Source organism: Etheostoma cragini, chromosome 18 (assembly GCF_013103735.1).
Source record: "Etheostoma cragini isolate CJK2018 chromosome 18, CSU_Ecrag_1.0, whole genome shotgun sequence".
In the NCBI taxonomy this organism is placed as follows: Eukaryota; Metazoa; Chordata; class Actinopteri; order Perciformes; family Percidae; genus Etheostoma; species Etheostoma cragini.
The window spans coordinates 6991395-7061024 of NC_048424.1; the positions used below are offsets into that span (position 1 = coordinate 6991395).

Here is a 69630-nt window from a genome sequence, read left to right on the forward strand (position 1 = left end):
ACTAGAGCCTCTGATGGTTAAAGAAAGCAACAGAAAGTGGCAATTAATTACAACTTAAGTATGCTCAGACAGAAGGGGGTGGAACATTTGAAAATATTTTTTTGAGAGCTGATAAAAAAAGATATGATAACTGAAAAAGTAAATGTCCTCTCTTTTTAACTTTGTTATTTCTGGGATACTGAAGCCTGTTTCATGGAAGACTTAGCAGACATCATTGGTTAAAAAGTTTGTCAAAAAATCTGAGAGAAACAGTTATTGCTAAGCACCATGAGTAAACTTCATCCAGCAGTATGCAACAGGGTGCCATTAAGCAAAGAGCAAGGCAAGCTCAGAAAAGGTTTGCTTTTACATGAGAAACTGGGAAAATAAACACAAACATACGTGTCTCCATCTTCAGTTATGGTTGTGAGCAAGTTCTCCTCCTGCTCAGAGAGTTCAGATCTTTGTGCTTGCTCCTCCTTGGCGCTGGACAGCGTGCATCCCCCAACTATCTCTGACAAACTCTCCACCGTGATGGACGAGGAGCCATAGGCTGAGTCCAGCCGCTCCTCCCCGGTGGAAATCTTGTCCCTTGGCCCAATGAAGTCTGCGCTCGACTCCCGGGGCTCCTCCGACTTCAGTATGGAACCATACGAGTCAATACCCGAATCTGTGCGGTTATCCTCCAGCAAGTAATCTTTCCTACAGTCGTCGCTCGCCATGATGGTGGGGGCCTCGCTGGGTTTCCCCCTCCCTCCTTCCTCGAGGATTTAAAGGCTACTAGCGGGTGTTGTCGCCGCTCGGTGATGTGACCGGACTCCGAGGATACTGACACCTAAGAAAACCACCGAACCTTTGTGAAACCAGAGGAACGAGCCGCTTCGTTTCATGCCCCTAACCGATAATGCATTGCCTTACAGCAACAGACCTCCACTTTTGATCAAATATTAGCTTTTTTAAAGTTTCAAACTGTTGTACGTTCATTCCAAACGTGAACAGTGTTAGAAATACGCGAAAAGAGCCCGTCGTCTAGATATCCGGTACAGCATGAGCCCCAGGCGGAGAGCATATGAGCAATGAAAGGCGATAAGCTGACATGTGAAAGGCGAAGCTGTTTTTGTCACGCGGGGGAATCCCCAGTGCGCGTGAACACACACACACACACACACACACACACACACACACACACACACACACACACACACACACACACACACACACACACACACACACACACACACACACACACACACACACACACACACTTGAACTGGAAAAGCGTCAAGGTCCAACAATAACCGATAACAGCGGAAAATATTTTCAAAAATGTTTCAAAATAAAACTATTAAACTATGCCACGACCCTAACCCTGACTAGCCCTGTGTTTAAAAAACATACAAAAATATCATACTTAAATCATAACTAACCATTTTGCAATACGTTTTGGACAACCATTGCTTTTCATTCATTTTCTTAAGATAGAACTTTCTTTATCCCAAGGGAAACGATGCAAATCTTAAATATACACAATGTCAACAAATATGAACATATTATAATATATAAATACAAGACATAAAATTGAACAATCTACGGATTCAATAAAATGTGAAAATAAAAATAAAAATCCTGAACTCCTGACCATGGCTTTATGACTTCAGGCTTCAGCCCTGCTCGAGATGTGTAATCCATCACAGTGAACATCAAGCCTATGTGTCAGGTTTTTATGAGGTCACGTAATGCATACTTCTAAAATCGGTCTGCGCCACTAAACTTAACGTGGAACGAGAGATTTTCCTCTTGTGTTTTTCTTTTTACATAGCTTAGACAAAGTGGTCTTTAATGCTTGATGATTAAATGCTCAACCTGTATGGCTGGGCCATGCTAGGTCAGTATTAGAACTTGAGATTTGTTGTTGCTGTCAAGTCTCCAGTCTGACACAGCAGTCTTGTTCAAGTCCTCGTGTTTGTGACTTTAGGTCTAGCCTAATTATTTAAGTCCAGGTATGAAGTCTTATTAATTTGCTCACCAAAATAACACACCAAATACTTTAAGCTTCCTTTCCTTCTGTAAACTGTATTCTTCACCATATACGTTTTATTGTTTTAAGTCATAACCGGAAGTCCTAATCTTTGCTATAGCAGGCTTGTCACTGGTTGCAGCATGAAACCAACACGTTAAACACGTTATTATACAAAGGATTTTAGGCTTTTTTTTGAGAAACTGCAAAACATGAACAAGCAGGTTAATGTAAAGCTTGTCCAATTTAATTTGACAATGACACTCAATGGTCATTTGTGCTGCAAGTGTGCTATGAGCCTGGTCTAGGACCAACTGCAATGTCAATCTGCACGTTGACACACAATACAGCCTTTACAATATGCAATGTTTTAGTCCCAGTATCTTTCCATTGATATTCAACCAATAACTTAATCTATCTCAGTCAAGACGGGACAAAATGCTCCTATTTATCTCGTATTTCCTGTCTTGGGCAGAGGCCTGTATATGATAAATGTAAAACATGTGAGCAGAATATAAAATTGCAATTTATGACCGCCCAAAAGTTCAGGAATAACCCAGTAATCATTTCGTGTTGTTGTGGTTTGGCCATTAGAGGGCTCACTTACATAGCCTACTGCTGTGGGCCAGACTCAACATATATGTAGTCTATAAAACAATACTGTCAGAGCCTTACTGCTGCCAAGAGCCGCCATCTGTTTTCAAGTCATCTACTGTTGTGTTTACTTATTCCATTTTATGCCAGCAGTCCAGTCCAATGTCCATACAGTGGGCTATGATTAACAGGGACTTGTGTGCCAGAATTGTAAGGTAAAGGGTTCCTGTGTAAATAGTCCTGTCTACAAAGGAGAAACAGAAATGGCAAGAATGTAAAATATTCTTTTATTCTTCATCTTGTTTTTTCTTCTATTTAAATAAAAAAAGTAATATTCTGTAATATAAAATATCTGTAAGTAGACGGTTTACAATCTTAAAGAGGATAAAATGAAAGCATTTAAAATGCTCTGTCAGTGCAGAATTTAGTAAAATTAGTCAATGTTTATGTGATTAAACAGCAGAACAAAGATTAAATATTATCTACAGGTGACAAAATATGTCACTATAACAAAAACATACACCACTTCATGAGCCACTCATACTTTGACAAATCTTCAGTTTTTGGACCCGTTTGGTTCTGACTCTACAGTTTCCATCTATACAAACCAAACAGTTTTATCTCACTATAAACTGTTGCGCTTAAAATTATGTATCAATAATTTATCTTAATGAGCATCACTAAATGGCTTCAGGCCTAATGTACTAGTGTATTACATTGTGTTTCCCTATGAACTAGTGTGTATGTGATGTTCAATGGTGAGTTTACTGTGGTGGTTGAGCATTATGTTCTAATATATAATGAGAAAAATGTCAAGCTAAGCCTATTTAACGGTTTCATTCTGCAGTAACCAACATTTTAATGTTTTTTTTTACAGTAATACGTATATCATAATATTTTTTAAATGGATGTTATTATCATAATTGGTCTATACTGAGAAGGTCATGCTGCTAATTGGACGCAGGGGGTGGGCTCCTGTCTGCAGCACCGCCTCTGTGTTGTGATTACTCCAACAGAAATGTGTGTGTTATTTATACTGTGGTGTTGGGGTGGCTGCACACGTGCAGCTGCCTGCACTCTTTGTCCTGCTTCACAGCTTCACTGGCTGCCATGGGTACTGCCTACAGGGAGAGGAGCTGAGATGCTGCCTTTGCTTTTTGCTTTTTCTTACATTGCATTCCTTTCAGCAGTCATGGTTAGCACCTAGTCGTTGCATCGCGAGAGGAGTCTTAACCTATTTTGCTCGGCTTCCGAGGCACAATAACCGGATTCCCGTAGGCGATACCCAGCAAGGTCTGCCCACCTGGAAGATGCTGGGATGATGCATGTTTTGAGTGGATCTAGTTGGGCTCCGGCCGGCCGGGTTTCTTTTGGATGGTGCACAGAGAGGTTTTTGGTGTTTTTATATTTCACCCTGATTTGGAAACCCCCCATCCCATCAGGAGATCCATGACCCGTTGTACGTACTGTTGTCATCATGTCCCCAGCATCGGCTGCAACGGGCAGTGAAAGCAGCACCACCACCGTCCCCGAAGAGGAGTCGGACAGCCCCCGAGAGGAGGTGAGAACACATTGTTTACCATTTGAAGGCCAATTTCTTTAGCCAAATGCATGTCGGGCAAATTCACACTTTAATTAGTGTGAGATACGTATATCACAGTGGAACACCCAAAAATCTCACTAAAATCATCAGCTTTTGGAGATATGGGTTTCTTTGGGGCCATCTCACGCAACACTTGGGAATTAGGCTAGTTGTATTAATAGGCCTACAGTTGTATTGATTGCCTAATTTGCAGTAATGTGTTTATTAGCGCGCACCCGAAAGTGTGAACATGCATGGGTGTACTCCTGTTTGTCTCGCATTCCCTCCAGACAAGTTTCCAAAATGGGGTTCGGGGACCTCTTGTGGGTCCAAGCAAGGGTCAAAACGGGTCCTGAAAAAACTGAAAGTCTAATAGCGTATCATTTACTGTCACTGTTACAATGACAGAATACAAGAATGGCGGTTTTCTTCAAATGTTTCCACATTGTTATTTTCAGAAAAGAAAACTCCTAAGGCCTCCTACCTCCTTGACCAATAACAAGCAGCGTAGCGAGACTTGTCGTTTCTATAACAACAAGAAAAAATGGAGAAGATGTTGATAGATCGACTTGTGCTAGTGTCGGAGCACAGCGAGTTATATGATATGACCGCGTGCTCTCTGTTCAGGGAATGACGGTTTGTGGAACTCGCTTTGTTTTATCTAATGTTACTAACATTTGTAGTAGAGCTTTTCCCTCTCTCTATTCATTCTCTCGATCGTTAGACCACTTTGTTTTATCTTGCATCGCTCCACATAGCACTCTTGGATACTGTAGCAGTAGCCTATATGTTGTTATAGCAACAAAAGATGCTCTCGGCTGCTTTTTGCAACATAAATGCTGCCAGTTTGTTTTTACTACAAAAGTGCCCTATTCAACCTTTGAACTTCTTAAAAAAGACACCATGGCCTAACAGCAACAATATTGATGTTGGTTTGCTACTTTGAAGACAAAGAAATCTATTGAGCTAAACTGTGAGGACAGACGTGAAATGATAAGAGCCTAATAACCAACCATTAGCTGTTGCTTTCAACATCCCTAGATTGCATTGACACCATCAAAACCGACAGACTCACAACTAAAGGTGCATGCTTCATGGGGATATAGGGATTCAATTAATAAGGGATCCTTTACTCCCACTTCAGACACACATGTTGGATAAGTTACATATCCATTACACAAGAGCGTTTTTATATAACCCCCGCTGCATGGTCTTATTATGTCAAGAGAAAGTGTCCATGATTGTAACAAGCACTTAGTTAAAGGCACCACAGTGGTCTCATGAATTGTGAAGCTTTTCCAGTCCTCAAGGTTCTTACTGAAATATTTGTTTTAAAATATTATTGATACCATTTCACAACAGGTTGTTTTATGGACTGTATCCCTCCTGTAGAAACAACAACTTTCATTCTAGCCTAAGGCTCTTTTATTCGAGAAATGTAATGTTAAAGCATCCACATAATGTAAAGTGTATTAGTTAAAGCCAAGGGACATTACTGTAAACCACAAAGTTAAATTGGGATATAAAGATGCAATGTAAAAGTTGTTTTCTCTCAATTTTTTGAGTTTTACATGTCTTATCTAATAAAAGACACAACACAATTGCAAACAAATAACAAAAAAATATATTAATAAATAATAGAGCCTCCAGCTGCAACTTTTTACACAAAAAAGCTGTAAAAAGGCTTTTTACACAATTTTACACCATTATTGTGTCAAAGACAAAGTTGTAGTGGTACAATTTAGAAGCAGCTTTTAAATTCCACAGAGCTCATTAAAATGACACTTATTTTGCAACTTCTTAAATATTCATTTTTGTGCCTCAATAAAGCCATAGTGTGCAGTTTCTGTCGCCCTCTTGATGAATTCTAAGTAATGACACCACTATTGTTGCATCCACATGACACAAGCCTTCTGAAATCCCCCACTCCACCAATCCACCCCCCCTTAAAGTTACTATTAGCCAAGGAGGACACGGAGTATTACAAAAACACGATGGACTCGTCCGAAGAGGTTATTTTCGTCACTTGAGATTCTGTGCACAAAAGTCGCCAGATGACAACAATTTCTAAACACAGCCATGCTGAGAAATACAGAGAAGTTGTTAGTCTTAATTAACTTTGTTTCAACTCAGTCTTTGGGAATGGCTTGAAAGCAACAGACGTTCATTAATATAAAAAAAGTTACAAGCTAAAGCTTTAAGTCCACTTTGGGAATCAAACATACTGGTGGTTTTTCCTCTCTCATCTAATCTGTTAAGTGCTCATGTTAGCGTCTTAGTTTATTTATTAAGTGCTTTTATTTATGAGTTTAGAATTTAAAAGTCTTCGGTCTGCACGGATTTATTTATAAACTAGTGGCTGTGTGAAACATAATTTTGTTTTTATGTGGTGCATAAAAATGTCAAATAAAGGAATTTGATCACAGCTAGCTGTCCCTTCATGACAAATGTTTGAGTCATTTCCCCCCGTATGCTTAATAAGAGGTCTTTCATGCTATTCAACCAGGCCACAGGAATGGCTTTGTCTAATGTATAAAAAATGTCAACACCACTGTTCATGTTGTCCTTCCATTTCTGCCATCCATAGGCCTAATGAACACCTCTGTTATGATCTCAAGCAGGTTTTTTTAATGTTATTTGGAAGTTATTTATCCAGTTAGCCTTAAACTTGCCGATTCAGTTGTTTTATGTTTCTAATGTTTTTGTGTATTTTGTGTTTGTGCTGATGTTTGTCTTGGTGTAATTCTTTAAGTCAAGGGTGATAATGGTGTGAAATTGAATTTGGCGTACATACCTGCAAATTTTGATATATGATTGCTGTTTAATTCTATTTGGTTTCATTTGACAAAATGTTTTTAATCAAATACTGGCATACAGGTATAACTAGTTTCCCCAAAATGTTTCCTATTACACAACAGTCCCAACAATCATCATTCCAGCTGCTTAAACAGAGGCTGGAAAGTGTAACATGAGCCACAAAGTATGTCATGTTGTATTGATTATAGCTGTCGAGCATGTACAGTATGCTAATGAGTAAGTAGTCCTTCTGCAGTAGGTTAATCTCAATGGGGAATTTCAATGTTAATCCCTTTTACCCCGTGAGGTGTAGCCTTGGGTTAACAAGGGACCAGGGGACCATGTGGCCAAGGTGGGGAAGATGATTATGGAGAAAAAACATATATTATTTATGCTCGTCTGTCACTTGAAGAGCACAGGGCTGTTATACTGAAGTCAATTCATCAATGCAGTGATACTGGTTGTTGGGGTTGCACATATCCAGGGGCTGACCTATGTAAGAGATGGAGAGGATAACCTTTGTCTTTACCTGAATTAGTGCTGCTACAGTACAAGTGTTTCATATCTGTTAGGCAAATTCTTTGACTTAATTTTATTTCATTCATCCTTCCTGGGGCTTTTGAATATATGCCAGGTTTGTGTGGCAACCTTTTTCAAAAGGCGTGACTAGCTCTTGATGCCGACACTGGGGTTTGCTGTGCCCTGTGGTGATAAAGGATGGCACCAGCTTCATGTTGCCAGAGTCAAACGACTGCTTTTTTTCTGGCTGGCTTGACATTAAATGTGAAATCTACCCCTCAGAATATTTCTTCTCTTTTACTTATTTTCTATTCTTTTAATGTCATATTTATGTAAACACATGCACCATGGCCAGGTGCACACCCACACACCAGTCTAACAGGAGCTCACAGTGCTCCTTACTGACATCAAGGCATACTATCTAATATTGTACTTTTGCAATAATCAGTGATTTTTCCTAAAATTATAAGAGTGGGTGAGTCTTTTGATTATAACAAGCGAAGACCAAGGCATGAGAAATAGCCTCACAGCTCATGCATAAACTATGCCAAAGCACTTACAACGCAGAATATTTTCTTAAATATTTTATACACATGAGCCTATACCTTTTAACTGGTTCTAACTTCATACTGAACATATATTTAGGTAAAACTTTTGTTCATCTTTTATTTTATTAATAAAGTATGTAATTACAGGTAATAAAAGTCTTTATGTCCCTAATTGCTTTAAGTTTTGTATTTTGAGAAATTGTTATGGAAATACACAGATGTGCCATTTACTTCTAGGAGAGAATCTAAACAGAATATATTGACAGTATTGTTCCAGTGACTTATTGCTATTTTCTCATCTTCTTTGTAGCAGCGGCCCCATAAACAATCCCTGGCAAAATCCTTGTGTCAGGAAACTCACTGGAAATGCCTGCTGCTGTCCCTGCTGATGTACGGCTGCGTTGGGGTGATGGCCTGGTGCCAGGTGACCAAGGTGACACGCCTCTCCTTCGACAGCGCCTACAAAGGAAAGTCTATGATGTACCATGACAGTCCCTGCTCCAACGGCTACATCTACATCCCTTTGGCCTTCTTGGTCATGCTCTATGTGGTCTACCTGGTGGAGTGTTGGCACTGCTACACTAGGAATGAGCTGCAGTACAAGGTGGATGTGGACAGTGTGGCAGAGCGCATCCAGCGAATGCAGCAGGCTACGCCCTGCATCTGGTGGAAGGCCATTAGCTACCATTATATCAGGAGGACGCGGCAGGTGACGCGCTACCGTAACGGAGATGCCTACACCACCACGCAAGTCTATCACGAGCGAGTCAACACCCACGTGGCTGAGGCGGAATTTGACTATGGGAACTGTGGGGTTAAGGACATTGCGAAGCAACTGCTGGGCCTGGAGGACTTCCCCATCACCAGGCTGAGGTTCACTAAGTGCTTTAGCTTTGCCAATGTAGAGTCCGAGAACTCCTACCTAACCCAGCGGGCAAGGTTCTTCACAGAGAACGAGGGCCTGGATGACTACATGGAAGCCCGTGAGGGGATGCACCTGAAGAATGTAGACTTTAAGGAGTATATGATTGCCTTTTCTGACCCTAATCACCTTCCCTGGTACGCAGCCAACTCCACTTTCTGGGTGGCAGCGGCTTTCACCCTCTCCTGGCCTCTGCGGGTGCTGACAGAGTACCGCACGGCCTGTGTACACTACCATGTGGAGAAGCTGTTTGGCTTTGACTATGTGCCAGTAACACCATCTGAGGAGCGGCCGCAATGCAGACACATCCCACGAGTCAACACAATTGACAGCACAGAGCTGGAGTGGCACATCCGCTCTAACCAGCAGCTGGTGCCCAGCTACTCAGAGGCAGTTCTCATGGACCTGTCCCAGCTTTCAGGAAGCTGTAACAACTACTCCGTAAGTGGAAGCTATGGTAGCTACAGGCAGAACTGTGAACGCTGCCACCGTGCCATCAGCAGCTCCTCTATCTTCTCTCGCAGCGCCCTCAGCATCTGCAACACGGGAAGCCCCCGTATCCCCTTCAGCGCCAGCCGCTTTTCGCTGGGCCGGTTGTACGGCTCCAGGCGGAGCTGCATGTGGAGGAGCAGCGGGAGCCTGAATGAGCGGTCCTGCCCCACAGAAAGCACAAACTGTCTGTCAGGCCAGCAGGCCGGTGAGGAGAACCCTCCAGCCTACCAGGACGCTCTGTACCACCCAGTGCTCATTGTACATCGCAATGAAGGCTGCCTCAACCACGACCACCGCTCCCTTCACAGAAATGGCTCATGTGTGGAAACTTCTCTATGACCCACGGCTGCCAGACTGAGCAAGGCATATAATGATACAGGAACAGAGTGAGAAACCTATTCACACCAGGGCCGAGCTAACAAGGACCTTTGAGTCTCCGTTTTTCAACAGAAGTCACAAGCCACCTGCAGGTAACCACAAACAAGGATTTGTTCACGTTTCTAAAGATACTGTAGCCTCCAACAGGAAAAAGTATATCTGGAAAAGTCCTTACAGTACGGTCAATAAGTCAGGGAAAGACAGACTAGATGCTATTGTTTAGACTGTTGTTTAAAATAAAATGTGGCTTTAAATGACAAATTGCTAAAGTGTCATGTACTGTCCTACAGCATCCATAAGGGCACAAGTCAAATAACCAAGGAATACCAGGGGAGTCACATACAACTGTAAATACCATATTTGTAGATCTTAGTCACAGACAAGTAACACTTTCTAGAATTTGAAGCCTAAAATGGGGTTTGACTCAGCGAAAGCTTGAGAAATTGCCAAGAAATGCAAGGAATATGACAATTAATGGTCACATGAATGAGAAATGAAGAAATATTGGTGAAAATAATAGACTCACACATCATGTGAGTGATGATTTCATGTGAGTCAATTGGATGAATAATGAAGGAAATGCATTTTGCAAATTGCAGTCTAATGGCTGTTACAAAGTAAAGTTAACCAAGGCCTGATCTAATGATCTAAACATCTGCATGTGAAACCTTTTGATACTGGCTGATTTAAATCTGTTCATTCAAAGTCAATGCTCATGGAAACACATTTCAAATGGAATACATTTCCATAGTATGAAAATAAATGTCTGATGCAGTGGCTGAAATATCAAGTTAGCTGAAATCAGCTTGGCTGCGATGACATTATACTTCCCAGCTTGCTAAATATAGCAGCACCGTCGATGAATAATTTAGCACAGGAGGGCTGAAGGACACAAAAACTTCAAACTCAATCAACACTTCTTCTGTTACTATATACTGCATTTATATAATAATTTCATTCAGCCTACCTCCTTATTTAAGTGCCTAGCCATCAACTGTTACAAATGAACATAAGCTAACATAACTCAATCATCATCTCATCTCAACATCTCCCCATTAAAACAAGTTGAATATACACTCCTAATAGCGCATTTTCTACAATGCATAGGATAAATGAAAATTGTTTAAAATACACAAGCTTTTAAGAAGCAGGCCCTAAATGTTTTCAGATGATTTTCCTCATAACAGGACACAACTCTCGTACACTGCTGCTGACGTGCTGTATATTAGAGACAGCCAGAGAGCTGGCCATCTAAGAAGCTAGAAATAGGCAGAGGCCTGGATTCATTACTGATAGTGTCAGCTTTATAATATGACAGGATTACTTTAAAGAAAGAAAAAAAGTACGTTCAGATGAGTGCTTGCAATGTTTTAAGGCTTGATTATACTCCGGACTGGATTTGTCCACATCTAGCTGCAGACCCCAGGCACCCAGCCTGGTAGGTCTGTTTATAATCTTTGTTTGGAGGATGCGTTCCACACGTGTAGTAGATTGCCGCAGTGAAAGATAAACTGGCATGGACAGATCATTCTCCACCATTAAGACCATGAAAATGTCCATGAATATTAAATGTCAGAATCTTGCCTGTGGTCAGACACTTTCTGTGACTTCCTGTTACACAATAATGAGCCTGTACAATTGTGACCAATTAGCCACACTCATTTCATTCAATGTTAAGGTTGGAGTTGCGGGTGGGGCGGCGGTCTCTAGCTCACCCAGTAAGAGCATGCGCCCCATTGAAGGGTGAGTCTTTTGCAGCGGCCCAGGTTCAAATCCGACCTGCGGCCCTTAGCTGTGTGTCATGCCCTCTTTCTCTCCCCCTTCCTATCTATCGACTGTCACTATTGAATAAAGGGAAAAGCCCCCCCCCCCCAAAAAAGTTGGAGTTGCGCACTATCTTTATAGCAATACAAGACTAACAACAGTCAAAGTAAGTGAAGCGTGCTATAAACAGATTGTATAAAACTTACGTTTAATTCAACAGACAGTTTAACATGAAAGCATTATGTAAACTGTTTTAAACTGGTATCACAACTCACAGGTCCTCTATGCAAGCCCCTCGAACGCAGGATTGTAGACAGGGCAAAGATTATGCTACAACAATATCCTAAAACCTGATCATCACTCCTTTCCCTGAACTGAGCTATTTACATTTTTCTGCCAGGATTAGCTGCATAATAACCAAATCATTATTAAATGAGGGGTTTGCAAACACATGATGGTAACCAAAAGTGACATAACATTACAAATGTTCCCATTCCAGATGACAGACGGGAAGAAGCAGGTTAGATACAGAAAATCTGTTAAATCTAATGTAATCTAATCAAGATAGCTGCTCCTCTCGAGGATTTTGGCTGCACCAGCTATTTATAAATCCATTTCTTAGTCCTTTCTAAGTTCTTAGTACCACCTGACCATTAAAACTTTATTGCTGAAAGTCTTAGCAAGTAAAGACCTTTGTATTGTGCAAACTGGTTAACATTGGTAACATAGCTTCTATATGTTACACAACCTAAATGTTATTTTGTCATTTAGTTATTGACACTTATTTTTTGCAAAACACACCTACATATTATTAATAAAGCATTATACAGCATTTCAGTCAAGTGTTGTTTGCTGACCATATTCCACATTACCTCTGTTACTTTTCAATATGAATAGATTATGAATTAAGAAATTAGTTTAGTGCAGTTAAAGTTACACCTGGCAGATAGTAGGTAGAAATATGTATTAACAACTAATCTTTCTACTAAAGAACTAGTTTGTGTGGTGCAATCCATTTTAAATTAGTGATGTGTATATCTCAGTAATCCCGCTCAGTAAACACTTATACAGGCAAGTTTGAACAGCTGGGGCAACTTACTCCAGGTCCTCTTGTTCATAGTACTTATGTATTTAGATCACTCATATATTGTTCAAGAAATTGTTTATATCTAGACATTTCAGGAAATACACTTATTTGCGTCCTTGCGGAAAGTTAAATGGCAAAATCAATACCACTCGGATGTCTGAAATATGAAGCTCCCACCATCAGCCGGTTAGCTTCGCACAAAGACTGGAAACTGGGAAAACAGCTAGTCTGGCTGCGTCTGAATAAAATCCACCTCTAAGCACCTCTAAAGCTGACTATTTAACATGTGTTCTCTGGTTTGTTTTATTCTGTACAAAAAAATGAAAGGACAAGTTGTTATTTTACTGCAGGTAAAATCAACATAAAAGTAGTATTGATTTTCTCATCTAATTTACAGCAAGAAAACAAATTAGCATATTTCCCCAAAATGTCAAACTATCTCTTTTATGGTAATGAGGGGGATACTACGCAACCTTTTTGAGCTACATACACAACATTTTAGCATGAAAACTAAACAAGACGCAGGGATTGAAATTCATTAATTTCATTTCTCATGAAAGGCTGGATTATGTGCTTGCATGCATTAGTCAGAAGGCAGAGAATTATGAACCATGTACTGTCGGGTAAAGTGTAGAACATAAGGAAACCACAAGGAAGAGCAAGCAACTCCACAAGGGATTAAAAATGTAAAATCTCTAAATAATTTTGGATTTTAGTCACTGTTTCATCCTGAAGTTATCAGATTCTCTCATTCATGATTAGCCAACAAGCCTGTCAGATGGCTTCACTGTGAGCCATACATACTCATGTGTAGACAAATTTGTTTACCAGTGCAATGTTTACATAACAACAGTGACAAAAAAAAACACCTTCAATATAGGTATAAATCTGACTGGAAGGTTCATAACTACATTTCTTTTCTCCATAGACGACTGTTAGCATAAATGCTTTTGTCATAAAAAGCACTGAACCCTTTATCATGTGTATTAAGTAGTTTAGGTTGTTATGATAGTACTCTATCACTCAAGGATGCTCCGGGGGGTTTGTCTTTTATATTTAAATGACTGTGGACTTTGAAGACTGTAAAGGCAGAAAGGTTTTGTACTGTACATAAAATAGAGACGAGAGGTTAGAATGAGTGTCCATGTGGATCTTGAGCTTTGCTGAATGGGTTGCACACACTGAAGCAGGGACATTTTTGATGTGCAGATGTTAAATGGTAAGTTTGTTAAATTACAAATGGCAATACAATCCACTGTAAAAATGCTCATGCAACACAGCCAATGTTCAATGTTTTTTTCCCCTTTAAACCAATGTTTACATTGTTCAATCACATTTGATACAACTTTATTTAACTAAAAATGTTGTCAAAACAGAAAAATGGTTAGGTGATTGTTGATAGTTATTACTGATCTAAAGAATATCAGTATTCTATGATATGTAGATTTCTCTATGTGCTAGTCTACCATCTACTTATAGAATAGAGTTGCCTCTCTTCATATGATTCTAAGAAACAATTACCAATTTTGAAAGATTAATTAGATTAAAGATGTTTTGTTGATGCCTAGCAAATGTGTTACTTCTATATTATTAGTCAGTAGATATAGGTTTAAAAAACAACACAAATCTGTTTGTATTCCAACACCACCACAACGTTGCCTTGATGTTACATATGGACTGAATACCAAATCTGTGTATCCAAATGGAAGAAAAGGCTCCTCAATAAATTGAAATGCTCACAAAAATGTTTCAAGAATTACTTTATGACAATCATTGCCACATTCCAGAAAAGTTCAGCATGTGATACTTTGTGTGTTGTAAACTGGATATATGATCTATGTGTTAACGTGCTGATGACACAATTAATCACTGTTTTTTGCTTGATGTTTTTTGATGTTTTTTTAAAGTTATAGTTATAGTACAGCCTCAACAAGGGAAGCTATACTAGAGACATACTGGTGTGAAATCACATCATGTACATTGTTCCAATTAGCTACCATATTATCAATAGGAATACATATTTTGTGCTTTTTGGTGCGATAACATTTAGTTTAAAATCAGTTACTTCAGTTTGAAATGCTGAGTTGGCATGTAGGGGTCATGCTCCGTGGCTAAATGACTACGGGAAAGCAGGAATCAATCAATAAAAAAGGTGGTTTTGTATTTCAAAAAGGAAGCTGTTGGTGTTTACTCTCTTGAGCATGTCTCTCTTTTTCTAAACTCTGGTTGGTCCAAACCACCTGGTTGATGAAGGAAACGCTCTGGTTGTCAACCCCCGTCAGACCGATATCAAATTCTGTTACGCTGGTGTTATGAGACATTGCCTCCTCCAGAGCTTTACCTCCATCCTGCACACACACATACACACACACATACACACACACACACAGATAGAGAGAGAGCAACAAACACCTTTGGCACTGATGCAGTTCCATGTTGAACACATCACAAGATGCTTTCCTGAAAAGGAATCTCAACAGTCTCGATAACCTTGAAAAATCACCCAGAGGCAATGTTTGCTGTCTGAAATAGCCCACACTTTCTAAACTGCTTATTGTTAATGTCATCTTTGTTTTATTGTTATGTCTGAAACAGGCAATTCTATTTTTGTGAAAAGTAGACCAAGGTCATTGATATTGATGGTACTGCATGTTGCTTTTCTGCAATGTGGGTGATTTTTGACCCTCTGCAGTGTATTTCCAGTCACATATACTGTACGGTCAAATCTTCAAGAGGAGCAAGCATGAGAAGAGGAAAATCTGACCTTCCTCTCACGGGGAAACAACGCTAACTTACTAAGCTTTCCATTATTGCATGTTTTCCACACGTCTATGAATAATTGAAAAGCTGTATACTTCCAAGCTATTCTGTTACCTTCAGTGTACTATGTGTATGCAGGCACTAGCATGCTTCGGGGATAAAACACAAGTGTTTCAAAATAACCCGGTGTTTTAAAGTGCTTCCCCTGATAAAATTGTACTTGATGTCTTTATGGTAAAAAAAAAAAACATTTTAAAGGATAACTTGCAATGTATTGTTCAAATGTTTGCCTGTGTCTCTACATTTAAAGAAAAATATGCATTTTTAATCCATGCGGTCTCTTGACAACTATTGGATGTTTAGCACTCTTTTTATTGTCAAGTAATCTAGTATTATCCAATATTTCAAATGCTTGTTTTTTTGTCCAACCAACAGTCATAACCCCTCAAAACATTACGTTTACCATAATAAAAGACACACAAATAGTCACATTTTTCAAGATGGAATCAGTTAAGTTTCGGTATTTTTGCTAAAAATAACTTTAGCAATATATCCCAAAGTTTTTGCAAATCCTTTAGTAGACTGATTTTGATGCATTGCCATAACATTTGGTACACAAAAACACGATCTCCAAAGCATGAAGTTGACTTTGGTGAAGTGCAGTTGAAGTTAAACACAATGTACATAAAGAAATTTGTGCCAAATTAAGCTTGAGAAGCTGAGTCACCTATCCCAACCCCCCCTAGAGATCCGCACCTCTGAGTCCTCACAAACCTTCAGTCCTGCCTCAAGACCCATCTTTTCACCTCTGCCTTTCTGTAGCACTACGCCCCCTTGCCCTTTTCATCTGTGCCTAAATCTTGTTTTGTTTCATCTTGTTCTATTTAGTTTTGTCTTGTTTTGCATTGTTTATGTTTTTTACTTCCCCTGTAAAGCAATTTTGAGTCTATGAAAAGCGCTACATAAATTCAATTTATTATTAGTTAGGATCAAAGATTAGTAATTTACTTACCACCCCTAGGTTGTTGCAGGAGAGATTGATGCTCTTCAGGGTGTTACTCTGAATTAGAACTTTAGACAGTGCGTTTGCAGTAGGCCCAGTTACCTCATTGCCTCCCAGATGCAGGTGAAGCAGGGTATTGTTGTTCAGCAAGGCTTTGCCAATAGCCTGGCCCCCGTCATCTCTCAAACGGTTGAGACGCAGGTTGAGGGACTTAAGGGTGGAGTTCTTGGACAATGCGTATGCTATAGCTTTGGCTCCAGGGCCTCTAATTTCGTTGTCACACATGTTCAGGGTCGTCAGTTTACTCCTGTTGAGCAGCTTTCCAAGGGCTCTGGCTCCTTTGTCTCCGATCAGGTTGTGGGAGAAGTCGAGCTCCCTCAGGGACGGGTGGTCCAAAAGGTATTTCACGAGCAGCCGGCACTTTACATCCTCAATGTGGCTTTGATGGAGCTTTAGAAGCTGTAGAAACAAAGCATTATGAAGATCAGCAAGATTTTTCAGTGAGCTGCACAAAAAACTGAATCGCTAAGAGCACAGATACAATGCCATAGGGCACAGGACTTAAAAATAATTGCCTATTGCTTTATGAACTTGCCACATGTTTAAATGCTACTTACATGGCAGCAACACAGAACAATGAGGGTCTATGCTTTAAATGATTCAAAGTAAAGTATATCAAAGAAATATCAATATCAAAAAATAACTGCCAACAATTTTAATAATTAAGTAGTCCTAAAAGTCATGTATCGCACAGAATTTGTGAAAGATGCTTAAATTGGGCATTTGCTGCTTCTCTGTTTTTATCATACTAACTTAAATATATGTTTGTCAGGCACAACAAGCCGTCAGAATGGTCACCTGGGAAATTGTAATGTGCAATTATTTTATTTAATATATGATATATACCACTTTGTTTGTTTAGTCTATGATATATATAGACTAAACGATTAAGTGAAAATATGGTCAACAGATTATTCACGTATTTGCAGGCATAATAACAACTCCAACAATCTCTTGTACAGTTCCTACATCATGCACATAAATTAAAGCAGAAATACGCCATGTTCTCATGCAGTATTAAATGAATGTGACAAAACTTTTGTGTCAAATAGTGACTTATTTAGGTTGCAGCCAGAGGATTAGGATTCTTTTTTTTATGTAAATAGAGCATGAATGCTTGGGTAGTGCCAACAACAATATTCCTGTTTTATGACAGTAAAATGTCTGTAAATGATGCTTTGAAACTGACAAGTGCTGAATTACAACAAACAAACATGCTACAGATAATCAGGCTCCGTACTTAGCAAGGAGCCACAAAAGGCATCATGAACCACGAGGAGGAATCAATATTCACCTTCAAAGTCATACAGGACTTAAGGGCCTTGGCAAGGGACTCACAATCTCTGGTGGTCATCTCAAACATCTTCCATTCAAAGTTCATACCACATTGTTTGACCCTGTACACTAAATGGAGCTCTTCCAGTTTTGTCAGCTTGTCGAGGAGGATGTTGAAGTCAAAGTGGTCTAAAGATGGTCTGTCATACTCATTGTCACTTGCCAACTCTAAGCCCAATTCCTCCTCCTCCTCATTCTGGGGCTCCTTGATAGGTGGCAGGAGTTGGGAGATGTCCAGCCTCTTGATGTAGTTCTTACAAAGAGGTACCATCTCTAGAACTGTCTTGGGCTCTGTAACTTCTGGGATAAAAAGCTCAATAATGGTCTCCATATGCCTCTCAAAGAACATTCGTTTCCAGCTGTAGCCATAATGAGAGACGTCACAAAGGTCCCACCGCTGCTCGCAGCACCTCTTCCAATAGACACCATCGCTGATCAAGTTGGCTGTGACATGCAGGGGCAGGGAGGTAGACACGTTCTCCTGCACAAAGTCTTTCTGGATGGGTGTAAGCTCTTCAAATATAGGCTTTTCTGGAAAAGGGGTAAGTTTGCACATATCTCCATTTATAAGTAAGTGTGAAAAAATGTGTATAATAATGGTACTAAAATAAGAACATACCCTCAAAGTTTCTCCCGATGCTTTGCAGACAGAGTTTTGATAAACAAGGCACTATATTCAGAGACCAGTCTGGATCTTCAGCAATAATCCTCCTCCTCCTCATCTTTCCGAAGTCTTCGGCTGGGTCGAGGTTGGCTCCAGGAGAATATGCGGACTTACGCATTGTTGCAGGGTTTTTGTAGGCTATATCCTGTCTTAAAAGAAGACACATTAAATTACACAAGAAATGTTGCACATCCCAGCAATTGTAGTTAAAGTCTTGTTGGTGTTGATAGTTTGTTAAATGATTTAGCGCCTGACTACAATGTGACTAGACTCTATAATTATCTATGGGCATTGGCTAAAGTCAACATGCTGCCGTATACTGTTAAGCTAGCAAAAACTGCGTCTAAAGCAAGTTAAAGTAAGTCAACGTTAGAAGACCCTCCTCCTAGCTCCTAATGTTAGCTAAAGCGCTGTTTAGCTAACTAGCATTATTTCTGGCAATGCGAGACTAACGTTAGCTAAACTGCGACTAATTTAGTTTACTTTTACGGCTGTTTAGGGAGTCGTTGAAACCATGGTGAAATGTGGTAAACGTATGATAAAGGTTAGCTAGCTAGTTACGTTACATAGACACAACTCAATGTAACCATGAATCAAAGTTGACGTTTAACTTTAACTTTTACCTGCAATGGGCTGGTCTGGGCTTCAACTGTCTCCTTGGTAACAGAACGCTCTCAGCTTACTTCTTTAACTATGGAAAAGGGAAATATTGAGCACGCAGCCAGTTACTTTACGGCAAGAACGGTTAACTTCCATAATCATGCTGTAACTAACTAAAACTTTTAGCATTTACAGTGTTTGATACTGTTTCAATAATACATCAGATAATACACATTTTGAAAACAGTGGTGAGAAATAGTGGGTGTCCTCGTCAGAATCATCTGTATCTCTATGCACTGCATATATTTTACTGTTAGAAAATCGGAACATACGACCGTCAGGGAATGCAACACTCCGTTAATTATCTAATTAAAAACATTGAATTGAGTGAGTTTGTTTTATGGTTTGTTGTCTGTGTGACATCAGTGTTGGCTGTGTGCTGGAACCTCTGCAGTGTTCAGCCTGATCTTGCTGTGAGGAACATTTGGATTCTACTAAGCGGGCAGATGGACCACGGGGATGGACCATGGGCCTTTTGGATAGAGCACACTGGAGTGAGTCCATCTTTCTGCAAAAACAACACAGAAGGTGCCCAGCTACAATGTAGGGAGATGGAAATCAGTAAATAGAACATTAAGAGAATCCTGATTGGTATTAAATAACACAGTAAAGAAGTGAAAAGTAGGCAGTACAGTAAATATGGTTTTGCTCATCCCCCATTACATCTAATGTTAAGCAATATTGAGATAAATTAAAATTCTGCTTCATTTTAAGATGACAGACAAAAAGTATATAACACACAAGTCAAGACTGGTTATATGTGCATGTATAAAAAATATCTATTGGCTATAAATAGCTAGCTAGACAACATTGACGTGTTTGTTTCTTTAGTGTAAGATATGTGTGGACATTGTATGGATGTGGGAGGAATCAGAGGATGCACTTAGTTGATCATGTTTAAACTTTAATTATATAATATTTAGTTAGGGCTGTAACTAACATACATTTTCATCATCAATTAATCTGCCTATTATATTCTAGATTTTAATACCTATTTAACTTCTCAGAACTCAAGTATGAAGTATTTAAATAGCTTGTTTTGTCTAAACTCCAGTCCAAAATCCAAAGATATTTTGTTTACTGTAATATGACGAAGAAAAACACAACATCTGCACTTTTGAAAATCTGGAACCGGTGAGTTTGTGGCATGTTTGCTTGAAACATGACTAAAGCAATGGTTGGACATTATTTTTCTGTCTATCATCCAATCCTTTTCGGCGCAAGCTACTATAATCAATTATGTAATTATCTGAGGGGGTGGCTGTTATTGACTTCATAAGGTTGCTGTAAGAGTTGGATGGAGGGTTAGACTACTGAGAGACTCCAACTGTAGCCCAGAGGCAGGCCATCACTGTCATCCTCATGCAATATGGCCTGACAGACACACGCTTCCCTCGTACTCCAGCTTTAATGGACTGACATCAGCCCTCCACAGTACAGGAGGCAAACTCCTGTGGAATGAATCAGGATGTTGGGTGTCCCTATATCTGCACCAAACAAGAAGTGTACAGTTTCGCTGAAATTCATTGTCTTGGCATGAGGCTGCCTGATCCAGCTGTCATTTCCTGAAATTTCCTAAAAAGTAGCTGATACTTGTTTGTGAAAGAATGAATGAATGGGAAGCTTGCTGGAGAAGACAAATGAATGTCATTGTGTACTGATTGTACACAGGACCACAGCCAGAATTATATAAATACTGAGGTCATGAGTTGAAATCCCTGCGATAGTCACGGTTGTAGAAATTTGGACCGCCACCAAAAAACAACTAAAGTCTTAATTTTTCACATTTTAGCTAGTTTATTTTTTTAAAGATGATTTCGGGGGCATTTCCTTTATTAGACAGATACAGTGGATAGGCATGAAAGGGGGAGAGAGATGGGGGATGAAATATAATGTAAAATAGTGTAATCAGCCTAAAAAAATATCTACCATGTACAAGTTTTATATAAATATAATAATCTCTGAATTCCGAGGACATGACTTCCATGTCTTCAATAGCTACAGTCCTGATTATATGTATTATATGTGTTATGGTCAGTTAAGAAGGTTAGTTAAACATACAAAAAGATGTGATTTTTTTTATACAAGAAAGCATATAATTCAACATAATGGAGGATTAATTTTCCAACTATAATCTATAAGGACTGATAGTTTACTTAGTTTTAAGTTTGATATATCCAGAAAGTCTAATTATGATCAAGGTATCTTATACAAGATTTAAGATTAAATCTATACAACATCAAAACAAGAACATTCACAGTCACACAACTGTCATCACACACATAGACTCAAAATCTAACATTCACAAGTATAAAAAATATCAATAATTATAATTTTAAAGTTATTTTGCAGTTAATTCCAATAGTAAAGTACAGGTCTGAAAACCAGTCCTCTGTAATTCTGTTTAACCCAAGTAAAGTTAAGTAGAGCAGCTCTTTCAAATAAACAGGCCTTTTCCACACCAGACATGGCTTGTCATAGGTGTTACTATTAACATGAACAATGGCTCCATTCTATTCCCAGTAAGCCAGTGTGACAGTGAGCTGGCATGAACACTGTCAAGGTTTAGACACACCCAACTAAACTCTCACTCTCACAATTTTCTTTATAGCACCAAATTACACAGTTCTTATAGAACATTGGAAATAAAAAGCTTAGGATGTGTACATGGTCACATATGACACCAGAAAGCCAGCATACTCCTTAATGGAATGCCATTAAATAACCTTACAGGACATTGGCTCATACATCTTAGTAAGTGCAGGGTATTTCATAAGGAGATTGGAGTATTGAACACACGCAGTGATTATTTATGGCACAATTAAAGGCCATAGTCCTCTGGTGTAGCACAAGCAGAGGATTTACAGACAAACGCAGTACCACTTTCATCTATCTACAGTAAGAAGACACACAGTGCTTCATCTCACTGTTGAGGCCGGTGCCACCACACTTCCATTTGCTTTCACAGCCCAAGGAGCTGTTGCATTAGTTGCTAGGCAACACAACATGTGTGTAGTTACCTAAAGATGAAAGATTTTTGCAAATTGAAGTTTCTTTCGAAAGGTGTAAAACCTATTTTTGAATGTGATGCCCACTACAGTAGTGACTGTTGACTAAATGTGTGATATTATATTGATGAAGTTAGTGTAGCTTTATTTTCCAAATAACAACAATGCTGTTAACTTTCAAGGCTTAATATATAGCATCAGATTATTGGCATGAATGGCAGCCCTTTATGAAGTGAGACCCTTTGCTGTATTTTACATGAAACTTCATTTTGTCTTGCAAACTGAACTAAGAAAATAGCCTTACATAAAAAATACCAAGCTTACAACTCAGCTTTTGCTTACTGGCAAAGTAAACTTACTGAACATTTCTCATATTACCTCATGAGTAAAAAGCATTAAGTTGTTTGTTTATGTAAGTCAGAACCAGCAAGATACGAGGTACACTCTTGAGTGTTGCCAATGGGAGGGATTAATGCTTGGCCCAGGAGTCTTTCAGCAGAGCAGCGTGTGCCAGGCGAGGCAACTCCCAGATGGGCATATGGATTAACAGAAAGCAACAATGAAAAACCTCTTTGGTGGTTCATTGAATTTGGCCATGTTTCCTATTATATATAACTATAGAATCATCACATTATTATTTATCTTTCTTAAACAATTGGTCTTTTTTGTTGTTTTCTAACATTAACGTTGGCAGGTTGTTCCTACTGTAGATTAAGGGAAATCCACAAATGAAGGATTTAAGCACCACACCAATATTTTTGCATCTTTAAGTTAAATACACACCTCATTACAATATCCAGTACTAATAATAGCTATTGTTTACAATATAACTTTTCATGTGGTGTTCACTGGGATGGGTCTTGAGCAAGTTTCAAGTGTTCAAGTTCATTTTTATTTAAAATGACACCAAATCACTGACTGAAAGCTACAAAAAAAACATTAAAGCCATGAAAAATGTTCTGCAGTAATAATGTATGAGGAAGAAAAGGTCTACAGGCATCCTTGCATGTCTGTGAGGCTGCACTTCTGTAAAGTGGTGCATTGAGCTAAATGGTAGTTTAGTGTGTTAGCATAACAGAAAATGCTAACTTTCAACTAAAACAAAACAGCTGAGTCTGACAGGGATGTCACTTGTGCAGGTATTCGGTCAGAAACTGAAAATATAAAAAAAAAGTCATGTTTTTTTTTAATCTAGTAGATATTGAAATAGTTCACAGGACAAGAGAAAACGTTGCCCTGCTGGTGGCGCTACACCAAAAGTCAGAGGTTCCACTGAGTACCACAGACCGAAATAGCTATTCACAAAGTCATGCCGCTAACACAGCTAAAAACAAAAGATCTGTTATGCTGCTTTCACTCCCAGCAGAGGTCTGTTGTCTGTCTGCCCTTCTCTATCTCTCTGACAAAAGGTCAGGTCCTATTGAATCTATTTGTAGCAGATGGGACTTCTGATTTGATTGTTGTTTATTAGTTCCTTAGATCCATAAACACAATAAATCAATGCTTGGACAAAGTCAACATGTGACTGTAAAAAAAAAAACATATGAAGAAACTTTATTCCTTTTGTTAAAAATAAAAGACAAAAAAGACAACTGATCATTTTACACACAAAAAAAAGACAACACAAACCTTAGCTGAATCTGGTTAATGGACTCATGATGAGACCAAACTTTGCGTACTATCCAGGAACAATCCAGGAAATGCAAACAACACCAAAAAAAAGAGCCAGATTCATGTTTCAGCCCACAGGAGAAAAGGGCTAATCATCAAACTCATCAACACTTTCATCAGAGAAACCACTGAAGGGCGGACTGGAGTCCAAGTGGATGCTACTGTCTGTGTCCAGAGAGACCACAGAGCTCAGGCTACTATCTATGGACACCATACTGCTGTCGCTATCGCTGCTCCTGCTGCTGTCGTCATCATGGATCACCATCACCTGAGCACAGTCCGCTGCAGGGAAACCCAGAAAAGGAAAACCATGAGAGATTTTCTTGGCAGACAATTGAAGGCCCAGCATCTTCCCTCAGTTTTTCTCTCAACACTTACTCAATACCGACTTCCGGACCCTGTCTGCGCCTCTCAGCCCCAACCCCATTTCATCCCACTAAAGATGTATCTCTTGGGTTACAAAAATGTAGTTTTCATTTTTTTTCTGTAGTAAGAGTTAACAGTTTGTTGGAGAGTATTTTCAGCTGCAGATAAATACACATTTGGTGCTCTAGTGAGTATTTACAGCAGTGTAAATGAGGGATCTACTGGCAATGAGCCCGCTTCGGCTACACAGGCAGTACATAGGAGAAGCAATTACTGGTTGGTTTTCCCTTCCTAAAAATTGTAAGGGAAGTCCAGACACAACAAGTCTGGCAACCATTTCCTATTAAAGGTTGTACGTTCAAGGCTCAGGATGAACAGGGGTCATGCTTTTATTGTTTTAGCTCAAATGTAGCAAAAAAACCTCCCAAAGTATCTTATCAGCTGAATCAGTGCCACATTTGCTTTGTTGTTTGTATTTTATGTTATTGTACTTGTATGCACATTTGTGAAGCATTTTGTAAATGTGGTTGTCAAAGGTAAACTGGAAATACAGTTTTCTTACCCAATTACAAATCAAACATTGTGCATCTGTATTTGGGTCAATAACCTTAAATTTTTTCCCTAAGTGGGTCACATACATTTTATTTTTCTCCTTTGTTGAACGGACGAATGGGGGCTCCGTTTCAACACCATCACACCTAATATTCATAGTAACAGTATTTCAATGCTACACACTGCTTTTTAGCTTTTTATGGTGGACTACATTTTATTTTAACTGTGATTTCCCATTTCTAAAATAATATCACACAACAGAAAAACGAGACATGAATCCGCCTCATTGTACTGCCACCTTGTGTTTGAAATTTCCACTGTACTCTGGACCAAACACAAACAAGAACATTTTGAAATAGTCTGTTAAGTACAGGATGAAGCAGTGAGTGCAAATACACTTTGAAGACCTTAAAAACACATTTATTTTAGAGCTTGTGAGCAGCTTCGCCACACTGGGACACTTTAGATACTCTTTGCTGAAGGCGAGAGGAACGTTATTATTTACTGAGACTGTCAAGGCTCTCTGGTCATTTGATCTGATGAATGTGACACGGCACACCATTGCTAGCAAGTACAGTGTCAGTCAGATATTAATGCTTTATGGGTCATCCATGAGGCAACTTGTGCATGAGTGGGATCCCAACTGAGAAAGCTACACCACTGTCACATACTGTAGTTTGAGGTGTGTTCTCTAGTCATAATTTGAGTGAGATGAAGTGAATCACAGTGGGACAAAAACTCCTGAGAAACATACTGTCCAGATAACTGCTGCAGGCATAGGGCTGAGAAGGGCATATTCTAGTAATAATAAGTTCAGTTTTGCCCCTGCACCACACCAGTGGGGATGTGCACACTACTACTACTGCTGCTCAAGTATGTAAAACCCCCAAGTGGGAAAGATTTTGGTCCAATTTCCTTTTGTATACTGTACTTCCCTTGGACTGTTTGATTGTAAAAAAAAAAAACTGCTCTAACTGTTCTGACTGTATTAACTACAACACTGTTGAAGATAACGCACCTCTCACCTTTCCTCTCAGTAATAAGGGTCTGGCGCCTCGACTTCATGTCCAGGCTCAGGTTTTCCACCATGCTGTCGATGCAGTTGTCCAGGGCCAGACAGCGGGTCTGGGACTGGATGGCCCGTCGGCAGATGGGACACTCATCTTTCTTTTTGCGCCACTGCTTGATGCAGTGACTGCAGAAGCTGTGAGCGCAGTTCAAGATGACTGCCTGTAGATAATATCAATACAGACAAAAAAAAATAAAAATCAAGTGTGAAATCTTCTGAAGCAGCACAAAGAGAAAACAAAAAAGTACAGTTTTATATAGTTTCATCTTTGTGTCATAATTGCTGTATTAAGTTTTTGTAGCTGTCAAACCAGAGTCAACGATCTGTAGAATTCAAATACAGCAGATGAGAAGAGATAAAAGGACCTGAATTCCAATATAATACTGAACTGACTCTTGACACTACTGTACCTCAATGAAGAGCTCGGAGCAGATGATGCACTGAAGCTCGTTCTCCAGAACTTCAGTCACCTGTGTAACTACTTCCTCTTTTTGGGCCCTTGCCTTTTCTTTCTCCTCCTGCAAAAATAAATTAATAAAGTTTTCTGATGCAATGCCAAAAGCATGCTTAAACCACTTTGAATATTGTCATACCTTTGTCACTTCCAGTTCTTTGTTTTTGGCCAAGAGAATTTTTTCAAAGCCTTCCCGAGAAAGAGCAAGTTCGTCTATTACCTTCTTTTGCTAAGGATGTTAAAAACAGTTAGATAAATAACTACTTAAAAAAAAGAAGCTAATCAAATGAATGCATACAAAAGCACTCTGAAAGAAACCATTTTAACATGTTTATGACACACAACACATGTTGACACTATGGATCCTGTGTCTGTTTGTTTGTATTCATGGTGTAACAATAAATAAAAGCTCCAGTTGTATGCCACATACCTCTTGCAAGGCTTCTTCCAACTGTTTCTTCAAAAGCTCTTCTTGTTGCTGTGTTTTCTGTGCCTAAATACATAAAACAGTCTTTTGTCTCTAGCAGTCATTCATACAGAACTTCAGAAACAAAAGATGACTTACTATGTCATGTCGATGGTTACTAGTGTGTAATAAACAAACAGGATGCATGCCTAGCAAACGTTTTACAAAAGGCAGTGTTCTCGAGTCTGCACGTCAGAAGCAATTGTTGGGGGTGCGTATTGTTATGTATGAAAGAGGTTACGGAGACACCTCTCACCTCTAGCTGCCTCTTGGTTTCACTAAAGGACTTCTCTAACGTCTCCATCCGGTGCATCTTGGCTCTGAGCGTCTCAAGCTGACCCCGCAGCTCCCTGACATGCTCCTCTCTGAGTGGGTCAGCTTGCCGGGGCTCTCCCCCCAGCGAGGCTACCTGCCTCTGGGTGTCGTCCACCCGCTCCCTGAGCATCAGAATGTTCTGGCTGTACCTGCAAACATAAAGAAATTAGGAAAAAAAACATTTACATTTATTTATTTTTTTGGATTATGATGGACATGTCTTTGATGATAATAACGATTATACACAAGAGGCGGAAACTGGGGCTTACATCTGCAAGTTGTCCAGGTCACACGGACTGCTGGAGCCATCTGAGGGCCGGTCTACTTCCAGGACGTGTCTGCTGGGTCCAGTTTCCTCTGGCTGGGTGTGGCTGAGCCTCTGCTGCCGTTTCACTGGTGACAGAGGGCAGGGCTTTGCAAATGACTTGTCTGCAGAGGAGCAGCGGTAGAGCTTGGGCTTTGAGGTAGACGGCTCAACTTCTTCCGCGGTCAATTTCCTTTTGGGCCTCTTGGCAACATGGGCTGATTTAGCGCCCTCTCTGTGTCCCTTTGCCAGGTAAAGTTTAATGTCTTTGAGGGGCCGCTGGACAAGGATGTAGTCAAACTCCACTTCGGTTCCAATTACAGGAACACCAAGTTGTATGGAGTCTCCAAGCCTCAGCTGATGGGCTTCTTCAGCGGGTATGCGGTTTCCATTCACCCACACACCATTGAGACTCTGAGGGGAAAAAAAGCAACACTTACTTTATCAGCTGCAGTTGAACATGAGAATCATAATATAAATTATATGTTTAGTTTTGATTGACACAGTTAGATATGTATTAATTTAACTTTGTGTTTATCACTGAGGTTGCTGATGTTTTCTTTATACAATGCAGTCATTTATCCATCCATCTTTGTCCGCTTATCCGGTCTCGGGTCGCAGGGGCAGCAGCGGACCCCAGAATTCCCTTTCCCGAGCTACGCCAACCAACTCCAACTGGGGGATCCCGAGGCGTTCCCAGGCCAGGTTGGAGATATAATCCCTCCACCTAGTCCTGGGTCTTCCCCGAGGCCTCCTCCCGGCTGGACGTGCCTGGATCACCTCCCTAGGGAGGCGCCCAGGAGGCAACCACCTCAACTGGCTCCTTTCAACGTGAAGGAGCAGCGGCTCTACTCCGAGCTCCTCACAGATGACTGAGCTTCTCACCTTATCTCTTGTGGAGAATTCACTCGCAAACATGACCCCAAGGTATTTAAACTGCTTCACTTGGGGTAAGGACTCATCCCCTACCTGAAGAAGGGAATGAGTCCTTACCAATGCAGTCATTTAATTTAAGCTAAACATATCAAGACTGCAACATTTCTATATGTATGTCCTTGTCTGTTGCAGTACTTTGCTTTATTGCTTATATACCTTTAAATATGTTTATCTATGTACCAATAACTATGGCAAATCGTTGTAATTATTACATATTTAGCAACAAATCAAATTCTGTAAACAGCTAAATCCATAAAACATAAATCATAATAAATAATGTAATATTACGTTTTTGTCGGTCACTGTCCACTTGCCATCTTCCCTTTGCTTAAACGTACAATGCATTCTGGAGATCATCAGGGGACAACTTGGAGACAACAACTGGTGAGTCACATCCACACCACGTCCTATAGTGATCTGGACAGTCAAAACAAACCGGTCAAACAGACAGTTAGACATCTGTGCACTTCATTAAAACATATAGATACACTTCGATAACGACAAACTAAAGTAAACAGAAAATGAACCAAGAATGATAAATATACTTTATGTGAAAAATCGTAAACTTAAGCAAGTGTTAGGGTTAATGTAAGGCAAATATAGCTAGTAAGCTAGCTAGCTAGCATTAGCAAACTGCACCTCAGTGTTTTCGAACAAGCGAAGCCAGTCTGAATTTCTTCCAACTCTCATCAAACATAAAACCTCTGAGTCTGAACTGTCATCTTCCTCAGCTGCAGACGAATCTGTCGTTACAGTATCCATCTTATCTCATTCTGTCAGAGACTAAAACGACCTGAAAAACATCTGTTATTCCTCCATGGCTAACGTTTTGCTACGGTGTCAAACTGAAGATTGACCCGGCGAAACCGGAAACCGTTTTGTTTGCTTTCAAAATAAAGGCGTTACATGAGTTGTACTGATCGTTCACTAGCTGTTGCCATTAAAATGAAAAGATTTTAAAACATATCTTATGAACTGATTGAGTCTTTGCTTTTTTAAACCTTAAAATAAAAAGCACTGTCCCAATCAATTTAATCAATTGTTTTGTCATAAAATCGCATCAAAATTGACAAGCTAGATTGTAATACAAATGTCACATATAAATAATTTGTTTAAAATTACATATAAATTAAAAACAAAATTGATTACATCTACAAAGAAATAAAAAATAAAGCTTATTTTAAAAATGCAACAAAAAAGATCATAATAGCTATGAAAGAAAGATATGTAATAGTGCTTAATTATAGAAATATGTATTAATCAATTTAGCAGCACATGAATAATAATCTATATTTTCTAAATTAAACACCGTTGCAATTAAACGTTACACAGTTTACAAACAAGTTACTGCACGGACACTTCACGTAATTCCAATAACCTAATTCCATTTTATCCTATATTTATACTTCTACTTCATTACATTTCAGAGTAAAATAGTGTAGCTTTTACTCTACCACATTTGACTAATGTATAATAAATGTTGTTTCACATTAATTCATCTGTAATAAATAAACTAGAAAAATAATAAGTTATTTATAATATGTATTTTAATAATACAGTTTGTACTTTTTCTTCTTCATTGTGGTACTTTAGCCGGATAACGTAACTTCCTCCACCATGCTCCTCTCTCGCATAAACTGTAGTGAATTTACACGGTGATAAAAATACTGATTGCGCCTTTAAATGAAATGACCATTTTACTTCAGCAGTTAACTACCGTCTATGCATCTACCATCCATAGACGTATACAATGCAGACATTCCGTTTCCGTCCACTCAAGCGACCCCGCGTCCTAAAACGCGCGTACCCCGATATTCGGGCGGGACTTCCTTTCTCTTGCGGATGCGATATTGGCGTAAGCAGGCAGAAAGGGCTTGGTCGGGGTGTCACTGTTGTCTCCCTATCCGCGCGGTTCTGGACATCAAATAACGGAGCTGACGACGCTGCCGAACCCTCGTAGATGAACCTCCTCCTCGGCTATGCTGCCCTGAGAGCTCCGCGAGTATCCGCCTCGCCAACATGTCTGATGTCAACAAGACTATTCAGAAATGGCACGCCAGTTTTAGGAAAGGCACAGACTTTGACTCGTGGGGACAGTTAGTGGAGGCTATAGATGAGTACCAAATGTAAGTTGCATTCAACATGTGCTTCCTGCCTCTCTCCACACAGCAGGGTTTATCTTCCTAGGCGACATGCTTTTTTCCTTTACAGTTTAATCCGTAAATGTGCAGGGAGATAACAGCATGTAGGAGACGGTAGGTGCATGCCGGTGCTTCATAAGAAGTTTGAGCCTCTGTGCTGTCAGTGAGCTCCTCCGCCAGTAAACAAACCCTACCCATCCATGACGGGATGTGGCAGTTGTTGCAGAGGCAGCAGAGTCGCTGTGTGTGTGTGTGTGTTTGAGTGTGTGTGTGTGTGTTGCACCCCATGTTCATTCACCACCAGTTTGAGTTGAAGGAGAGTGCTTTCATAAAGCCTGTCAGTGGAAATCATCCAGAGCTGCATGCAGTGTGTTTCATGATGTGTCATGCAGTGCAGAAATGGGGCCAATTTTCCTTCAGAGAATTGAGAAAAAGTCAGCCACACCCTCTCAATCTTTTGCGTGGTTTTTCATCTGTTTAGTGAAGAATCTTTCCTGATTTCAGACAGTGTATAGTTTTTATACATTTTTTTAAAGATGTGATCAGATTTGTCAACTTATTATTGTTTTGTATGAAATTGCATCAATAATGTTAAATGTAGATCCAGACACAGTTTTCTTTTTGGCCGGAAGGGGGCGCAAAAATATGCATCATTAAGTCACTTTAGAAGTGTTTGAAGTTTTTCAGCAAAGCATTAATACACTTCTGTGTTATTTAGTTTAGCGAGACATCTACAAAAAGAGGTTCAGTCAACAGACTTCACAGAGGAGCAGAAGGTAATTATTACATATTTCTTTAACTTCTGGACTGAGGAGTCAAGTAATCTGCATAAACTAACAATTTCTTTTTTTTCATTTCTTAGAAAACTTTAGGAAAGATTGCAACATGCCTGGAGATGAGAAGTGCCAGTTTGCAGGTTTCTGTCATTGTTTTTCATTCTGAATGAAAAATGTGGGAAATCTGGAATTTTAGAAATAAGAAGATAGGAGAAAATCTTAAGTCAAGTGCAGTGTCCTTCACTTAAATACACACATACAAAAAACAAAAAATCAGCCTTAAAAAATCTCTTCTTCAGGTTATTTCAGCAAAAAGTCACAGCAAAAGCATTTTCTCTCATAAATTCCCTCTTCTAAAGAGGTCAGTGGTGATTGCTCAGTAGATATGACATATGCCTTTGGGGTGGGAGCTCTGGGTTCAATTCCCACTGCGATGTGTCAACCAATGTGTCCCTGAGCAAGACACTTAACCCATAGTTGTGTCAGCTAAATGACATGTAATGTAATGTAATGTAATGTAAGGTAGAGTATTGAATGTGTCTGTTCTTCTGTAGTGCACGCAGTCAAAAGAAGACTTCAAGTTAGAAGAGCTGAAGAAACTGGAAACCAGTAAGTGTGTCGTCTAGGAGTTAAGTATCTACTTATTAATCCTCCTTTCGTGACTCGGTTTTCTGATCTTTTCCTCCTTTTTTGTTTTTTAACAGTAATTCAAAATATTCTGACCTACAACAAAGAATTTCCCTTTGATGTACAGCCAGTGCCCTTAAGGTAAATATCCACCACTAAACATCTCATGGTGTTGAGTTTGTATTTTACAGATAAACTTGCGGGTATTGAATGTTTAGATGAAGTGATTAAAATCTGCCTTTCCTCTCTGTCAGGAAAGTCCTGGCTCCAGGTGAAGAGGAGAACCTGGAGCTGGAGGAGGAGGAGGAGGATGCTGCAGCAGGAGCAGGATCTACAGAAGCGTTCCCCCCGAGAGCCCCCGGTACTGTGCACAAGTCTATAACAGTTCATCAAACACACCCGCGGTCGGAGTTTTTTTTGGTTTGTTGGGTCATGTCGTCCTGTTTAGGAGGGCTGTTTGACTGTGTCTTTTTGTTTCTTTCTGTCGGTTCTGTGCATGGCTTCATCGCTCATTCCTGCCTGCTTCATTTGCAGCTCCGCAAGGTACGGACTTTTATCGACAAACACCTGAATTTGTTCTCCCCTGCATGGCAGATGGGATTTTATCACAGCCTTTCAGTGGTAATACACAGCTTGTTGCTGAATTGACAAAAGTGCAAAAAAAGAAGCGTACCATTCATTGTTCATTTTAGAATCCAGTGTTTCTTTTTGACTGTGGAGTAAATGTGTGTGGACTTAATACCTTCAGACATGTTAATAAGACAGACTCTGTTCCACTAGCCCTGGTCTAACAATCTACATTTCTATGGAGAATTTCTTTTATTGATCTTGCTGAAAAGCAGAAACTTTTTTTTAAAGATAATGTTTTGGGCATTGTAGGCCTTGAATGACAGGACAGCTGAAGAAGTGAAAGGAGAGAGAGAGAGAGGGAATGACACGCAGCAAAGGGCTGCAGGAGTAAACCTCTATATGTGGACACCCGCTCTACCAACTGAGCTATTAGGGCGCTCCTGTTTGGATTCTAAGTTAAATGCATATATACTACTGTGCTTGTAAAGATTATTTTGATATAACTAGTTTTATAAAGTTATACCTACATTCAAACTGTTAAACCAAGGTCTTCAAAATCATTAATTACTATGTATAACACAACTCTAATGAGGTTTGGATGCTGCACAAAGACTCAAAAGGTACAGCTTTTTACCAGTAGAAGAAGGAGAGGGGCTCTAATCAGTAGTTGTTTTGTTTTTGTTCAAAGGACTATGTGTGATCTGAAAGGTGACAAACCCACACAGAATGATCACCTGACCTGACTGCGGTTCCACTCAGCATCTTTCATCTTGCTTGGTCTCATCAGCCTTGTATCCAGTTGCAGCAGGCAGCTGTTGTCAGATTAAAAAAACAAACCAAAGCAGACAGACAAAGTTAGCATCTAGCTAGTGAACATAGAACATTTAGCAGCTAAAGAGACAGATGTTTCCATCAGGAGTTGGTGGAGACCAAAAACAGAACTATAAGTAGTGGCAATATTAGACTTACATTCATCAGTTTTACAAATATAGAAACACAACAAGCAATTGTTTACTGACATTACTTTTTGTCATGGTCATCGGTCAGTGTTGTGTTGAAAGTGTCAAAAAATGAATGCATCTTAAATATGTGGTCTGAAACTACCCATTATCATGGCTTAAGCTTTACAGATAGACTAATGAAAGAAAACCCCTATATAGGAGAAGAAGCTAACCGTTGGGGGGGGGGGTTAATAATCAAATGGTTACTTAACGTTAAAACCTGTATGGTAAAACATATGCATCTAAAAATGTTGTTTGCTATTGGCTATTCTTTGGTCCCAGGTGATGTCACCACCCATTGTTAGGGCAACTATTAATGTAACCTTTGTCCTCTGCAGGTACCTTGTTGCCACGGTTACCGTCAGAGCCTGGGATGACACTACTTACACTAAAGATTGAAAAAATTGGGTTGAAGGATGCAGGGCAGTGCATCGATCCGTACATGACCATTAGTGTCAAAGGTAATGAGCTGCTCCCCTACTCTAAAGAGCTCCGGATCCTTCACGTTTCTGGGAAAGTGCGGCTGAAGTGACCATCATCTTGAAGTCTTGGAAATCTGCCAAAACCAAGAGCGTGTTCTGTGTTTCTCTGCCCGTAGATTTGAACGGCGTAGATGTGAACCCAATGCAGGACACACCTGTGGCCTCCAGGAAGGAAGATACCTACATTCACTTTAGTGTGGACGTGGAGATCCAGAGACATGTGGAGAAATTACCAAAAGGTAACACCTGATAGTTTAACCGAAGTGACACACTATAATATTTAATTGTTACTAACGTCAAAAAATGAATTTCACAATTTAAATAATTCTGCATGCATACATTTGAAATATGTCTATGAAATACATCCATAAATAAATAAATAATACATAAATGATGTATATATGAGTCAGTTTAGTTCACTAAATAAATAGGTTTTTACTTTTATTCATTTCAGGGGACTTTTGATATGCATTTATGTATTATGTATTACATTTTTGGTTTTGGTCTGATGGTAAGAAAAATACATAAGGCCAACTACTGGGATGTAGACATGCCAGTGTGACAGTTTGAGATGAAGGTAATTGTTTATTATTGTATGCTAACCGTCCTATTCATTTAGTTAAACCTGCTATACATTCTTCCAGGAGCAGCCATCTTCTTTGAATTCAAGCACTACAAACCTAAAAAGAGGTTTACCAGCACTAAATGTTTTGCCTTCATGGAAATGGACGAGATCAAACCCGGCCCTATCGTCATCGAGCTGTGAGTCGACTGATAATAAAATGCTTTGAGGGATTCCTTTTGTGTCTTCAAACGTGAAGTATATACGGTATCTTCTTGGATTTCAGGTACAAAAAGCCCACCGACTTCAAGAGGAAGAAACTGCAGCTTCTGACAAAGAAACAACTCTATCTCCATCTTCATCAGACATTACACAAGGACAGCTAAGTCGAGCAGCACGCCCTGAACTTTGAACCAACTCTTTTTTAATCTCTCTCTCTCACTTTCACATCCAGCAAAATGTGGTCTTCCATCTCGTAACAGCCAGCGATATCAAAGGCTTTTTTATGCTTCTGCGTCAAATCAAAGGCGTACCCCCGCCGGAGCCCTACGCCGAAGCCTGTATGTAAAACGTAACACACATTGCGGCGACGCAAATCGCTCTGCCGTGGCTTGGTAGCGCTGCATTTCCCCCGATTCATTTCCTGGTTCTCCTTCTCCATAAACACCATAAAATCAAGGAGAGGATTAACCTTTCCTGCTGAAGATGTCTCACTGTGGCCAGAAAGCACAGCGGCGAAAACTTAGTTTCTCTCACTATGACTCTAGAGTCAGTACTCGCTCCAAAGCTAATCACGGCCACTCTCTCATTCCTCCCCCCCCCCACACACACACACTAGCGTACAAGTATAAACACCAGGCCACTTACGCAGAAGCATAAAGCATCCTCAAGTCATGATTGTGTTTTTTTCTCTTCTTCATTTAGTTTTTTTTTTTAAAGTGAAGGGAGACACAGTTATCACAGCTCAGGCTTATGTATTTTTTTATTTTTTATTGTATGGTTGTCAAGTGCATATCCCTTCTGTTGCAGGAAACCCTTCTCCAAAAACTCAGAATGTATTCAGTTTGTTGGTTTGGTTTGTTGGTTGGAGACACAGGGCTTTCCTATTACAGCAGGGTTATGTTAAACCAGATGAAACATCATCTACGGTCTTCTTTATCTCACTGATTTTGGGACACAACGCAAGTTGTTGCAGGTGCTTAATAATTTAGTGCTTTTGGATTTTAAATTTAGCAAAACATTAAAAGCAGATGTGGTTGCTAAACTCTGTGGACATGTTGGTGAAGTCGTGGCAAAGTTTGCAAAGCCACTCCCTAAATAAATAACACGCCAACGGCATCATCAAGTCACCAAGAGTTGCTAAATGCTGTCATGGTCCAGAATGGTTAGTGTGTGCCATAACTGTAGACTTTTATGGAGTTTAATTATGAACAATTAAATAATGTATTTAAGAAAGCTATTTCAAACTAGTTATTATTTGCCATCAATAAATCCCCTCAATTAATAATTCAGTTGTATTTGCTTAACTTATCAAATATTTAACAGTAAAGTTGGATCACAAGAATAATTTAAAAAAAGACTTATTAATGCCGATCATATACAGCCACAACCATCTCTACTTTAACATTTACACCTTCCATTTTGTGCTTTCTTTATTAACTTTCAGGGTTAGAGAACATTCAGTGATTTATTGTTAATATAAAAAATATCGATTAAAAGCAGCTTTAATTTAAAGCAGGTGACAGTCTGATTGGCCGGCTGTTATTTGTGTCTATCGAATCAGATCTCTTCTGCTATTTTGTGGGTTGGACGTCCTTCAACTTTTAGGTGGCATGAGTAGTCTTTACATTAAAGCTATCATAAAATGGAAACTAGATTTATTATAATGTCCGAAGTTGTCCTGGTGGCACACTCTATGGATTGTTGTTTAGTCACATACAGTATTGAATGAAGCAGTGGCATTTATAATGTTATATGGTGAAATTATAGGTTAAATATACAGTAGGATCTATGAAGCACTGAAATGCTGTCACCATTTCAAGAATATTAATCTTTGTAGGTGGTGTTGACTTTGTCAGAATAAATAACATTTCTATTCTCAAATATTGGTTTTAGCATTTGTTTAATATGGTTTTATAAATGTATAAAGAGTTAAGTGGATGCAGCATTGGTTCGCGTGATTCTGTATTGTGTGTACGCATCTGGTTGTGGTCCAGATGTTTAACATCCAGTATTTTTTTTTAAGCAAGCAGAAATGCAGAGTTCGGGTTGGATGTTTATCACCTGCCAGGGAGTGTCTTTTTAAAATCTAGTGTTACTTTGCAGATCAGATGTTTTATGTATACAGTTATATTTGAATTAAGTCTAGATGAAGCTTATGTATTGAACAGGAATGCTCTTGAACACATTTTTTTAGATTCACTTGAGCCCACTACTTTTTATGATATTTCACATCATCCTGTTATAAAAGGGAGTTTTTAAATGAAAACTTGCATGTAACTTTTCTTTTGCATCCGGACTTTGCAGATGTTTGTCTTCACGAAAACGTCTTCATCGGAATATGTGACTTTAATTTTATTTTTGTAATGTCACAAATTCAGGACTGTAAATGAACTGTAAGATACACTAACTGATGAATATACAGCAACACAGTGCACGTACGAAGAGCTACAGGGTGGTTGGACTGAGACCTGTGGAGGGTTTTAGTTTTGTCGACAGACTTGAGGGGAATTATATCAAATGTTTACATTGCTTTTAATTTCTAATAAACTACAAATTAAAGAGTTTGGTGGGTACTTTCATCCAGAGCATCAAACAGACAGTTTGGGCATGTGTGAGTTATGCAAATATGAATCCCCTTAATTACTAACATGTTATATTGCTCTATCAATTAGACTTCAGACAGTTCTCCTCAAAAAGAGCAAATACTAGTTTTGCATGCAAGCTTTCCAAGTTAGCAAACTAGATGTAAATCATATTTGCAATGCTAACATTGTCACTCCATACAGTGTTGGGATAAGTAAACATATCTGACTTTGATGTATGCCTCATTTCTTTCCAAATAAGAGCTGTTGAAGTTTATAGAGCCTGTGTAAAATACATCCACTATAAGGGAACTGTAACCAGTTAGTAACATAACACCGGCAGCTTTTACATTCTTTATTATTAAAAGTTCTACCAACATAGTAAAATAACTTATACATCTGACCATCAAATTACACATTTGCTTTACCGCTGACTCTAAAGCAACAGCTTTTGGAAATTATTTTATTCCTGAAATGCTAGAAGCTAAACTCCCCCCTTTTTTAAAATAATTTCCACAGGAAATGACATTTAAAAAATTGCCCCCTTAAAAATCATTGCTATGTACTGTATATATTTTTTTAAAGAACAAAAATAAAAATCCTCGGCATATAATGAATTATTGCACAATAAATGTTTTAAAAAAAAAAAGTGGCAACCCTCTCAACTTATTGATTTTGGATACATAATTATTAATACTTTAATTTAAGGACCATGTTTTCTTTAACAAACACCATTGCAGCTTTTTTTATTTTAGAACTGAAAAAATAATCATGACCTTTGTATGGACTGGATCTGGGTTGTTAATGTGATAGGTTCTGGGTAAATTCAAGTCCCCTGCCATAGCTGGTGGCGTCTTTAAGGCTTGACCATCGCTGGCCTTGCTGAGTCCTGAGGGGTCTCCTGCTTCACATGCAGGTCCAGTCCGGGGCCGGTGTGAGAGTTCTGGAGAGCATCAGGTGGAGAGTGACCATATGCATCACCATGTGACGGATGGGGAGGGACGCCTTGAGGCAGGTGCATTGGTGGGCTGGTGTGGTCACGCGCTCCTGGGTAACGCATTTCAGGAGGGACGGGGGGACGTGGTCCCATAGGTCCACGGACACCTGGTCAGAATGATTGAAAGGGGAAATATTCTTTATTTAGCAAGTAAAAATAATTTGGACACAGTAACCAATCCATTAAATAAAAAACATGTGCAAGGTAGACATCCCGAAGGGGCTTGGGTAGTGTCTCCCTTTAACATAGAGTATGATTACAGTTTAATATGAAACAACAAAGTAAAAGACAAAATAAAAGCAGTACAAAATACACACATCAATAAATGTATATGTAGAAAATGATGACATAGGGGGAGACAGGCTTAAACACATCAGTATGTACGTGGTCTACATTGGTACGTACAACTTTCAGGAAATAGCTATAGCACTCACAACAAAAGCTTCTACACCAGTAAAATCAACAAGTAGAAACATTATCAGACAGATCTATCATCTTCACTCATAGTCTAAAACGTAATACTTTGGAAGAATGAGGCATTCATCTCTTTACTCACACTCAAAACCAGCACATCCTGTTAGTGTGCCCTACACTCTTGTGGCCTACTACTCAAAGCTAAATACGTTCTGGGGTCCAGCCCCAGTACCTACCAACATAACAACTAAACAGAACTCATCATCGGCACAAACTGATGATGTGTGGAAAATAAAAACAAAGCGCAGAACTTACCATGTGGCGGAGGCATCGGTCCAAAGTGATGAGGTGGAGGGGGACGGAAGTGTGGTGGTGGGGGACCCCGATGATCAATGACATGTCCAGGGACGGGCCTTGGGTGAAATGCGTGTCCGTTGACGGGACGAGGTCCAAACTCTCCTCCCATTGGTCCAGGAAGTGGCATACCTGGGTGCCCGTTGGCTGGTAGTGGAGGCCCGTGATGAAGAGGAGGACCATGAGGACCCGGGGGGAGGTGGTAGAGGCCAGGTCGTGGAGGTCTGTAAGGCCCAGGAGGTGGCAGGCGGCCATGGGGTCCAGGGGGGAGGAGCTGCTCATGGTGTCCAGGGCCAAGGGGAGGTCCTTGGACCATAGAGCCTGGTGAGTCCCTGATTGGAGATGCTAGGAAGGATCCAGGTCCCTGAAAAAGGCCGATTATAATGACAAAGAGTTTTTAACTGCAATCACATAAACTTTAGTTGGTCCTGTAAATGAGTACATATGGACTAAAATTTAGTCATGCAGTGAAAAGATCCACAAACCACACAATTTACAAGAAGTACATTTAGCCAGGGCTCAAAATCACATGACAAGTAACCTTGCACCATGGTTATTTAGATGAAAATCCACACCACTTGCACACAAACTCAACCTCTGACACACTGGATGAAAAGAATCGCTCCTTCTCTCAGTGCTGTGAGAAAACTTGAAACCACACTCAGCCCAAAAGGTTAGGTCAGCCCCAAGTGAACCAAAATGCCTTCAATCTTTGCCCAAATCCAGCTTTAGGGAAGGGGGCGGCGTGCTTGCATACGCCTTCACACCTGTACTGGCCAGCCTCTATACTCACTGGCTCTGGACTGTCAGTGGAGGCCTCAGCCTGTGCCTCTGCTTTTATCTGTGGCTCTACTGCTTGTGTCTGTTTCAGAGCAAGGACATACACAATGTAACAGACATGTAGGTAGGAGCTCCAGGCCTTTAGATGGAATGTGGGAAGGTTATGTGTACAAATGAGTCTGATCTGATAAGAAAAAGACTTACAGATCCATCCATGTTCGCAGGTGATGAGCTGCGGGGGCCCATCATGTCTGAAAGAAGAGAAACAGCACCGCGTTGGAAGAACATTCAAAGCAAAGGGGAAATATTTAAAATACAGAGACAGCAGAAGACATACCCATCCCAGCGATGGCTTTGTTTTCAGGGTAACGACCATATGGGTCTGACGGTGGTCGAGGACCTGGGGGGACAAGACAAGAAGATGCAGTGATGAATGAAATCCCTTAAGACTTGCCTGTGGCACTTTTTCCAGGCCGGACAGTAGTAAAAAACGGTCAAAGAGGAAACAAATTATTAAAGTGCAAAGAATGGCCATCTCTACTCCTTAAGGAAAACAAAGTCAGATGAACAAAGCATTCTGGATGACTTTAAAGCCCCTGAAAACTTTCAAATTGGTTGCAAATTTAATCATCTGTAATTTGTGACTTAATAAGCCACAATCAAAGAAAGAATTTGGAGAACAAAATACATCCTTCTGTATTTATTTATTCAGAGTTTAACAAAAACATATAGTTAAACCGCTTCATCAGGTTTGGGTTTACTTATACTAAGAAGCTGATTGAGAAAATGTGTTTTTAGGGACTTTAAAAAACAAATAAGGTGAAGCATGTTCCGACAGAAACACAAAAAACACTGCACATGAGGAAATGTCTAAAATAATCCATTAAAAGAAATAAAACAGCAGGAAAAATGGAGTTGAAGACAGAGGTTTCAACATGTAACTGTAACACTGGTGAGAAATAAGAGCAGAACTCAAGAAGGGGAAAGATCTGAAAAGAATAATGAAGTCAGGTGTGTGAGAGGAGAAAGATAAAAGGTTGCGGCGGAGGGATGACGTCCAACTGTGGCGAGGTTGCAAAGAAGGTGAAGTAACCCACTGGGACTCACCATACGGGTCAATTCTTCGCCCCACTGGGGCAGAAGGAGGGCGCCTGGGACCCTCTATCATTATTGGAGGGGAAGGTGCACCCCCACTCACAGGAGATGTCCCATATGAATCACCTGTTATGATCAAACATCCGTTTACCAAAGTAAAAAACAGTTGACAAGTCACTACAATACATGCAAAGGCGAGGTCCTCGTTCCAGGCTCTCTTTGAGTCCAGTACATTGAAATGCAGGGTTTTCCTGAAGGGGGGGGTTTGAAAGACCATTTTGAATGAAATGTAAGACCTATTGTAATGCAAGACCTATACGACTTTAAAGTACAACAAAATGCAGAGTCACAAAACGACTTGCCAAGTAAATAAACATATTCAAATTGCATAAAAGCGACAGAGTAATAATAATTATACAGCAAATTATATTTGGACTATCCAAAGAAAGAACTACCACTGAATAGAAAAAGAAGCATTTCAATGATCATTAAAGGTCATTTTACATTGAAGTAGGAAAAGTAAGACCTGTATAAAATGATTTTATACCTAGAACACAATACTTCAGCAAATTTAAGACTTTTTAAAATTTAGATTTTGAAACCTTTTTTTTTTAGACCATTCCGGAAACCCTGACTCAGACCTGGTGGGCCAACAGGCTTGCTAAACAAATGAGACATCCTCTTTCTCATTTACATGGAGGGTTTTATTAAAAAACGGCATCCTCTTCTCAAAGCTCTGAAGGATGAGACCTGACCTAATGGAAATAAGACAGCAGGAAGGGTCGTGGGGCCTGATTACCTTGACGAGGGCCTGTAGGTTGTCCAGAGTTGGGTCTGAAGAGAGGGGCGCGGCGCTCGTTAAGCTGGGAGCTGAGTACAGCCAGTCTGTTCGTGGGTACAAGAACAAACAAAAACGTTTTCTTAGATGCAAGTTAGCTCCATAAGTAGGCCGACATCATCAAGTTGCTTCTTTTGTCCAAACAGTCCAGAACTAAACAATACATCATTTATAATGATGGAGCAAATCCTCACATTTGAGCAGCTGGAACATTATTCATCATTTCAATATTTAGAGATGGTCCAATTATTTTCTTCCCGATGCCAATACTGATTACAGAACAGCTGTGTACAACTATCCCTGTATGGATGCGATATGATTTAAATATTTGTTGTCGGTCTGGCTCAGGTTAAACTCTTTGTGAAACATGAAACACAAACAATGAACGCCACAGAACTTTCTTTTATCATCCAGTTTGACAGTCAGTTATAACGGAAAAATAGCATAAATAAAGAACTTTAACGTAGATTTTCTTTAGAACTTTAATACAAGGTATCAGATCATTGCATAAACTCCAGTGCTTCCCGATACCACTTCCTGTGTTTTAGGAAGCATCGGAGGAGATACCGATACTGGTATCGGATCATCTCTAGTTTAAAACTACCATTACTTTGCCTACACTTACTTTTCCCGGAGCTTTGATGATTCAAGCTTCTCTTGGTTCAGAGCTCGCTCTGCATTACGAGCATTCACCTGGAAACATAACGGAGAATTAGTGTGCAACTGGAATAATAATTCCTCAGCTTATAATCAATCTTAAACAGGCCTAAATATCAATGAATAGCATTTTGATATATGTTAATACATTGTGGCACTTTGTGGAGCATACCCAGTTTGAGTGAGTTTTGTTTTCCTGTTCTTTAATCTAAAAACAGAAAGAAAGATATTCGGTCAGGTTTCAGTAAGATTTCTCTCTGTACCTGCTCATTTAAAAATGAATACCTACCTGCTCTTTATAGACTTCCTCGGTCTTCTTCATCTGCTCCTCCATTTCATTAATGCGTTGCCGTAAGACTTTAACCTGCTCCTCGGCCTCCACAGCTTTTCCTCCCACCTCAGAGAGCTGACTCTCTTTGCTGCGTCGCTCCAACTCTTCCTTAGTTAATTTCCTGTGAAGCCACAGAAACACCCCTCTTCAAACAACCGCCACACGCGGTTCCTACACATCTTTTTTACTTCAAAGACTATTCATGAGATGCTTGACTGGATTATGCTAAAACAGCATAGCTTATTCATTCATCATTATGAAAATCTACAGCGTGCAACAGCAGCTAACAAAAAAAGAAAAGAAAAAAAATGTTGATTGACTATTTGGGCTTTACTTACTGCTGCAAAGCATTTTCCTTCTGCTGGTACATTTCAACCATGATTTCATTTTTCTGCTGGAGGATCTTGAGCTGGTTTTCAACATGGCTCTTATCACTTTTAAGGGTTGCAATTGCATGCTCCAGCTCCTGGTGTTGTTCTGTCGCAATATACAATTTTATGTTTAGTGAGTCGGGAAGAAAGACATATACAAAGGCGACGCATTTATGGATTTTTTTCTCTCCAAAATCATTTGAAAAGAAACACGACCAACATACCTTCCAGTGACTTCCTCGTCTTTTCTTCATTCAGCAGTTTAGTCATGAAGCGATCACGCTCTTCTTCGACCACGGTGAGAGTGGTCTGGACCTGGAAACAGACCAAGTACATTACAACACTTTATAGCAGGTTAACAAGTTGAAAGACTGGCTGTAACATTTGATCTTCCACTCCTAACTGCGGTGAGCTTTATTAGTTATTTGACATCTTACCCGTGAAACATCCATCATCTGTTTGATCCTGTTCTTTATAGCTGTCTTCTTGTCCGAAAAAGACACTGAAAAGCCAATTACCACTTGGTGTGAAACACATCATCATTTATATTGTGACAACAAATATGTGGAGGTTTAAAAACCTCTGAATCTCTTTGCAAGAAGTGCATTATTCCTTTAACTTAAGTAAACAGATGTGGACTAACCAGGTGCTACCTCACCATTGGCTAATACTTTGGTGTCACCTTTTTGTGAATCACAAGCATCTAGGTCTGCCAGAAGTTCAGACAGCACCTGTCAGGAGACATTTTTGCGTAGGGGTAAGTTGATGCAAGTTCTGGACCAATATGTACAGTGGATAAACATGAGAAATAGAGTGATCACAGCTGTTTAAAAATAAATGGACCCTGACCTCCACGTTGTGATCTTTGAGCACCACAGAGTCCTCCAGCTCTTTCTGGGACTTTTGATAGACTTTAATCTGCTCGTTCAGATTCTTGTGTTTGTCCTCCCAGCTCTTAATAGTTGCCTTAAGCTGTAAAAAATAAAAAGTCTCAGGAAAGCAGTATTTATCTAAATTATCCCATTTTAATTAACTCTAACTAAATCTCTTAATACCCATACATTTAGACCCATTAACAGACCTCGATGATCTACAAAATAATCAAAACAAGTCTACATGACAGGATTATTTGATGTAAAACAACAGTCTTACCGTTTTATTTTCTTCCTTTAGTGCTGAATAATCTTTCTGAAGACATTTGTGCTGAACTTTGCGGGCATCTTCACGAATCTTGGCCTCGTCCAGGAGAACAGTAGTCTGTGGCGAATACACACAGTTGATAAGAGGCGCTGAAACCACGAGCTCCATATGATTTTACAACGTGCAGAAGATTGCGTGTACCTTAGCGAGAGCGTCCTGAATACTTTTCCTGCTGAGCTGCAGCTTCTGGTTTGACTTCTCCAACTTCTCAATCTGTTAAAAGGAGCCGTTAAGCATCATGAATCTGAGACGGCAGCTAAAAAAAACAAATGAGTAACAGGAAGGAAAAAATAAACAATTACCCTGGTGCCATTTTGAAGAGAGTTTGCCTTCTCGTCTTCAAGTAGTTTTGCATATTTGTTCTTTTCCTCAGCCATTTGTTTATTCCGTGTTTCTGCCTCCAAAACTTTACTCTGCAAGAAGGTTAATGAGAGTAATGTCACTGGTAGTTCTTACAAAGTGAGAAGCCAGTTTACCTGCTGACTAAAGGCGCAGACAAACCAACCCAATAATCCGTCTTCGGAGCGTCTGGCGAGGTAGGTGACTCAAGTCTGTTTGGTGTGTTCTGTGCCGTCCTCAGTCGGACGCGCTGTCGGCTTTAATTTGGGGCAATTTGACACGGTGAATAAGCCAGTGGGCAGTCGGATTCAATGACGAGCAATGGAAATGACGAGCGGGATGAGCATGACAAACGCCTCTAAAATCCGACCTTGAATAAACCCGGGGAAAGATTTGTGTGGATAATCTCCTAAGTGCCTTTCATATAGTGTGCTTATTGTGTGTTTATCGTAATGTACATTTCTACCAATTTAATTTAACAGCTTCAACAATATATTCATGCTTTTAATATTCCCACAATTTGTTTTTCTGGATTACGGTAGTCATGTAAAGTATTATGTTTCTACCGGTACTTTAGTCAATGTGGCTATATGTGTTATTCAGCCAATGAGTAGTGTGTAGTAACGTACAGGTGCCAATAAGATGGCAGTAACTACATCGGATGTAACACGGGTCTCATTTAATGAGAACAGAGAATGATGGGCTCTGGTGCTATTGACGGACCTTTCAACAACAAAACAAAAAGAGTTTTAAAGTATGCGGTGAAAGAGCTGCGAGACATTTCGACATACCATTGTACCTGTATTTGAAATAAATACCCGGTACATTTACAGGCTTCAAACTGACACAGTGGTGGTGGTTGATTATTTCTGACCCAAATTGCTTGTCGCCCTTCTGGCTGTTGTATAAGGTGATTTTTTTGCAAACGTTTCTTTAAAAATGAATTATCTCTGCCCACCGGAATGCTATGGCTTTTCATTTGAAATAGTTCATTTAAAACAATTATACTTATCAAACAGATGGAATTCAAAAATAAAAGCCTGCCGCTAATAAAAGCCTTGTACCTTCTGCAGTTCAGGTAAATAAAGGCCCCGGCTGTTATTTGAGTAATTACGGTATGTCTCGCGCACGCGCAGAACGTCCACTCAAGTCGGCGTCACTTCGGTGTGTTCTGAGGAACTTTTTGGACCGAAAGGAGCCGAGTGATAAGTCTGCCTGTCTTTTCTGCTGTCGGGTTGATGTGTCAGAGCCTTAAATGGTACACAACACCCATATGCCACGGAGCAGGTACACTCAACACAGTAGGACAAGTACACAGTGTGTCATACACAAAGACAGGAAGTATCCTTGGTTCCTTAGTGCTTACCTCCAGGTTTTGCATTCTTTTCATTGTAGAACTAACAGTTTCTTTGGACTGTTTCTGATTTTCTTTTAGGTGTTCAGTCTTCAAAAAAGAAGAAAAAAGTTCCAGAAATAAAATTACTTATTTATGTAATTTTTTTCAAAAGTAGCTCATAGATGCGAGATCACATTTTATTTGTTGCTCACCTGTTTCTGGAGTTCCGACATTTTAGCGAGAGCGTCATTCTTTTCTTTTTTGAGCACCAGAATTTGCTCTGTCAGCTTTTTTTCATCCACTGTAATCACAAAAGTGGAACAAAAAGTACAAAATCAACTAGATGTTTCACCTCTGTGTTTTGTAATGAAAAAAAAGAAGTAAATACTCACCGAGGTATTCTCTTTTCTTAACCTACATTTTTTTTTTTAGAAATGCAATAAGTAAAGATCAGTTTGATGTTTGAACAACACAGTTTGGAATATTTGTCAAAGCAGGATTATCATGTGCATGTATTAATGTAGCTCTATCAAAATGACCAGCAGTGATCCAAAAAAAAAGTTGATTTCAGGACATTCCATGAAATTGCGATGCAGTACGCAGCTCAAAAAATTTCTAATGTCTTTTTTGATGTTGGTAAACTGGACACATAATTGGAGCAAATATGACAGCAGCAATATCAGTAAACATACCGCCAACACTGTCCTCCAGAAGAAGAGGGTGAAGGTGAATACTCCAACCAAAGCAGTGATGACAATAGCTTCCCAAGGACAACCAAACAAAGTTTCTCCTGGCTTCCACTCTTCTGGCAGTAATGAAATCACCTGATGGCACACAAACACAACCACAGTAGATTTTATGGTAAAATCTACAAGAAACAGTTGGAGCCGTTGAGGATTTTGCTAAGTTTGCCGTGATTAAACTAAGCCTTATAGTGACGACTTTATTGTAGTGGTAAGAGAAGTACTTCCACTCTTGGTAATGGGTAACCAGAGAAAAAAGTCACATGATCCTGTGGGGCCTGTGGTGGATAGATGAGATGGTAAAGACATTTGGTTCTGCCTGTACATATAAAATGGTTATTGCGCTCCGATAACGTGTGTGGGGCAGCGGCTTATACACTGTCCCACACTAGCCTAAAATCTGCTATTTTACCTGCTTTTTATATGTTTTACTGTTTTTAACTGCTCTTTAATGTTTAATTTCTTGTAGTGCACTGTAACTTGTACCATTTTAATCTATTTATGTGAAGCACTTTGAATTGCCCTGTTGCTGAAATGTGCTATACAAATAAAGCTGCCTTGCCAGAATATTAACAGATGACCTGATCAGAAATAATAATAAAAAATCTGTTTGAACATTAATCTTGAGGGTAAGAGGTCTATGTCTCAATAAATGAGAGGGGAAATACCCTTGTTACATTTCTTACTGTGTTTCAAATGTGAATATGATGAAAAGACTAATAATAGAGGCAGAAGAAAAGTCAAAATTTGTTAAAGCACAGTGACACACTTAGCCTACAGTAGGCCTAGCCTATAAGTAACTTCCAATATTTACATATTAGACGGAGAGACTGTATTCATTAACAACATTTTGAAAGGATCTGAAGAAAATTAGTGATCGATTACTCTAGTCACACCAATGAGAGGAAAGCTTGTCCAGATATCAGAACAGTATGCAACAACCAAAAATGATTGGACCAGTAAGGAATTTGTACAATTTAAAGGTGTTATTGAGATCAATATAAAGGGTTGCCCTTACAATGCTTCATTCACCGGTTACTTTCAAATCCAGACACAGACAATTTACAACCAAAAGCCAAGTGTGGTTCATTTTACAGTTGCATCAATCATTTTACAATAGTTGTTTGCAACCCAACTTATTTATGAACAGTATTAGTAGCAAAAATGGAGCATAATTTTACCACTTTCTTAATGTCTAATTCCAAAAAGAACTCTGCACATTGCTCCAATCAAAAAGAGACCTTTGAACTGAGCATTTGGCAGCATGTGGTAAATGTTTGTTGCAGCAGTACAAGAGGAACACCATACATAAATGCATGTGATTAAATAAAGTAACAGAAAAAAATAGCGTTAACGTAACAAACTAAAATTGAATAAAAACTGAATAAACTATGCAGAGCATTTGGAGACAGATAACATGATAAACTGAGTGATGTATTAATAGCAGCAGCATAGATATGACAACGAAAACTACAATAGAACAATATATCAACAGCATGACGAGGTAGAGAAATATATGAAAGACCCATGTGTAAGTTAAAGATAAACTGCGTCAGTTTTGGTCATAGGTTTTGGTAAGTAAATTGGAGGAGTCAATGTGCATCAGCCATAGGCTCATTAACACGTCAGCAGGCCATGATAGCTTAATAAATACTTGACATAGGAGACAAACTGAACTCATATGTTCACTTACACGTTGCAGCGCCTTTAGAAAAAGAATGTAAACCTGATCCGGTTCCATTACAGGTCTAGGTATCGTTAAAGTATCACTCTCCATGCTAGTCTTTGAAACAATAACGGAACTAGCACAAAAAACGCTATGCTAGTTTGACAGATATTAGCTTGCCAGCACGTCAACGTCGTTTATCTTCAAAGCTGGGCTAGAGGTGTAAATATGGGTTAAATAAAAGTACATAAAGCGATTAGGAAGCCGAATTAATTTGACAGCATATAGTCCATTTTAGTGCTGCCTTCTATGATCATTATCTGGACATTTATGCCAAAATAAGGCCCGCCGGTTATGCTAGTAGCCAGCTCAGCACCGGCTGTGTTGAACTTCAGCCTACACCGCGACAGTCAACAAGACAGGGGGAGGGCCATGGGACGTTCAGGAAAACTAGGACATTTGATGTTTCCCGTGATCCACAGATCCCAATGTTCACGCTGTAAGCACCATAGGCACAAAGGTAAGCACGGCCACCTCATACTTAAATTGATCTGTGTGCTGTCTTCAAGAGTGGGAGTGTCACTAAAATTGCCTATTTGTGTGGCCTCCTATTGTGTTCTTTACCCCGTAGCACAAGTAGACTTTATATTTAACCATAATTGTTTTTCGGTCAGATCATTTATAAATCTCCAAATTTTAGACCGCACATGAAAAAAGCATAATTCACAGAAAAGACAAGAGAAGGCAGGGACTGGGCTTTGTAAAGGATCTTGTGCAGGAAACAGTCAGCTGGTGAGATTCTGTAAGTGCTTGTGTTTCGACTTTTACCCTTTATTGTTTTAATACTTTCTTGTGGCTGCAATAGAGGCGGGGAGGTTTAACGGAGTAAGAAATTGACTACGTAATTATTGCACAAATACCCCACAACGGTTATTATTAAAAATCAAATCGTATTGTTCCCTCATGGCTCAGTAGCAAGGTGGATGGGAACAACTGGTTTAGGTGATTGTTGAAGATGCAGAGTAAAGAGATAATGTATTAAAAATGAATGCTGAAACTAGTGTATAATGTAGCTTACAATTCCTAAGACTCACCTCAATAGTCCACTCTGTAATTTTACTCTTCATCATCGAAAGGATGCAGCCCATGTAAACAATCCCCATTGAAAATAATCCCTCTTCTTCTTTTTCTTCTTGTTTTTCTTCGTCATGAATTTCAGACACTACTTCCATGGGGTCCAAAGATCCTAGTGAAAAAATGTACCCGTTAGTCAGTTTATGTGTTACGAACAGACAAGTGAAAAAATGTCCATTGCAGTTTGTCATCACATGCATTCAAAATATGTAATCTTGTGTTTACCAAACAATTCTCCCCAAACCAGGTGAATCAAACACACAACCAAACAAGACTCATCTATGAGATTCACATAATAAAATTCCAGTTCAGTAGGCTGAATTGCTGACCCCAAGAATTACCCTTTAAACCTAATTGTGCTATATTTTATTGTGTTAAAAACAGGTTTACATGTTCTGATTATGACAAAAATAGTGAATAAATAGGAATAGGCATCTCAAATCTAAGGTGAGGGCCTGGATAAAGCGTACTCTTAAATTCTAAAGAAACACAAGCAACTATTGTTTCTAGGTTTAAGCAACTTGCATGCTAGGGAAAAAACATTTTAAAGACACAAAACTGACCAATTAACTAAATAAAAAAAGGATTCATTAATTATGTCTCATAGATTACCAACCTGAGGGTGGTTGCTGAACCTCGACACCAAGGCCCATGTCTAAGGGATTTTCCAGGGTGGCTTGAGGGACCTTCTGCATCTCATCTGATGCACTGAACCTCAGCTGATTGTCTTTGTTTTTATTAAAGTGTCCGCCATCCTCGCCCACACTGACGTGCGGTCCACTGTGCACCTCATCCAAAACTATCTTCTCTTGTTCAGTCTCTGCTGGCTTTTCCACATGATTGGTTACTGTGAGGTTGTCATCACTCTCAGGCTCAGGAATGCTGTCAACCTTGTCTTCTTCAACAATGTGGGACGTGTCACCATTTACATTTAATTTGTATTCATCTACAACAAAAACATTGAAAAAAACAAAACAATTAGAGATTAGTCAAGGAGGTAATTTCACAGGTTTGTCCAAACTGTTCTAGATAGAAAAAAATTGTAGTCGTGGTAGGAGATATTAGTTCAGGTTTTCATCTAACATATTTGACAACAGGTGTGGTCTATGGCTTTGTAAAGAGTGTGATATTTACTTAGTAGGCGGTCAGTGTGACACTCTTTAATGGAGGAGAAAACACTGAAATGTAAGGTGAGCACAGTTAGGGCGGGTACCGTCATCCACTGGAGCAAAACTATTTTAAATCTGTATTTGGGCTCTCCACTATGATATCTTGGCAATTACTGACAAAAATACAAACGTGGTTGTTCAATGTTGAAATGAGGCCCAGTTCACCCTTTGTACTAAAGTGCATCTTTGGTGATGCAGGTAAGAAGTCAGCCAAAGCACACTGAGGATACAGCTGGAGCAAATGGCTCATACTAGCTACCAAACTGAGAGTCCAGTTGTAAGACTTTGCAGAGTCCACACTGGGCATGACAGATCCTACAAGCTCAGTACAGTTGGTTGCGTTATGAAAAACAACTACAACAAGAGTTCCAAAGTTAAAAAGGGTGATGTAGCAATCATCTGCTCTAGCTGTATGGCAAAACCTAAATATGTGTTTTTCTTCTTCAACAGTAGCCGCAGTTCTGTCAATTCTCAGGGAAGTGAAATTCTATCACAAATGGTCCCTTGAGATAAATTCTAGCGATAGGTGTTAACTGCAATGCAGTTAACTGCAACTGGATGAGGACACAATCTGGATATGTACATGGGAACAAGATACTTGTATGAATGGTGCCTGAAGGGATAATTCCGAGCTGCATATCTGCAGTGCCACACTATCAAACTCTGCGTTCACTTTATCTGTGGATCATAAGCTGATGCAGATTACCGTACTTGTGTGTGAAAGGCAGAAATCAAAGGTTAAAACAGAATATGCAATGATAAACCGGACTGTAGTAAATCCTACAACCCTATACCAGACATTCAAATTTACCTAATAAAAAACAAACCTACCTTGGTCAATATCTGATGCTTTTTCTACTGCCAACGGCGTGCTGTCACTGGCTGCTGAATACTTCTGCCGTAGGCTGAATGCGAGCTCTTGGAAGTCATCCAGTATTTCAGCCTCCTCATCCAAACTACTTGTGTCCATATGTTGGTCGTAACTGTGCTTTGTGTCTCGGCTATCCAGCATCTTCTCAATCTGATCCAGGATGGTGTTCTCAGAGGCTTCCAGGATGCCCTCCAGTGCGCTTTCCACATCTTGCGTGGTACCTTGGTTTGAGAGCCAGGTAGCCTGCAATTCTGTGTCCAAGTCAGAGAACATGGCCTCCACTTTGAAGAGATTCATGAGACCCAGTAGCTTTTGGATCCGCTCCATTTTCTCCTCTGTGAAGTGGTCTCTTAGCAGAGACAGTCTCATCAAGTTGTCGCTGTATTCTGGCTCTGGAGTGGGCAGAGCGGTTTCAGGTGAAGCTTCCTCAGACTCTGTGCTGTCTGATTGTGAGAAAGAATGTGCATTTTCATCTTCAAGTAATTCTTCTTTCTCCTCCTCCTCTTTCAGTTCCTCTATCTCTTTCTCCTCTTCATCCTTCCAATCTTCTGCAAGATGTTCCTCAATAATCTCCCTTTCCTCCACAGATAATTCTGGTTGACTATTATTACTCTCTAAATCGTTCTTTAAATGGTCATTTATATGATTAGGTAGGTTGTCATCTACCGTCTTTTTATGATCTGTCACATCTAAATTATTTGATTGCATCTCTTCAGTGAATGAGTCTGGATGTTTTTCAGTTTTGTTATCAGCTAATTCTTGATCCGTCCCTGTTCTGTTTTCTTTCAATTCATTGTCTAAATCCTCACTGTGCTCCACTGCATCACTGCTGTTGTTATCATTATTGCCCTCTAATTCTTTGGAATCTTCCTTGTCTTCCTGCTCAAAGAGTTCATCTGTTGTTTTAATAACTGAGTTTTGAGCCTCCGGAATGGCAGAAGTTTCATCTTGCGATACCGGATTCACTGATATTGTACTTGCTTTGGTTTCATGGTGTATCGGCTCATCAGTTGGTTTTAATGTTTCCTCCCAAGCGTTCCCAGGTCCGACCACTTCTCCCTCACTCTTATCATCACCATCATCATCATCATCATCATCAACAAACAAGGCAGGCTCTATGTTCTCCGGCTCTTTTGGTAATTCTACGGATATTGGTTCTTCTTCTTCTACGGCTTTTGGTAATTCTACCGATAGTGGTTCTTCTTCTGTTACAGCTTTTGGTAATTCTACAGATAGTGGTTCTTCTTCTTCTTCTACGGCTTTTGGTAATTCTACGGATGGTGGTTCTTCTTCTGTTACGGCTTTTGGTAACTCTACAGATAATGGTTCTTCTTCTTCTACGGCTTTTGGTAATTCTACTGATGGTGGTTCTTCTTCTGTTACGGCTTTTGGTATTTCTACAGATAGTGGTTCTTCTTCTACGGCTTTCATTCCTTCCTCAAAACTCTGAGGTTTTTTGGAGGGAGCTTCTTCTTCTACCTCACCCTCGTCATCGTCGTCTTCCTCTGAACTCAAATCTTGTGCTGTCCTCTCTCCCCCGGAGACTACTGAAAAAACAGCATCTCCAAATGTTGTCCACATGTTCTTCTGCTCTTCAACCTTCTCATCGTGTGGTGTTGGAGGACTAGCTTGCTTTTTGAGGGAATCAGCAAAAGACAGCAATGGAGTTTCTGCTGCCTTACCATTAATGTCTTCCACGGGATGATTCTCCACATTTTCGCTTTCCTCCTCTTCATATGGGGTAACATTCTTTGTGAATTCGTCATCGCTAGTGACCGCATCAAAAGTTGTGCCAAGTGTAGTTTTTAACACAGGGATTTGCACTCCTTCGGTAATCGAAACTGGTTCGTTTTCTGAAACAACATCACTGTTCCCCTCCACTGTGTTTTTCTCAACTCCTCCGTCCTCTGCAGCTCTCTCAGTAGCATCAGGTGTAGCTGCTGTATCCATCTCTACTTCTTTTGTAGAAGGTGATTCAGTTGCCACGTCAAGTTCAGGTAAAGAGGCACTTTCATCATCTGGGACTTTATGAAGATCCTCTGAGGTATAATGATGCTCAGTTTGTTTTTCACTGTCAGTTGCCTCGTCTGCTGATGGCTGCGTTTCTTTCTGCACGTCCTCTGCCACTTGGATTTGCTCGGATGTTCCCTTATTTTCACCATTATTTTCCTCCAGTGAAGAGTCTAATAGTAAATCTATGTCGTAATTGTCAAACTTATCAAATCCAGTGTCAAAACAGACAAAATCTGTTTCCTGAAAAAAATTCAATAAATTATGCTTAATGTTATGTCAATAGTTTCAAAGTTACATTGTATTGTATGTAGTCAGCAACATATTTTCATACCTCTGCTGGAACTTCAATTTCTTTGTCCGTATAAAGGTGGTTAACTGCAAGGATGTCATTCGGGAAATAGCCAAAGTGACTTCCAACCTTTTAAAAAATACAAAAAGAGGAGGAGTATAACTAGATAGCAAAACCTAGATGTTCTCCATTTCTGATTAAACATTAACCAGAGTATACGTACGCTTCCGGCCCATACGTCAGTCCTTCTGCCTGACAGTTTGTAGTACACATAGACAGTTTCAGATTTTTGGACTGACAGGAACCGACAGTCTGGTCCAGAGAAATCTTTTATAGCTTTTCCACGACACAGAAGCACTGTGAAAGAAATACATACATAATTAGAATTGTTTTAAGAAGGTAAGCAGTGTTATCAATATGTTATTTTTGACCTACTACTTTTTCAAGATAGCCATTATACATTCATTTTTAATCCACTCATATTACCAAACATCTATAACTGTTATTTTCTCGCCTTTGGTTAATGTAAAAAAAAAGAATGCTTATTACAAAATTTAAGTTAACAAATTCAAATGTTTTGTTCATCCAACAGTCCCAAAACGCAAAGATACATGGTTTATTGGGAGATAAGACAAACAAAATCAGCACATAACCACATTTTTAACGCTGGAAGCAACTCATTTGGTGCATTGTTAAGGCTTGAAAATGACTTACAACGGATGTATTGTTTATTACAATGAATGCCAAGTTCTTTTCTGTCAATCCATTTATTGTTTTGGCTCTACAACGTTGCCCTTTTTACAAAACATGCAACACAAAATGAGACTACAAGTGAATAAACTAAAAGAGATGGCAAATAAGGAAAGAGCTTGGATCTGCATCGTCTGTATGACATGCCACTGTCATGTTATAGTCGACTAATAATGTGTCGACCTAATTGATCATATTATGTCTTTCTTTTTTATATTAATGTGTCTAATCGTTACTGTGTTATTACTCAAACTTAGCTTCTCCTTATAGTAAGTCGCCAATAAAACTATTTGTTATTACCAACAGCAGCTTTTGTTGTTGTTGTTGTGGTATTTTCAGGTTTACATTCTCTATAACAGCAACAACAACAAAAAACAACAGCTAGCTATAACGGTCCCTGAGGCTTGGATATGGCGTACATCTAGTTAGCTAGCAATGCAAATTATGATATAAAGACAAGCTGGGTTAACAAAACGGTAATTTAAATTCTTATTTCACCTAGCTAAAGCTAACGCTAAATTTAAATAGTTTGCTGGTTAAACTACATAATCTAGAGTAAGATTTAGTTACAAAGTTAGTCTGTGCTTATAACGTTAGCTACAAGCAGAGAGGTATTTTGCCCAAAGCCGGCCGGTGGCTAGTTAGCTAGCTGCTAACATTAGCCACCACAAACCAACCAGCTGGGCAGGCCGAAGCTGCCAGGCAAGCGGCCAACACTACGGGCTGCGTCGGAACAAAATACCCCCCCAAGATATTGCCTAAAGTTAAGATTAGCTTGCCCTGATTTCAACAAGCACTACAAGCCTGCACAGCATCGGAACTACTACAGGTGGTTAACCAGAACGCAAATATCGACTGGCAACAGGTCTAGAGATAAGGCGTAGTTTATGGCTAGCTGTAACGTAGTATCGGGATGTGGGAAGATGCTTCCCTGAAGTCCTGATGAGCTAGTTACAACAATCAAACTTACTGCTGCACTCCTCATCGGCGCATCTTTTAAAGTCGGAGAACCTTTTTTCCAAGGCTGCGGTTGAAATAAAATTAAATAAAAGTAGTAAAAGGCCCTGTCGGTAGAAGTGTTTTGCTGCCATGCTGGCAGTTTCTGTGGACTGGCTTCTTTCTGCTGCTGGAGCATGAAGTAGGCTACAGCGAGCTGAAGGAGCCGACACGTCAGCAGACCAGATCCGGCTGGGTGTAGGCACGGATAGCTTTACAGGATATAAGGTTTGGATTTGGCTGCTCCATGTGACTGTGAGAAAAAACACCTCATAAAAGAAATCAGCCTCATCATGGTGCAGTTGCTTCTGGAATCAGCAAAGCCATCTACCTTATGACAAAAAGATTCAAGAGATTGAAGAATATATACTCAGAGGATTACGACCGGTGTATTTTTATTGGTGTAAATGCTGAAAGCTGGGAGAACTTTTCTCACTGCTTCATCTTCTTCATACACAATTTAATTCAGCAATCCAGTGTAGCCTCAGTCTTTAAACATACAGCATTCACACCGCAAGTCTTCGGAAATTGCATTTTCTAGTTTCAGATAATCTTCCCCAGAGGCCTCTTTAAAGAAAAATAGTGTAGACCTATAGCAAAATGCAATAAAGATAAAAAAGGCAGCCCCCTCAAGCTTGTTCATAGTGATAAATGGGCTTGTTGCAAACAGAAAAACACAACCAACCTGTAATCAATATGGATCAAAACAATCTTAAAAGAAATATATATCTTATTGCCAACTATTCTGTTTCAACACAATTAACATTTTTTTCAAATTTGGGGTTTTGAAATTAATAAGATTATTATCATGTTATTAACAGCCATCGATTACAAAACATCTGATCCATTCAATTTGTGATGACCCATTTGTTTGCTCACAGCATTTCTAGATAGATAGATAGATAGATAGATAGATAGTTAAAGTCTTCTGTAATGTCAATGGGAAATTGCTGCAATAGACAGTTCACACATAAATCCAAAAAAACAACGTGAGGATACTCAAAGAGGTAAATAAGAAATAACATTATGAAACATAAATAACTAAATTCTGTCAATTGCAAATACAACTGTGGAACAAAACATAAAAAGCAGAAACTTCTGAAACAAGAGTCTTATGGCCTTTGCTTCCCTTCAGCTCATGTCAGGCATGGATGTTTTAACGAAACAGGCTTCCCATGTGGTTGTACAGGAGCGGCGGTGCAATGCATTCTGGTAGCTTTGAAGGGGCCTTTGTACAAGTGCTGCTTGGAATAACCCGCTCCTCATGTGCATACAGTTGAATCCAGGCAACTTCATACACATGAGGAATATCCGTCCTCTCAAAAACCGTCTAAAATCTTTTAAACTTAAAATCGTAGGATTTGATTATTCGTAAAACAATGAAGTAAACTGATAATGAATATTTACCAAATAATTCAAGTTTGTAGTTGATTTGACAATAACCAGTGTATATTCTAAAGCATTTCTTCTAAATAAAACATTGAATTGCAGCTGTGTTTGAAAGGCTCTGTGACACTAAATCAACCTGTTTTGTCTTAAAGTCTAAAGCTACGTGAGACTCGTAGTAAACCTGCAAAATGTCCTCAAAGAAATGCTCCCGTGTTGTTTAATTAATTATTTTCTTTGGATGACCAACATGTATCGCCAGACAAAAAACTATATTTAGTATATTATAATTAACATAATATAATTTGAACCAATTTATATGTTGGGGATTTAGGATGCGAATGAGCATTTGCCCACTGATTTATAAAACCAACTATATCACACATGACTGTAGTGCAACTGAACATTTAAACAAAAGACTAGCTCAACTTAACCAAATAACCTCAACAGCAGCTAACTAGGATTAATTCAAGAAAACCACAAACATGGTCCTGGTCTTGTAGGCCTACTCACGGCAAACAAGCCCCCAACCTGTTAAGACTGGCATACAGGCCACAACAAAAGACGGAGATGCACAGCAACGTAAAAAATAATAAAGTGACATTTATTAAATAATTATGAAAACAAGAGCACGATGAGGTGTAATTGTCAGTATCAGTGATGGATGAAGGTGTATGAATGTAATGGAGAATGTGAGGTGTGTGCCGTCAATAGTTAACAAAGGGAAAACTCAAACGGAGAGAAAACATGTTGGCGAGCCGTCGGGAGGATGCGTCTGCCCGGTCTCGGGGTAGGCGGGGTTAGATAGATCTTGGAGGACCGGCCAGGTCATCACAGTCGTCTCATTATCGCCTCCGCTACACCTGCAAGTTAACAAGACAAACCACAGTGGACAGGCCCAGGGCCGGCACACCAACAAACATGACATCATTTTTATAGCGCAGTGTTTGTGTGTCTGCAGTAGTTATTATGTAGTTGTAAGGAATAGTTTCAGTTTTCTTACATTGCCGCAGGGTTTGCTCCCCTAGCCGCTGTACCCTCCGAGTTAATCCATGTGGCTGTGGGGTTGCCTTCTTCCTTCTTCCCAGACGTTGTGGTGGTTCTCACACCAACATCTTCCGCCTGCGCCGCTGTCGGGGTCTTCACTATTTACCCATAGCTGGGGCTATTTACACATAGTTGGGACAGTGGTTGACGGGCATCGGGGCGTTTCCACTCACTGATGAGCCTGCATGCCGCGTCTCTGGGGCCCACTGCTGCTCCGAGATCCTGTACAACTTAGCCTGGAACCACGAGGGCCCAGTGACCATGTGTGCCACGGGGAGGCATGTACGAGGTCTTGGCAGTGGAGAGGCTATGTACCGGCGGAGGAGGCAACACACTCGGCTCCTCTTTCTGCCCCTGAAAACAAAGGGCTGTCCGGTGGCAGTAGCTGGAAGCAGAGAGTGGCGAGCAGAAGCAGCATGCAGCATGCATACCCTTTCTACAAACACTAACTACTCCAACACTACTGCACTGACGCATCACACACCCTGAAAGAGCGAGCACACACACACACACACACACACACACACACAGACAGACATAGACCCACACAAACACACAGACAGTGCCAGCAAAACACAGACAGATCGACACAGACACACCTATAAACGTGCATACGTACATACAGACATAAACCCACATACAGACACACAGACAGACAGATACACACAGACACACACAAACACACAGACCCACACACCTATACACGTACACACACACGTACAGACAGACAGACAGACAGAGACCCACATACAGACCCACACAAACACACAGACAGACCGACACACACACACCTACACACATACACACACACACACGTACACACACACGCACATGCACACACACACACACACACACACACACACACACACACAGACAGACAGAGCCCACCCACACACATATCCATCTACACACAGACAGACCCACACACGCACACAGACAGAGCCAGCTTCACACACCCACACACATATCCATCTACACACAGACAGACCCACACACGCACACAGACAGACACACAGACAGATACTATACCAGTAACAAAGCATTCTCTTCCTCAGCCAGGCAGAAGCTTTTTGTACCACTTCTTCTTCTTCAGCTTTTGTTTGATCTGGCTCTGAAGCTCTACCACCCACCTCAATGTGATCTCAGTCCTCTCCCACTCCTGCTCTTTTTCCTGCTGAGTCAGCTTCAGCCTTTCTGTGGCCTGAAGGAGGGATGCCTTTTCCTCCTTCCACTGGTTGAGATTACTCTCCAGCTGCTGCTCAGTCTTCTCGAGAGCAGCCCGAAGGCAGTCACTCGCAAAGCTCTGCTCGTCAATCTGAGTTTTTTTGCTCTCCTCCAGCAGGGAGGATTTCTCCTGCTGCCCCAGGTCACGTTCACTCTCCAGCTGATGTCCACACTTCTTCTCAAGAGCAGCCATGAGGTTCTTGTTGCTTTGGTCCTACATCTCCAGCTGGGCTCTATGGGAAGCCTGGGATCTTTCCAGAATCTCCTTTGCCTCATCCTCTTGTTTTCTAAGAGCTTCCTCCATCTTGCTCAGTTTATCCTTCAACTCCTGAGCTCGAGCCCTCTCCATCTCCAGAAAGCTCTCTAACTCTAACTCCACGTTGGTCTTACTTACCTTGAGCGTCTGTCTCTCTTTATGAAGCTCGATCTTCTGAGTCTCCACTTCCTTTTTCATGCCCTCCTTCTCTCCCTTGATCTGCTCCAATTCGACCTTCAGGTCTTCACTAATGAAGGTCTGCCGGTCCAGATCCTTTTGGGCTTTTCGCAGCCTATTGCAGGTTTTGACCAGCTGGGTTTTCAGATGCTCTGTTTCCCTGGGTGGGGAGGGGACACGTTCAGCAAGCTGAACTTTCAACTTACCCCTCTCCTTCTGGATCAGCTCTTTCTCATAGCTCCAACTGCTGCCCTCTCTCTGTTGTTGGAGCTGATCGGTGAGATCGGCCAGCAAGTTCTCTTGGATGATCAGGTGAACTCTCCCCTCAGATTCACCTTGGGTGAGCATCGCCTCGCTGTCCTTCAGCTCACACCGTACTTGTTCTTCAAGGTAACTGAGATAGAAATTAATTTGCGGTTCAGTATCTCTGGAGTTGAAGTCCATGTTTTCCATTTTCTTTTCTTGTTGCAATGTGCACCTTTGGATTGTCACAAATGACTCTCTGCTACAAACTACTGTTTGAGTAAATGTGTCAGAACTAAAGTTGGATCCTTAGTATTCAGTGTGTTGTTATGACAACAACAACATGTATTCTTGTGTTTTCAATCCAAATGGTTATTGATTCTATTGTTGCTATGGGACCCCAATTTGTTTATGTTTGAATATACAGTATGAATGTAATGATTTCTGATGATTATAAAATATGGCAGAAAGAAGAAATTAAGAAATATTGAAACCATCCAGACCTCATAATAATGACCATGCTCTATTGGATATGTCTTGGCACTGAAACAATTTTTTTAAATTAATATAGGCAATTTCTTTGGGCAGGTGCCTGTGCATTGTCAATCTTCTGGGTTAAAATGGAATTACAGGTTGTTGTTACTGTCTCAGATTTTGATCAAACCTTGTATATATCAAGAATGTGTCCCAAAACCAAGGCCTGTCAAATATTTCCGTTCAAGGGTTAGATAGCAAGCAAAGTCTACTTCGACAGGGATATATTTTGAGAATAAAACTTATGTTTTCCTTAAATATCTCATGTCTGATATCTATCCTTCTGCTATTACAAAACACAATTTGGGCTGTTCATAGCATTGTCTTTTAATGTGACAAAAACACTAAATAATAATTTTGACTATGTATTGGTATGTAATTTACGGTGGTGTTGGTTGCTTGAAAAGTGCTTGAATTTGACCTTGGAAAAGGTGTACAGACCCCGAAACTGACCGTTGTTGATCTAAAACGATGACAGATTCAGCAACTGCACGGCTTATTTCTCCCTTAATGTGTTTTCAGAAACTATTTTCATAAAATAAGAGATTGCGCGATAGAAAGCCCCACTAGCTTGCAAAGCTGGGAAGCGGGTAACGGATCGTGTACCGACAGGGTATCCAGCCCTTGGTCTTAGCCCTACCCCTCGTTCAAAAAGAGTAATGGGACAGCACTAAGTCCCGTGTGAACGCGCAAAAACGAGGGGAAGGGGTAAGGGGTTGGTAGAAGAAAGAAAAAACAGAAGAAAAAGCAAGCGAAGAAGAAGCTCTTTGCTCCGCCTCTTCCGGTGGTAGCCAATAAGCGTGTAGCTTTTCTCTGTACTTCCTCAGCTACTTGTACTGGTTTCTTCTACTGTCTATGGTACTGGTTGGTGGGTGGAACGGTCTGTGGTGGATATTTACAACATGTGGAAGTGGTATTAATCGAGCATACAAGACACTGCATCATACTAATTTATCAGGAATGACAACAGAGATTTATACTCTGAATAAGTAACGTTTCTGTACTTTGGATTTGAATGCACCGATGCAGGTTAGCTTATTTGTTCATTTAGCATTCGCACGTTGTTTACCTTCAGAAACATGGGGCCGGAATGGTAACGCTACTGTTTAGAAGGTAGGAACTGAGCTTTGTTTTACAAGAGCTTGCCGCATCTGACTAAAGAGATCTCATATTTATTTACTTTGTTAGTGGTGATGTTGAAAACCATGCTGACGAGAAAGCTAAACAGCTAGGTGATTTAGCCTCAAATTACAGGAACTTATATTCTCATACAACTGTAGAATAGAGTTGACTGAAGTCTTAGATGAAATAACAATACTGCCACTGGTGTATTAGTGTTTATCTGTAATGACTAACGTTACCTGTCTACTATTATACCTTAATTACATAGCAGTTAGCTCCAGAGCTGAAACGATTAGTTGACAGACAGGAAATTAATCAACAGCAATTTGTAATCCAAATGGTTTAAATCAAAAAGCAAAAATGCCAATACATGTTCCAGCTTTTTACATGTGAGACATTGCTGCTTATGCTGGTCATAAATAATAAATAAATTACTACATTTGGGATTTAGATGGTTGGTCAGACGAAAAAAAGCTATTTGATATTGTGATAGCCATTTTTCAGTTTTCTGATGTTTTGTAGGACAAACCTCCTGGGGAATCCAGAAAACAATCAGAAGATTAAACGACAGTTACACTAATCATTTTGACATGACTTATGACACTAAGCAATCTTTATGGCTTGTAAGGAAGTTGCTTGCTGACACAATTTTTTGTCTCTATCCAGGTCAACGTCATACACTGAGCATCAGCGCAAGAGATACAAAGGCAACTGTTGTATTTGAGTTCAACTGCTGTGCTGATTATGGATGATTTGCAAAGAGAGCTGGTGCCTCTTGAAGACTTGGATGATGACGATTCCTCGGAAGGCAACTCTTCAAAAGGATCAAAAAAATCAAAGCTCCCTCTGGTAAATCTTATGTGTGCAGGTAAGTTGTTGTGTTTCCAATATAGAATTCAATTGACCTAAACTAATACATCTTCCGAGTTGATATCTAGGCCAATATTAACTTTTTGCATTTGTATCAGGGTTAATGCTGAGTGATAAATAACAGAAACGTCAAAGATAAGTTAGAGGTACTTCAGAAACAATGTCTTATTACAACATTTTCACCAAAAACATAGCAACGTTTATTTTTTTACTGAAAAATCGTCTCTTTGTCTCTGTACAAAGTAGTGCAATGAAGGTACAATTTGGAAAATCCTTATGGAAAATGTTTCTGTTATGTATTCATGTAAAACAATTGCAATTGGTTAATGTGGCATTATGTCAGATTATTAACACTCTCAAATATAAATATTGGTAGAAACCTCTAAAATCCAGTATCTGACTGTCAAGCTGTAGAACCTTGATGATGTTAATGACACATACATTTATGTTATCAAATAATGACTTTTTTTTTTTTCTATCTTAAGAGACTAAAAGGGAAACTGGGTTTCACCAGAGTACCAGAGTCTGTCTGGAGCAGATCAGAGAAGCCCTGCTGCATCACAGATGGCAAGAGGCAGCAGAATATATGGCATGTTACCCACAAATGTTAGAAGACCCAACCAGTGGCACAGGTCAGCCGTATAAGGAGGTAGGTTTGGTTTTGTCTGCATTGGTATGTTTTTGTGTCATGCACACGCTGTTCTAGCCTGGCCCTCCTAAGTACTTTTGCTCAATTTTCATTTTCCTTCAGTACTACATCTGGGTTTGCGGAACATTTGTGGGTTTTTTTCGGTCAAATCTTTACCGGTCCAATAAGCGAACAGTGGGCGTGGCTGAGAACGATTATGTTGCGGTTGTGTGCTGTAATGGGGGGAGAGAAAGATGCAAGGGTGAAGGAGTTGGCTAAGGCTAACGTTATCGATGCTAAGCCGACGTCACTACCAAACGTTAGTGATTGGTTCTGGGCATATCAAATAGTTTTAAACTTCAACCCACCTTCAAGGAAGTTAACACTTGTCAATGGAGAGTGACCAGACTCTCTGTACAAATGAAATGTACAAGAGTCTGGTAGGACCAGGCTAACAGTGCCCAGCCAAGGAAATATACTACACCACACAATTCTACAGGAAAGCATGAACAGATAAACATCCCTAGTTTCCACAACAGACCTGCTTCTAAAAACACAACTTCATTCTTTTACAGTCATCCAGACAAAATAAATTTGCAGTGTAAGTGCAAACACTTAAACAGTGTATTTAGGGCTGGACAGTGTATCGATTTTTATATCGATATTGTGATATGTGACTAGATATCATCTTAGATTTTGGATATTGTAAAATCGTAATATGACAAAAGGTTTGTCTTTTCCTGGTTTTACAAGCTGCATTACAGTAAAGTTGTCATTTTCTGAACCTACCACACTGTTCCAACTGTTTTTTTTAAATGTTTTTCCAGCTTATTTGCTTTCACCCACTTAATCATTATATCCATATATGATTATTATTTATCACAAACCTCGATGTGTAAATATTGAGGGAAAGCAATTATTGTCAACCCTACAATATCGTTGCAATATTAATATCGAAGTACTTAAGTAATATCGTGATATCTGATTTTCTCCATATTGCCCAGCACTAAGTTATTCATAAATCAGTAATTGTTCTTGATATTTTCTTTGCAATTTCCACCCCAGCTTATCTGGAGAATCAGCACCGAGATCCTTCACCATCACCCCAACTCAAAGATGGAGGACTACAACAACATCTATGAACGAATGAAACACTCAGGAGTTAGACATTACCTGATGGTATGTTTGCTGGTTGACCTGACTACTCAGTGCACAGTTGTTGTTTTTTTACATTACTGAAAGACATCTGAGATTTGTTCCTCTGCGTGTATAGATCTGTCTGGAACATTCATTCCACCTGCTGCTTAATGGTCACATCGAGGATGCAAAGCGTCAGCTGTCTGTTGCTGAAAGTTGGAGGCATGGGAAGGAGTCAGCAGCTCAGTATCAGAGGATAAAACTGATCCATGCCTACAGGAGTTTACTGGATTATATCATCTGGTGTGACAAAAAGTTCACACACTCCAACACTGGTAAGATGATACACAGTTTAACACCCAAAGCATCTATTACTTACTGGTCTCAGGTACGCAGACATGCTGCAAGCTCTTGTGTGATGTCACACTGCCACCTAGAGGTCAGAACCAGTTAATTATCAGTTTAAAAAGAATTTAATTATTATTTTATCATGGTATGACAATACATTTGCCCATACATATAAACAGTATACATACATACACATATACGTATATATGTGTATATATATATATATATATACATACATACATACATACATACATACAGTACATGCATACAGTACATGCATACATACACACACATTAAATCACAAACAACACAAAGAGGAAAACTTTTCAGGATTTCCAGACTGTGTAGAGGAGACACAGAAGCCGATAATTTGTTTGGTTATTTTTATATTATACAATTTTTATGTTTTTACAATGTCTTTATTGTTTGCGTAAACTGTTCCTTCGGTTTCAGAGTATGCCGTCTCTGGTGACAACCAAGACATGCACAACTACTTCAGACAGGCCTCTGTGAATCTGAAGGAGATTTTGAAAAGTCCTGGCATCTGGGATCCTTTCATATTGAGTTACGTTGAGGTAAGAACTTATTCCCAACATACTGATTTAATTTCAGAAATATATATTTTAATAACACAGGATGAAACTGAATAATTTAGCAACAATCTTAATGATCAATGATCAAATTGTTTTTTTTAAAACAAAAATGTCAAAACTTTATAGCCGTTTAATAGACTTACTATGCATTTTGATACAATCTGTCTGCTTTATGCTCTTGATTTAAGAAATAAACTTTTGTCTTGTTATTGTCAGGTTTCCTATCTATCAATTTCCGGCCCAATTTAAGGGAAATGTCCCTACTTGTTTTGTAACTGTTTTATTTTGGCAGATGCTGGAGTTCTATGAGGATCACGAGGAGGCTTTGAAAGTCCTTAATGATTATGCATATGACAGCACTTTCCCACCCAATCCCAACGCGCATGTCTATCTGTACCAGTACTTAAGGAGGCGCGATACTTCGGAGAGGAAACTGATGAAAGTATTGAAGGTATAACTGTATGTTTAAAGGAGAATTCCGGCCAGCTGTTACGTTAATCTTGATCGCTACGAATATACGTATAATTTTGATTGAAACCCCCACCAGAATCGTTGCAGGCAACACAGAGTACCTGCATCTACAAGTATGAGCTTCCACTGAGCTAAAACGGCTTTGTGCCTCTTAACAGACACAAAATCCAATTAACATGTATGTACAATATAAACAGGGCCCTTACGGGCTCCGGAATGTGTTTCCAACTCATACATTGTTTAAATAAACATTCACCTACCATGTCGCTATCCTGCCGGTAGCTAGTTCGCTCTGTTAGCTGCTAGCTGTTAGCTGCCGTCCGTGAAGTTCAGCCAGGCTTCAGCATACTCATCACGCAGCAGGTCTGTGTGTATTTGTAGCTCATCCATTTTGTGTGTGATCAATCTGAAATGAGAAATCAGAAGCAAGGATGACGGTCGGGCCTGCTAGCGCGGCTAAGGGAACTACCACATAAATCAACCAACACTGCCAAGCCCCCAATTCACCAACACCAGATCAATCACACACAAAATGTGTTGCCTGCACCGATTTAGGTCAAGGTTTTTTCAATCAATGTATACTGATTTATATTGATATTATAAAGAGATATGAAACTATAATGATACCTGTGAAACAGTGTGCAAGTTAAGATATTAACTTAGTTAAACTATAACTTGTTAGATTTACAGTTCAGCATGCAGTGTCTAATGCCTCCTCATAAGTTTCCTTCCTTATGCTGTAGATCCTCCATGTACTAGTCCCAAGCCATGAGTTGATGTTGGAGTATAGCTCTCTTCTGCTTCAGTCAGGTAAAAGCAGATTTGATCTTAAATTAAAAGTCTGACCACATAATTATACAAGGAAGTTAAAATGGAATCAAATTCTTAAGAAGAAAAGTTGAATTCTAGTTATTTTTGACCAACTGACGCCTAACTGGAAACAATATGAGGCTTATTGTTTTGATATAAGACTATTATCACTATTATCTATAGTCTTAATTTGACTAGTTTTTAATTAAACTTTGTTAAAGCCATGTCTCTGAATGATGATTTCTCTGTTCCATTAAATCCATTATTGATTTGTTTTCCAGAGAAAAGAAGTAACATCCAGAAAGCTTTGGGAGTCGTTTTGGAAATGCTGGACTTTGCCTGCTGGAGGAGCAACCTGGACGTGTGGAAGCGGCTGAAGTCCATTATTCAAAAACTACAGTTAGAGTATGTATCAAAATATTTGGGAAATTGCAAGCTCTGTTTTTTTTATTGAACTTTACATAGAGTGCAGGTCACTTTCTAAACATTACTTGTTGTTGCTGAATCCAGCTGTTCTGTATATTTCTGTCTCAAAACAGAGACGACTGGCAGGATGTTGTCTCTGGACAAATGGCTGCGAGAAAAGACTGGTGGCCTGCGCTGCACTTCACAAGCTTCCACGCCAGTAAAGACTCCGAGGAGAACCCAGAGCTCATGGAAGTGAAGGCACCACTGACAAAAATCCTTTGCCCGGGTAAGTAGGTGTGCGCGTGCATAAGCTGACTTCTGGAAGTATTGCTAACTTGTTGTTAGTGTTAACATAACTGTGGATGTTATGTCCATCCTGAATGTTACGTGTAATTCTAGAGGCAAAGACATTCAGACACAACATTGGAGTTTATACTAACAGTATTTATTTTCAATGTTTGATTCTGAGATCTGACCACAGTTAGATGACAGAGATAGACTGAGACACCTTTGAATGAAGCACATGGACATCAATATTGTGTTAAAGCCTCAATTTATAGTATCGGACTTATGATTTTAGTGCAAGTGGTGACTGCTAGTGGTAGAATCACAAAAAGGCCCCGTAGCCGACATCAGTGAATCTGAGTAATTTGAAAACCCTATAAATCACTTACATATTCCACACATAGGAGTTTTGATGTCACTGCATTTTTGTAACAAGATGTAAATTGAGCTTTTTGAGCCCTAACGTTTTGCAGGAAACTTTGCATTTTGATACATAAGTTGTCATGTAATGGTTTAAGAAAACCCCGAAGTTACATGTAAAAAGAAAACACAATTTTTCTCATGTGCACTGGGAACTATTTTAAAGGACAAGATGTTCTTTTCAAATACTTTACCAATGACATGTGGTTCATTATCTTTACAGAAGTTGGTGTTTTAATCAGCTTTTCCTTAAGATAAAACAGTAATGCCTTGATTTGGGAAATATTGGTTTGTTAATGATGTGGGGAGATCTGTACAGGGGCTAATAGCAGCATCCGTCCTCCGTAGCACCCCTGTGGGAACTCAGTATAAAAACAGTTGCATTCAAATGAACAATTACTGCAGATCTTTATGTATCAATGTGTTTCTTCTTACAGACCTAATGCTCAAGTACACAGCCTCACAGGTAACCAGCGGAGAGTGAACTGGAGGGAAGAACTCAAAGAGAAAATGTAAATTGTGTTTTCGCAATTCACAATCAAGAACAAAGCTGAGATGCTGTCGGGGTAAACAACTGAAAACCCCCGGCAAAGGCGTCCTGATGAAGAGCAAGTTGTTGTTTTTTAAACAGGAAGTTATTTTTACATTTCTTTTGTGTGAATTTATTTATTTACATTTTTTTAAAGATTCACTGACATTGCCCACTATGTGGAGCTCTTGTTCTGTATTTGTGCAGTGAGTATCTGGAGGGTATGAACATCTCATTTTGGCAGAGTATATCTCTGGATGTTCATGTTGGTTTCTGTAAACATTTTTAATGGAGTCTCATTCTGACCTGAGCTGACCTATGACCACTGTACAGTACAGAAGGGCTTTAAGGTCACAAGTTAGTGTGCACCACACAGCCTGAGGGATTTTATCTGTCAAGTCTATCAAGTCTATTGTCATGTGGGAACAGAGCTTTCAGTAACAACACAGCGGACGGTTTTGATGACAGGATCCTGGCCTTCAAGTGCTGAGCTAACGCTCCTTTAGACTGGACCGTGAAATAAAGTCTTGAATTCAGCAGCAGGCCAATTTAATAAGCCAAAGTGTTTGTAATGATTCTGTTTCGGCTTGCCACAATGTTGGCCATGCAGCAACTCAGTGAGCCGTACTGCGTGTGTATGTGTGTGTTGCTTTGCAGTCATTACATAAACCAAAGCCCAAAGCACTTGCCAGACCACAGGAGCAGCTGCAGAAGGAATCTGGGAATACATAACACATGTTGTTTCAAAACTCATAGAGCAGTAAAGAGGATGGAGGTTGGAGCTGGTCACTGCTTTGGATTGTGTCCTGGCTGTGACCTTTTAAAAGATTTCTTTCCCCCGGGGCCTTGAATTTTTTAATCATCTACACAGATGCTCACAGTTGAGGCAATCATTGCACTGTTCTCTGTCATGGAGCAGCTCTGTTGGGGGTTTAGTTTTTTTCCTCAAGGGTATCTTGACAGTTTAGAGCAAATTTTTCTACAGAGATTCAAAGTGGAGACTAACTTGTCTCTGGGACGATTGTATTCTTACCCCCTCAAAGGTGCCTACACAAAGCAGCTACACAAAGGAGCAATTGCAACTTGCTGTTCCTCACCATCTCACCTCTTCCATCACTAGAGGTTTGAATGACGTGATTCTTGTCAGCTTTTCCCACTCAAATCTGTCAAAATGGAGCTGTTTTGTCTCCCTGGAAACCGGAGAACAGTCTGACCTCAGGTAGTGATAAGCAACAAAAAGTGTCCCTAGTGCAACCTTCAGCTTATTATTGCAGCAGGAGTCTGGTGCAGGGTGACCTTCATGGCTGCTAACTAGTCTGCAGCGTGTACTTAGTTAAGACACTGAGGTCATAGAGAGCAATATGGATCAAATCCTCAATTGAAGTGTATGTAATTTTACGTCGTGATATATCGATACCAGTCAAGATATAGTACATTTTCTGAAAAAATCAATTAATTAAGACATTTCACTTAAAAATCCAGACAGAAAGGTCTGTTTTTAATTTGTACCTTAAGATTTAAGGCATTTAATTATT

At 39.8% G+C, this 69630-nt stretch overlaps 7 protein-coding genes and 1 long non-coding RNA gene across 15 annotated transcripts in view; 4 read left to right on the top strand and 4 right to left on the bottom strand.

Annotated features, from left to right (window-relative positions):
- nfkbie (nuclear factor of kappa light polypeptide gene enhancer in B-cells inhibitor, epsilon) overlaps positions 1–1118 on the bottom strand; it is a 9285-nt gene extending 8167 nt beyond the window's left edge. Inside the window, exon 1 of the mRNA XM_034900945.1 lies at positions 382–1118. Within this exon, the coding sequence (XP_034756836.1) occupies positions 382–701 (320 nt within the window). The 5' untranslated portion in view covers positions 702–1118. The remainder of the gene's footprint in view (positions 1–381) is intronic.
- A 2508-nt stretch (positions 1119–3626) lies between these two features.
- tmem151ba (transmembrane protein 151Ba) lies at positions 3627–11161 on the top strand. The gene is made up of 2 exons (XM_034900927.1): positions 3627–4151; positions 8346–11161. The coding sequence occupies exons 1-2, from the start codon at positions 4068–4070 to the stop codon at positions 9786–9788; spliced, it is 1527 nt and encodes a 508-aa protein (XP_034756818.1). The 5' UTR covers positions 3627–4067; the 3' UTR covers positions 9789–11161.
- A 3262-nt stretch (positions 11162–14423) lies between these two features.
- tcte1 (t-complex-associated-testis-expressed 1) lies at positions 14424–19274 on the bottom strand. Of its 2 annotated transcripts, none has more exons than XM_034900934.1 (5): positions 19124–19274; positions 18456–18649; positions 17796–18367; positions 16451–16900; positions 14424–15026 (listed from the first exon to the last, which is right to left on the bottom strand). In XM_034900934.1, exons 2-5 carry the CDS (start codon positions 18616–18618, stop codon positions 14844–14846), a joined length of 1368 nt encoding a protein of 455 aa, XP_034756825.1. In that variant the 5' UTR covers positions 18619–18649; positions 19124–19274; the 3' UTR covers positions 14424–14843. The 2 variants fall into 2 exon arrangements, with proteins under 2 accessions (XP_034756825.1, XP_034756826.1); XM_034900935.1 differs by lacking the exon at positions 19124–19274 and adding an exon at positions 18984–19109.
- On the top strand, positions 16410–37245 carry LOC117961924. The gene is made up of 4 exons (XR_004660513.1): positions 16410–16420; positions 22302–22304; positions 23134–23140; positions 36336–37245. It is a non-coding gene; the product is annotated as an uncharacterized LOC117961924 (long non-coding RNA).
- Positions 23038–29213, bottom strand: rnf8 (ring finger protein 8, E3 ubiquitin protein ligase). Of its 2 annotated transcripts, none has more exons than XM_034900923.1 (9): positions 28941–29213; positions 28590–28718; positions 27331–27779; positions 27003–27210; positions 26711–26773; positions 26420–26509; positions 26237–26344; positions 25783–25987; positions 23038–24121 (listed from the first exon to the last, which is right to left on the bottom strand). In XM_034900923.1, the coding sequence occupies exons 1-9, from the start codon at positions 29061–29063 to the stop codon at positions 23928–23930; spliced, it is 1569 nt and encodes a 522-aa protein (XP_034756814.1). In that variant the 5' UTR covers positions 29064–29213; the 3' UTR covers positions 23038–23927. The 2 variants fall into 2 exon arrangements, with proteins under 2 accessions (XP_034756814.1, XP_034756815.1); XM_034900924.1 differs by having other exon boundaries at positions 25776–25987.
- Positions 30112–35259, top strand: aida (axin interactor, dorsalization associated). 2 transcript variants are annotated; one of them, XM_034900948.1, is made up of 11 exons: positions 30112–30427; positions 31161–31218; positions 31305–31358; positions 31773–31827; positions 31923–31986; positions 32100–32206; positions 32380–32388; positions 33755–33877; positions 34015–34137; positions 34543–34660; positions 34747–35259. In XM_034900948.1, exons 1-11 carry the CDS (start codon positions 30321–30323, stop codon positions 34844–34846), a joined length of 918 nt encoding a protein of 305 aa, XP_034756839.1. In that variant the 5' UTR covers positions 30112–30320; the 3' UTR covers positions 34847–35259. The 2 variants fall into 2 exon arrangements, with proteins under 2 accessions (XP_034756839.1, XP_034756840.1); XM_034900949.1 differs by lacking the exon at positions 32380–32388 and having other exon boundaries at positions 30113–30427.
- Positions 37246–37605: 360 nt separating the features above from the next.
- Positions 37606–55822, bottom strand: mia3 (MIA SH3 domain ER export factor 3). 5 transcript variants are annotated; one of them, XM_034900885.1, is made up of 29 exons: positions 55582–55822; positions 54085–54218; positions 53904–53990; positions 52927–53812; positions 51520–52800; positions 50136–50465; positions 49480–49631; positions 46669–46800; positions 46369–46390; positions 46189–46277; positions 46007–46084; positions 44604–44714; positions 44443–44514; positions 44254–44358; positions 43951–44073; positions 43784–43832; positions 43539–43603; positions 43326–43416; positions 43069–43207; positions 42689–42851; positions 42572–42607; positions 42368–42435; positions 41704–41789; positions 40917–41030; positions 40147–40209; positions 40014–40060; positions 39823–39891; positions 38991–39393; positions 37606–38368 (listed from the first exon to the last, which is right to left on the bottom strand). In XM_034900885.1, the coding sequence occupies exons 1-29, from the start codon at positions 55700–55702 to the stop codon at positions 38121–38123; spliced, it is 5364 nt and encodes a 1787-aa protein (XP_034756776.1). In that variant the 5' UTR covers positions 55703–55822; the 3' UTR covers positions 37606–38120. The 5 variants fall into 5 exon arrangements, with proteins under 5 accessions (XP_034756776.1, XP_034756775.1, XP_034756777.1 ...); XM_034900884.1 differs by having other exon boundaries at positions 43745–43832; XM_034900888.1 differs by having other exon boundaries at positions 38121–38368; positions 43745–43832; positions 51520–52721; positions 52980–53812.
- Positions 55823–61310: 5488 nt separating this feature from the next.
- taf1a (TATA box binding protein (TBP)-associated factor, RNA polymerase I, A) lies at positions 61311–68142 on the top strand. Its single transcript, XM_034900938.1, has 11 exons — positions 61311–61587; positions 62263–62464; positions 62952–63115; positions 64160–64273; positions 64368–64566; positions 65033–65154; positions 65465–65623; positions 66387–66453; positions 66735–66858; positions 66993–67147; positions 68004–68142. The coding sequence occupies exons 2-11, from the start codon at positions 62341–62343 to the stop codon at positions 68048–68050; spliced, it is 1275 nt and encodes a 424-aa protein (XP_034756829.1). The 5' UTR covers positions 61311–61587; positions 62263–62340; the 3' UTR covers positions 68051–68142.
- The last annotated feature ends 1488 nt before the right edge of the window (positions 68143–69630 follow it).

Excerpts from the sequence above, each read along its gene's own strand:
- aida (XM_034900948.1), top strand. The coding sequence starts at position 30,321 with ATGTCTGATGTCAACAAGACTATTCAGAAATGGCACGCCAGTTTTAGG. Across the intron at positions 31,987-32,099 it reads GTACAGCCAGTGCCCTTAAG|GAAAGTCCTGGCTCCAGGTG; the intron begins GTAAATATCCAC and ends CCTCTCTGTCAG. Across the intron at positions 33,878-34,014 it reads CATGACCATTAGTGTCAAAG|ATTTGAACGGCGTAGATGTG; the intron begins GTAATGAGCTGC and ends CTCTGCCCGTAG.
- taf1a (XM_034900938.1), top strand. The coding sequence starts at position 62,341 with ATGGATGATTTGCAAAGAGAGCTGGTGCCTCTTGAAGACTTGGATGAT. Across the intron at positions 64,274-64,367 it reads GAGTTAGACATTACCTGATG|ATCTGTCTGGAACATTCATT; the intron begins GTATGTTTGCTG and ends CTGCGTGTATAG. Across the intron at positions 65,624-66,386 it reads AACTGATGAAAGTATTGAAG|ATCCTCCATGTACTAGTCCC; the intron begins GTATAACTGTAT and ends CTTATGCTGTAG.
- rnf8 (XM_034900923.1), bottom strand. The coding sequence starts at position 29,063 with ATGGATACTGTAACGACAGATTCGTCTGCAGCTGAGGAAGATGACAGT. Across the intron at positions 27,211-27,330 it reads GACCTGGACAACTTGCAGAT|GTACAGCCAGAACATTCTGA; the intron begins GTAAGCCCCAGT and ends TTATGTTTGCAG. Across the intron at positions 24,122-25,782 it reads CCTTATTACTGAGAGGAAAG|CGGACTGTGCTCAGGTGATG; the intron begins GTGAGAGGTGCG and ends GTTTCCCTGCAG.
- mia3 (XM_034900884.1), bottom strand. The coding sequence starts at position 55,702 with ATGGCAGCAAAACACTTCTACCGACAGGGCCTTTTACTACTTTTATTT. Across the intron at positions 49,632-50,135 it reads GGTTCAGCAACCACCCTCAG|GATCTTTGGACCCCATGGAA; the intron begins GTTGGTAATCTA and ends TTTTTTCACTAG. Across the intron at positions 44,074-44,253 it reads TAAAGGAAGAAAATAAAACG|CTTAAGGCAACTATTAAGAG; the intron begins GTAAGACTGTTG and ends TATTTTTTACAG.
- tcte1 (XM_034900934.1), bottom strand. The coding sequence starts at position 18,618 with ATGCGTAAGTCCGCATATTCTCCTGGAGCCAACCTCGACCCAGCCGAA. Across the intron at positions 18,368-18,455 it reads CATCGGGAGAAACTTTGAGG|AAAAGCCTATATTTGAAGAG; the intron begins GTATGTTCTTAT and ends CCCCTTTTCCAG. Across the intron at positions 15,027-16,450 it reads CCTGCAACAACCTAGGGGTG|GATGGAGGTAAAGCTCTGGA; the intron begins GTAAGTAAATTA and ends GTGTGTGTGCAG.
- tmem151ba (XM_034900927.1), top strand. The coding sequence starts at position 4,068 with ATGTCCCCAGCATCGGCTGCAACGGGCAGTGAAAGCAGCACCACCACC. Across the intron at positions 4,152-8,345 it reads CGGACAGCCCCCGAGAGGAG|CAGCGGCCCCATAAACAATC; the intron begins GTGAGAACACAT and ends TCTTCTTTGTAG.